The sequence below is a fragment of the Aquarana catesbeiana genome, linkage group LG12 (genome assembly GCF_042186555.1).
Source record: "Aquarana catesbeiana isolate 2022-GZ linkage group LG12, ASM4218655v1, whole genome shotgun sequence".
NCBI classification, from domain to species: domain Eukaryota; kingdom Metazoa; phylum Chordata; class Amphibia; order Anura; family Ranidae; genus Aquarana; species Aquarana catesbeiana.
The window spans coordinates 230,175,237-230,247,325 of record NC_133335.1 but is presented as its reverse complement, the minus strand read 5'-3'; positions in this window follow the sequence as shown (position 1 = coordinate 230,247,325).

The following is a 72,089-nucleotide window of genomic DNA, read 5'->3' as shown; positions in this document are numbered from 1 at the left end:
TGAAAGTTTGGAGACCCCTGCTGTAAACCCTTTAAGCTGCCAGGCAGAGTATCTCTCCCAGCCGCACAGAGCGTTTCTTATTTCCTGCCAAACACAGAGCACAAGGAGAGAGAGGAGGACACAGGGGATTGTAATTGGCTGCCACTGCAACCAAGACTAGTCCGCCCCTAGGGAGGAACTTTGATCTGTTGCTGCTCACCCGGGAAGTTGAGCTCCTACCCCTGGACCCAATGGGCAAAGCCGAGACAATCGAATTGAGTCTGGAGAGAGTGGAAGAAGTGTCCCCTTGTACTGCCAGGACCATGGGATGTGGAGACTGTGAGTTTAGGAGCCTGTGTACAGGGCTCAGGGGACTTTAATTGCCAACTGGTGCCAACTGGGAGCTGAGGGACAGGGGAGAAGAGCTGGGTTTGGCGTGTCAAAAGTGCAGGGCAGAGATTTGATGAACCACATGCGGCTGAGGTGGCTACCAAGCTGTAGGACTAAGAGGATGCCATCCAGGACTAGGATGTAAGCTATAGAGAGACCAATAGGTGAAGGCTTGAGAGGTAGGCCCAGTGGGCTACCTGTTACTTGATTCCACTCTGGAGCTCTGGCCTAGCTTATACCTCTATCCATCCTGAGTGCAGGAATGGCCCTTGCCAGGATGGATTGTGCCTGGGTGGTCCACACTAAAGTGCCAGAGTGTTGAGAGGCCTATGGGCCATCAATGTATGTTTATTGGCTATTGTTTGCTAAAGAGTTGGTATTCTAAACCCAGTCTAGTAAAGGGGACTGCTACGTTCAGTCTCTTCCAGTGAATTACTCAGTTGAGAGTGAGCGCACCACCAATAGAAGACCCCAACACCAGCATGACTGAGCTGTTCTACTGTGGCAGAAACACACTGCTCCCCTTCCTCCAGGGAAAGGACCACACTGCTCCCCTTCCTCCAGGGAAAGGACCACACTGCTCCTCTTCCTGCAGGGGAAGGAACACACTGCTCCCCTTCCTCCAGGGAAAGGACCCCAATGCTCCCCTTCCTGCAGGGGAAGAACCACACTGCTCCGGTTCCTGCAGCGGAAGAACCACACTGCTCCCCATCCTCCAAGGTTAGAACTACACTGCTCGACTTTCTCCAGGGGAAGAACCACACTGCTTCCCTTTCTCCAAGGGAAGAACCACGCTGCTCCTCTTTCCCCAAGGGAAGACCAACACTGCTCCCCATCCTCCAAGGGAGGAACAACTCTGCTCCCCTTCCTCTAAGGGAAGACCAACACTGCTCCCCTTCCTCCAGGGGAAGAACCACACTGCTCCCCTCCCTCAAGGGGAAGATACACACTGCTCCGCTTCCTCTAGAGGAAGAACCACACTGCTTCCCTTTATCCAAGGGAAGACCAACACTGTTCACCTTCCTCCAGGGGAAGAACCATATGCTCCCCTTCCTACAAGGTAAGAACCACACTACTCCCCTTCCTCCAGTAGAAAAACCACACTGCTTCCCTTACTCCAAGGAAAGACCAACAATGTTCCTCTTCCTCCAAGGGAAGAACCACACTACTCCCTTTCCTCCAGAGGACTAAATACACTGTTCCCCTTTCTCCAAGGGAAGAACCACTCTGCTCCCCTTCCTCCAGTGGACAAATCACACTGCTTCCCTTACTCCAAGGGAAGACCAACACTATTCCTCTTCCTCCAAGGGAAGACCAACACTGCTCCCCTTCCTCCAAGGGAAGAACCACACTGTACCCCTTCCACCAAGGGATGAACTACACTGTTCCCCTTCCTCCAAGAGAAGGACCACACTGCTCCCCTTCCTCTAAGGGAAGTGCCACACTGCTCCTCTTTTTCCAGGTGAAGAACCACACTGCTCCCCTTTTCTAAGAGAAGAGCCACACTGCTCCCCTTTCTCCAATGGAAGAACCACACCGCTCCCCTTCCTCCAAGAGAAGAACCACACTGCTCCCCTTTCTCCAATGGAAGAACCACACCGCTCCCCTTCCTCCAAGAGAAGAACCACACTGCTCCCCTTCCTCCAAGGGAAGAACCACACTGCTCCCCTTCCTCCCGTGGAAGAATCACCATGTTCCCCTTCCTCCAGGGGAAGAACTACACTGCTCCCCTTCCTCCAAGGAAAGAACCAGACTGCTCCCCTTTCTCCAGAGGAAGAACTACACTGTTCCCCTTCCTTCATGGGACGAAACACACTGTTTCCTTTTCCTCAATGGAAGAAGTACTCTGCTCCTCTTCCTCCAAGAGAAGACCAACACTGTTCCCCTTCCTCCAGCAGAACCACACTGCTCCCCTTCCTCCAAGGGAAGAACCACACTGCTCCTCTTCCTCCAAAGAGAAAGAACCACACTGCTCCCCTTCCTCCAGGGGAAGAACCACCCTGCTTCCCTTCCTCCAGGTGAAGCACCACACTTCTCCCCTTCCTCCAAGGGAAGAACCACACTTCCCCCTTCCTCCAGGTGAATAACCACACTTTTCCCCTTTCTCCAATGGGAGAACCACACTGCTCCCCTTCCTCCATGGGAAGAGCAAGTCTGAACAGATTCCGGCCTATTTAGCCCTTCTGTCTGACCACCTACTGAGCACCCCTCCCCAGGAATTATCCAGAGGGTAGCATATATTCAGGTGAGAGATTTGGATTTCCCTCCCTAAACTTTGGAAGTTTCTTAACAGGGACAGGGGAAAATATTCAATCTTAAAACCTGGGAAGCCGCAAACATATATAAGACATTTATGTTTTCTTTTTTCATCTAGTACATGCATTATATTTTCCAGTGGTAAACATACCACCATTTTTTTGGGCATACAGTGTATGCCTGGTGCCAACCTTAATGTAAGATATTACATGACACAGATCCAGAGGGTTACACCTCACCTTCTAGAATGCACACAGTGATTATAAGAGGAAACACAATGCAATCTTAGCTGAGTCATTTGATTCTTCACTTGCTTCTTTATGAGCTTCTTCAAAATTTCTGATAGAAGGTTTAAGTAAACACACCACATAGCTGTATTTTCTATAGTTCAAAGCCTAGAGAAACATCTTTGTATGAAGACTAGTATGGCAACACACAGGAGCCTTCATTCACTATAGGGGTCAACAGATGAAAACTGCTGGCTGTATGTGGGTTTTGGGGATTGTAAAGACAGCCATTTGTTTCCAACAGAACTGTCTTTCTCCCCATACCAATCAATATTCTGAATGACAGCAGACTGAGGCAGCTTAGGAGGTTCGAAGGTGATCAGGAGGTCAGAAAGGGCCAAGAATATGAAGGATTCACCGGATTATGGAAATCTACTTTCTCAGTTTATAAAACGGCATTTTTGAAGAGGTCAGAAGGTGAACAGAAGCGTCTCCAGGTAATCTTGCTGCAAATAAAAGCCGAAGAGCAGATGACCGTTGAGAAGAACGTTCAGCTCAAAAGCAGATACTGTAGATGTCTTCATCTACATTTCAGGGACCTGCAGGTTCCCATCTATCCAGTTGGCAGGACATCTAGATAAATAGGACTTGCATGTCCCTGAAGCGTCAGTTGTATGTAGGGAGGTGCAGTTAGCCTTCCAACCTTTTGGTGGCTTTGTACCATTATTGCATAGGACGGGGAGTCTCACGAGGGAATTGAGCCCTTAGGGATTCCAATAGGGTGCCTCAAGAGGAGAAGTGGTCTGATCGGACATGGAACTCTCAAAGTCTTTGGCGGCCATTTTGGGTGAGGGAACTTTTAAATAAGGGAACCCTTGTCATTTTGGCGTGCTTCTGACTAGTGAACGGTTAGGAACCGGCTTGTGAAAAGCCTATGGAAGGGTTTCTGTGGAGGAGAGACAGCCTAGGGCAGGTTCCTTGGGCAGGGGAGCCATCGGGGGGGGGACAGCCCACACACATTTAGGGGGCCCAGGCATCCTGAAGGACCCAGGCCCAGAGCAGATGACCATTGAGAAGAACGTTCAGCTCAAAAGCAGATACTGTAGATGTCTTCATCTACATTTCAGGGACCTGCAGGTTCCCATCTATCCAGTTGGCAGGACATCTAGATAAAGAGGACTTGCGTGTCCCTGAAGCGTCAGTTGAATGTAGGGATGTGCAGTTAGCCTTCCAACCTTTTGGTGGCTTTGTACCATTATTGCATAGGACGGGGAGTCTCACGAGGGAATTGAGCCCTTAGGGATTCCAATAGGGTGCCTCAAGAGGAGAAGTGGTCTGATCGGACATGGAACTCTCAAAGTCTTTGGCGGCCATTTTGGGTGAGGGAACTTTTAAATAAGGGAACCCTTGTCATTTTGGCGTGCTTCTGACTAGTGAACGGTTAGGAACCGGCTTGTGAAAAGCCTATGGAAGGGTTTCTGTGGAGGAGGGACAGCCTAGGGCAGGTTCCTTGGGCAGGGGAGCCATCGGGGGGGGGACAGCCCACACACATTTAGGGGGCCCAGGCATCCTGAAGGACCCAGGCCCAGAGCAGATGACCATTGAGAAGAACGTTCAGCTCAAAAGCAGATACTGTAAATGTCTTCATCTACATTTCAGGGACCTGCAGGTTCCCATCTATCCAGTTGGCAGGACATCTAGATAAAGAGGACTTGCGTGTCCCTGAAGCGTCAGTTGAATGTAGGGATGTGCAGTTAGCCTTCCAACCTTTTGGTGGCTTTGTACCATTATTGCATAGGAAGGGGGGTCTCACGAGGGAATTGAGCTCTTAGGGATTCCAATAGGGTGCCTCAAGAGGAGAAGTGGTCTGATCGGACACGGAACTCGCAAAATCTTTGGCGGCCATTTTGGCTGAGGGAACCTTTAAATAAGGGAACCCTTGTCATTTTAGCGTGCTTCTGACTAGTGAACGGTTAGGAACCAGCTTGTGAAAAGCCTAGGGAAGGGTTTCTGTGGAGCAGGGACAGCCTAGGGCAGGCTCCTTGGGCAGGGAACCATCGGGGGGGACAGCCCACACACATGTAAGGGGCCCAGGCATCCCGAAAGACCCAGGCTCAAGTTGCCATTTCCACTGAGTCCCAGCCTCCCGCTGGGCGCTGCTGTCAAAATGATTGATTGCTAGGACCGCTTGGTGTCCTAGCAACCCATCACGTGCATCCACAGGCCCCAGGAGAATAGGATAATGTAACTTTCTCCTCCCTGCTCCACCACATACTAGTGCTCCGCCTCCTAGTCTCTGCCCTCTGTCCTGGTGCTGAGAACAGAACTGGGACTCAAGTGAGGGGGACCCCTGGAGCACTGCCCTAGTGCAGGAGATTGGGCTATGGCCTCTGTATGTTGATGCTCCCACAATACAGCACTCTCTATATACAGGCGAACTGGTACATGTAGGTACTCCCACAATACAACAGTCTCTATTTACAGGCAGTCTGGGGCATATGGGGATGTCTCTTTGCTGGATTGGGATGTTTCTTTGCTGAATATATGAGGATGTATCTTTGCTGAATTGGGATGTCTCTTTGCTGAATATATGGGAACATATCTTTGCTGAATTGGGATGTCTCTTTGCTGAATATATAGGGATGTCTCCTTGCTTGATTTGGATGTCTCTTTGAATATATGGGGCTGAATATATCGGACTGTCTCCATGCTGGATTGGGATTTCTCTTTGAGTGAACGGGGCTGAATATATGGGGCTGTGTCTTTGTTGTATATATGGGGCTGTCTCTTTGCTGAATATATGGTGCTGTCTCTTTGCTGGATTGGGATGCCTCTTTGCTGAATATATGTAGCTGTTTCTTTGCTGAATATATGGTGCTGTCTCTTTGCTGGATTGGGATGTCTCTTTACTGAATATATGGAGCTTCCTCTTTGCTGAATATATAGGGATGTCTCTTTTCTGGATTGGGCTGTCTCTGTTGAATATATGGTGCTGTCTCTTTTCTTGATTAGGATGTCTCTTTGCTGAATATATGTAGCTGTTTCTTTGCTGAATATATGGTGCTGTCTCTTTGCTGGATTGGGATGTCTCTTTGCTGAATATATGGAGCTTCCTCTTTTCTGAATATATAGGGATGTCTCTTTTGTGGATTGGGCTGTCTCTTTGCTGAATATATGTAGCTGTCTCTTTGCTGAGTATATGGGGATGTATCTTTGCTGGATTGGGATGTCTCTTTGCTGAATATATGGGGATGTCTCTTTGCTGGATTGGGAAGTTTCTTTGCTGAATATATAAGGATGTATCTTTGCTGGATTGGGATGTCTATTTGCTGAATATATGGGGATGTTTCCTTGCTCGATTTGGATGTCTCTTTGAATATATAGGGCTGAATATATGAGACTGTCTCCTTGCTGGATTGGGATACCTTTGAATATATGGGGCTGAATATATGGGGCTGTCTCATTGCTGAATATATGGGGCTGTCTCCTTCCTGAATATATGGGGATGTCTCTTTTCTGGATTGGGATGTCTCTTGGCTGTATATATGGGGATGTCTCTTTGCTGGCTTGAGAAGTCTCTTTGCTGAATATATGGGGATGTATCTTTGTTGGAATGGGATTTCTCTTTGCTGAATATAGGGGATGTCTCTTTGCTAAATATATGAGGATGTCCCCTTGCTGGATTGGGATATCTCTTTGAATATCTGGGGCTGAATATATGGGGCTGTCTCTTTGCTGAATATATGGGGATGTCTCTTTGCTGTATTGGGGTGTCTTTTTGCTGATTATACAGTATTAGGGATGTCTCTTTGCTGAGTATACGGGGATGTCTCTTTGCTGAATATACAGGGATGTCTCTTTGCTGAATATATGGGGATGTCTCTTTGCTGAATATATGGGGCTGTCTCTTTGCTGAATATATGGAGCTTTCTCTTTGTTGGACTGGGTTGTCTCTTTGCTTAATATATGGGGATATCTCTTTGCTGAATATATGGGGAGGTCTCTGCTGGATGGGGCTGTCTCTTTGCTGAATATATGGGGCTGTCTTTTTGCTGTATTGGGCTGTCTCTTTGCTGAGCATATGGGGCTGTCTCTTTGCTGAACATATGGGGCTGTCTCTTTGCTGCATTGGGATGTCTCTTTTCTGAATATATGAATATATAGGGCTGTCTCTTTGCTGGATTGGGTCCAACCTAAAAGTTGTGGTTAATAAAAAAGAATGGCCATGAAATCATCTCAAGGAACCCCAAGAAACATCTGGAGGAACCCTCAGTGTTCATAAAACCCTGTTTGAGGATGGCTCATCTATCCAGTATGACTGTTGGCCATGCACGCACCCTATAAATGACACAGGTGGTAAGTGATGGTTCACAATGTGCATAAAACTATTCTAACGCAAGTCATTGAAGTACTTCTAAAGCATTTTGGATTTTTTCGATGGAGTGGGGTAAGGGTCGGAACTTTCATCAGATTTTTTTTATGTCTGTTTTTCCGCTCGGATGTTTCCTCTTCTCTAAAGTTTTTTTTTTTTACAGTTGTCACCAGAAGAGAAGGTCAGGGGAAATCTTTAGTGGGGATTCCTGATGTGGTGACAGCGACGGGAGATTTCTTATTTTCTGCTGTCACTTTGACAGCTGGAGTAGAAAAATGTCCTCCACTGGATACAGACAGCGAACAAAAAAAAAATTGACAGGGTTTCTAATCATTCTCTTCTCTATCCAAAAATAGAAAAGACATTTAAAGCTGAACTCCATATTCACCACTGGCTGACTGGCGTACGTATATAAACGTCCTGTAGCCACTGCCATGGTCTTGGTATCGGTTTTTCAACCATCGGCTGTTTCGTAAAATTGATCTGGGTGGCTTTTACAGCGCTGTGTAGGGCCTCCATTGCTGCCCAGGGTGGTTCCTGAGCTCTCACGTTCCTCCGGGGACCAGGGGACCATGGTAAGTGGCCTTTACAGCGTTGTGAAGGGCCCCCATTGTACAAGGGGGCCTTGTGATAGCAATAAAGATAAATAATAAAAAAATGTAAATAAAATCAATAAAACATTTTTTTTTGTGTGATTGCAATAAAGTTAAATGAAAAAAATAAATTAAAAAAAAGTGTAAAGAAAACCCAACATAAATAAAATTAATAAAAATATTTTTTTATGATTGATTGCATTGATTTTGGCCTCTTATCATTTTTTAGTGATAGCAATAAAGTTAAAATGGTTCTAAACATTTTTTACCTTAATGCATTAATTTTGGCCCCTTACCCCCCCACCCCCTTATACTTACCAGAGCCATCATTTGATCCAGTGCTCCTCTCTCCCCTCACTTCCGTATCTTGCCGGCTTTATTGGGGCATCGGCAACTATTGGCTCCCAGTGTTGTCAATCAAAGCCAGTGACCAGGGAACAGGGCTGAGTCCCACTGTTTGTGTCAATGGACGCAGCAATAACATTAAATGTAAAAAAAAAAAAAAAAAGTGTAAAATAAAACAACATAAATAAAATTATTTTTTTTTGTGATTGCAATAAAGTTAAATAAAAAAATAAATAAATAAAAAAGTGTAAAAAAAAAAAAAGAATGCTGTTAATAAAATTAATAAAAATCATTTTTTGTGATAGCAATAAAGTTAAAGCCTAAACATTTTTTACCTTAATTACCCCCCCCCCCCCTTGTACTTACCTGAGCCATCATTCGATCTAGCTCTGTGCACATCTGCGGCTCTTCTCTCCCCTCACTTCCGTGTCTTGCTGGCTTTACTGGGGCATCGGCAACCATTGGCTCCCAGTGCTGTCAATCAAAACCAGTGACCCGGGAACAGGGCTGAGTCGCGCTGTTTGTGTCAACGGATGCAGCAATAAAGTTAAATGTAAAAAAAAAAAATTGTAAAAAAAAAAAAACAACATAAATAAAATTAATAAAAATATTTTTTTGTGATTGCAATTAAGTTAAATACAAAAAATAAATGAATAAAAAAGTGTAAAAAAAAAAAGAATGTTGTTATTAAAATTAATGAAAATTATTTTTTTGTGATAGCAATAAAGTTAAAATGGTTCTAAAGCCTAAACATTTTTTACCTTAATGCATTCATTTTGGCCCCTCACCCCCCCTTATACTTACCTGAGCCATCATTCGATCCAGTGCTGTTTACATCTGCGGCTCTTCTCTCCCCTCACTTCCGTGTCTCGCTGGCTTTACTGGGGCATCGGCAACCATTGTCTCCCAGTGCTGTCAATCAAAGCCAGTGACCAGGGAATGGAGCCGAGTCCCGCTGTCTGTGTCAATGGACAGAGCAGCGGGGCTCGGAAACGAGCATGCATAAGAGCCCCCACGGGGCACTGGACAAAGAGGAGGAGCCAGAAGTGCCATCAAGGGACCCGAGAAGAAGAGGTTCAGGGCCGATCTGTGCTATTCTATTAAACAGAGGAGGTAGGTCTAGAGATACTTGCTTTTTTAAAAAAAATCCATTACAACCACTCAAAGAATTATTTATATTCATTGTATTCATGTTTTTTTGTGTAAACTTTTTTTTTCATTTAACTTTATTGCTATCACAAAAAATATTTTTTAATAATTATATTTCCTTTTCTTTACACCTTTTTATTTTATTTATTTTTTCATTTAAAGAAAAGGAAATAAAATTAATAAAAAATATTTTTTGTGATAGCAATAACGTTAAATGAAAAAAAAAAAGTTTACACAAAGAAACATTAATAAAATGAATATAAATAATTATTTGCGTTTGAACTTGAATATCATAGAAAATAATAGAAAAGAACAGACTAGAAAATAAAATATATGGATAGAAAAGAATAGAACAGAAAAGAAAAGAACTGAAATGAAAAGAAAAAATAGAATAGAATACAGTAGAATAGAAAGAATACAGATGTATAACTATTTCCCAAAATTTGAGTGGAATAGAAAAGAATAGATTAGAATAGAAAATAAAAGAACAGAAAAAAAAACAATAGAACAGAGTAGAGTAAAATAGAAAGAATATAACTGTCAGGGCTGGGCTCAGCCCTTCCTTCTCTGAGCTGGCCGCTCAGCTGTCGGCTCCTAACTCTCCACAGTTACTCAGCTGTTGATGATATCCTGCTCGTCAGTCCTGCCTACTTAAGCTGTCCAGTCCAGAGGATCTCTGCCTTCACCTTGGTCAACATCACAGAAACTATCTCCTGCGATCCTGTTCAAGAATTGCTTTGCTAGCATTTCTTCTGGCTCCAGATCCTGCTTGCTGTTCCACTACATTGATCCCTCACTTCTGGCTTGGCTGACTATCCGTTCCGGTTACCGAACTTTGGCTATGTTTGGACTACGTTTGTTTTTACTTTTATTATTAAACAAGTGTGATTTAACTGTACCTCTGTCTTGGCCTGATTTCATGGTTTCTGACAATAACCATCTTTCTGAAATTTCGAATAGAATAAATTTGAATTACCGTATATACTCGAGTATAAGTCGAATTTTTCAGCACATTTTTTTGTGCTGAAAGTGCCCCCCTCGACTTATACTCGAGTCAAGCACTTTTCTGCAGCAAAAAATTTCATTTTCCGAACCGACTTTGGGGCCCCGTATCTCAGGGCCACTTAGTGCTAGGAACCCCAAATTTGGTGTGCAAACCCAGTTGAAATGGTTCCATAACATATCCAAAGATGGAGTTCCTAGCTCTAAGTGGCCCCGACATACGGGGCCCCAAATTCGGTTCGGAAAATGTCATTCTGTGCTGCAGAAAAGTGCTTGACATTTTCTGAACCAATTTTTGGGGCCCTGTATCTCAGGGCCACTTAGTGCTAGAAACCCCATGGTGCTAGTTCCACTGGGTTTGCACACCAAATTTGGGGTTCTTAGCACTAAGTGGCCCCAAGATACGTGGCCCCAAATTCGGTCAACTGTGTCCATCTGCAGCAATGTCATTTTGGGACCCTTTGGGTTCAGAAACCCCAAATTTTGGCTGCAGCTAGGGGGCATCTAGGAACCCTTAACTACCGAGTTTGAAGTTCGGGGGGCCTATGGCTGCAAATGGGCACAGTGAGGCATGCAAATGGGCACAGTAAGGCTGCAAATGGGCATTATTGACCCTCTTTTCCACTTACAGTAGCTGTGCATTTCTCACCCTCGTCTTATACTCGGGTCAATAAGTTTTTCCCATTTTTTTGTGGTAAAATTAGGTGCCTCGACTTATACTCGGAACGACTTATACTCGAGTATATACGGTATAATAGAATAAATTTGAATAGAATAGAACAGAAAACAATACAGTAGAATAGAATAGAAAATAAAATAATAGAATAGAAAAAAACAATAGAATAGAGTAGAAAGAATATAACAATATAATCATCTTCCGAAATTCTAATTTAGAATAGAACAAGCTTGATTTTGAATGGAATTCGCATTCGAATCGATTTGAAGTTTCGGAAATCGGTCGAATTGAGTTAAATTCGACTGAATTTAGAAAAATTCAAATTGATTCGAATTTGAATAAAGCAAACAAATTCCGAAAACGAATTAAATGAATTTAACGAATGTATTTAAATAACTCATCTTAACACTTTTTTTTTTTTTCATTCAGCACATGTCTACTGATAGAAGGAGAGAGTGACAGAGAGAGAAGTGCTCATTAGTGTGCTGCTTCTCCTTTCACTGTTCAGTCACGGAGACAAGTTGAGATACTAAACTGCAATAGAGAAGAGTCATGTCTTGTGGGTGTGCTGCTGCTGTGTGGCAGAGCTGTGTAAATCTCAGGACTGGATGGACAGAAATCTTTAGGCAGGTAAAAGCGGCCCCCCCATTGTATGTATGGAGTTTAGCTTTCTACAAGTCCTTGTCTCTCTAAAATGCAGCTCTTATCTCCCCTCTCCGTCTCTCTGCTTCTCCTCGGTCACATTAAAAGGCTTTTTATTTTTTTTATTTTTTTGCAGGTTCTCCGGCTCTGCGAGTGCCATTGTAGCTTTGACAACAAGCGCAGCTCCACGCTGTGAGTAAGAAGGGGTCCCGAGTGGCAGTAATTGGCGATCTCTCCGCGCTCTCATGTCCTTCACTCTCAGGAGTTTTCTGGCCCTCCCCTCTCCCGAAAAAGCGCCATTGTTACTAACCAGGACACTGTGAAGTGTTTACCGCGCTCGCCCCTCTCCGCAGAACACTTGCGCGACCTACATGTGGACCTCTAATGAGGACAGCCGCGGGTGGGCAGCTAGGGCAGCGTGCTCTGCGACAGGAAAGCGGCTAGAAGCGGGCCTCTATCACATCAACCTAACACCCTGCTTCTTACAGCCGGGGTAAAGTATATGTAGAGGCAAAACGCTCTTTCCTTTTTGGCTTTTGTTGTTTCGAATGGCGCTTTAAGCAATCTCATACCTCCGTAGACCCCCGTCTGACCCAGGCAGTGTGGTCACCTGCTGACTTGAATGAATGAATGACTTGTATAGCGCTGCAAATGCGAACTGAATCGCCTCAAGGCGCTTAGTCCATCCTGTGGGTCTAGCTTCTTAGAAGAGGTAAGTCTTGAGTTTCTTCCTGAAGGCCTGATGGTTTCTTCCATACGGATGTTGGTCGGTAGAGTGTTCCATAGCCGTGGTCCTTGGACTGCAAATCCTCGTTCTCCCTTTGATTTGTAGTGGGATTTGGGAACGTGGAGTAGGCTTTGGTGGGTTGATGGAAGACTGTGATTAGGTACATAGCGTTTTATTTTCTCGCATAGGTATTGAGGCGCGTTTCCATGTAAGCATTTGTGGGTGAGGAAGAGGGTCTTGAATGTGATCCGATCCTTTATGGTTAGCCAATGTAAGCTCCTCAGGGATGGTGAAATGGGTTCTCAGGGTTTTTTTACTGTTATCAGTCTTGCTGCAGTGTTTTGGATGAGTTGTAGGAATGCAATCTGGTATTTAGGTAGTCCGGCGTAGAGGGAGTTTGCGTAGTCGAGTCGGGAGTTATAGATGGTTCCAACTACTGCTGCTTTGTCCTCTTTAGGAATGAAGGGGATGAGTCTGCGTAGCAGGCGGAGGAGATGGTGAGATCCGCTGACTACTGATCCAATTTGTGCATCCATTGACATTTCTGAGTCAAAAATGACTCCAAGGCTTTTGACTTTGGTGCTTGGGGCGATGGTCTGTCCAAAGACGGTGGGCGGAGTCCAAGGGTTCTTGGTTTTTGAGTTTTGGTTTGCATGTAGTAAGAGAAGCTCTGTTTCGGATCCGTTGAGTTTGTCTATCAATGTGAGGCATTTTTCTAGTTGTTGATAGTGGTCTTTTTGTCCGGTGATCCGAAAGTAGAGTTGTGTGTCGTCAGCGTACGAGTGGTAGCGGAGATCCGAATTTCTGATGATTTTGAGGAGTGGACAGATATAGATGTTGAAGAAGACTGGTGATAAAGGTGACCCTTGAGGGACTACATACGATATTGCCCGGGTTTCAGAGGTGAAGGCTCCTAGTTTCACTGTCTGAGGGCGATTTTCCAGGAACGATGCGAACTCCTGCTACTTCTGTGAGGCGGATGAGTAGGGTGTTGTGGTCCACTGTATCGAACGCTGCACTGAGGTCCAGCAGTACCAGGAGACTTGATTCTCCGTCATCTGCAGCTTCGAGGGCATCGTCCCATACTTTGAGGAGTGCCGTTTCTGTGCCGTGGCCTGGGCGGAAGCCTGATTGCAGGGGGTCCAAGAGATTGTGTGTGTCCAGGTGGAGTTGTAGCTGTTGTACGACTGCTTTCTCCATGACCTTGGAAATGGTGTTGAGCCTTGTTATTGGTCTGCGGTAGTTAGGGTCTTTAGGGTCAAGGTTGGGTTTCTTTAGAAGAGGTTTGATGACGCCTTGCTTGAGGGCGATCGGGACAGTCCCTTCTTTGAATGACTGATTTATGAGGTGTGTTATAGTGGGAGCGAGGATGTCGGAACATTCTTTCAGAAGTTTTGTGGGAATGATGTCTTGGCACCATCCACAGGCAGCTTCACTCTTCAACAGAACACAGAAGATGAATCCAACACACTTCAGCTAATTGCAGTACAGAGGATGTTTTCCAGTCTTTCTGAAGTGTAAGAAGACAATGACTTCCCTCAGCCCCGTCTCTGTAAATGACTTAGGCTTTATGTACACTGGCAGCTCCTAAACTTGAGGGGTTTTTTTTTGTTGTTGCCAAAGCTCCTAAACTCCATAAAAGCCTGTGTGTCCATGCATGTCAAACAAAACCAAAGAAAATTCCCAGCTGAACTACAGTGCCTCGAAAAAGTATTCATACCCCTTGACATCTTCCACATTTTGTCATGTTACAACCAAAAACGTAAATGTATTTTATTGGGATTTTATGTGATAGACCAACACAAAGTGGCACATAATTGTGAAGTGGAAGGAAAATGATAAATGGTTTTTAACATTTTTTACAAATAATAATCTGAAAAGTGTGGGGTACATTTGTATGGCGCCCCCTGGGTCAATACTTTGTAGAACCCCCTTTCACTGCAATTACAGCTGCAAGTTTTTTGGGGATGTCTCTACCAGCTTTTCACATCTAGAGAGGGACATTTCTGCCCATTCTTCTTTGTAAAACATCTTAAGCTCTGTCAGATTGGATGGAGAGTGTCTGTGAACAGCAATTTTCAAGTCTTTCCACAGATTCTCAATGTGATTTAGGTCTGGACTGTGACTGGACCATTCTAACATAAGAATATGCTTTGATCTAAACCATTCCATTGTAGCTCTGGCTGTATGTTTCGGGTCGTTGTCCTGCTGGAAGGTGAACCTCCGCCCCAGTCTCAAGTCTTTTGCAGACTCTAATGCCGCGTACACACTAGTGGACTTTCCGGCAGACTAGGTCCGACGGGATTAGTCCTGCGCACAATTCGATCGTGTGTGGGCTCCAGCTGACTTTTTTTTCCCAAAAAGTCCGACGGACTTAGAAATAAAAAAAGGTTTCAAATCTGTCCGACAGACTCGAGTCCGGTCGAAAAGTCCGCTCGTCTGTATGCTAGTCCGACGGACTAAAACCGACGCTAGGGCAGCTATTGGCTACTGGCTATGAACTTCCTTATTTTAGTCCAGTAGTACGTCATCACGTCTGAATCAGTCGGACTTTGGTGTGATCGCGTGTAGGCAAGTCCGTTCATTTGAAAGTCCGTCGGAAAGAATGTCGGACCTAGTCCATCGAAAAGTCCGCCCATGTGTACGCGGCATAACAGGTTTTCTTCTAAGATTGCCCTGTATTTGGCTCCATCCATCTTCCCATCAACTCTGACCAGCTTCCCTGTCCCTGCTGAAGAAAAACATCCCCACCACATGATGCTGCCACCACCATGTTTCACGGTGGGGATGGTGTGTTCAGGGTGATGTGCAGTGTTAGTTTTCCACCACACATAGCGTTTTGCTTTTAGGCCAAAAAAGTAAAATTTTGGTCTCATCTGTCCAGAGCACCTTCTTCCACATGTTTGCTGTGTCCCCCACATGGCTTCTCACAAACTGCAAACGGGACTTCTTATGACTTTCTTTCACCAATGTCTTTCTTCTTGTCACTCTTCCATAAAGGGCAGATTTGTGGAGAACACGACTAATAGTTGTCTTGTGGACAGATTCTCCCACCTGAGCTGTGGATCTCTGCAGCTCCTCCAGAGTTACCATGGACCTCTTGGCTCTTCTCTGATGAATGCTCTCCTTGCCGGGCCTGTCAGTTTAGGTGGACGGCCATGTCTTGGTAGGTTTGCAGTTGTGCCATACTCTTTCCATTTTCCGATGATGGATTGAACAGAGCTCCGTGAGATGTTCAAAGCTTGGGAGATTTTTTTATAACCTAACCCTGCTTTAAACTTCTCCACAACTTTATCCCTGACCCGTCTGGTGTGTTCCTTGGCCTTCATGATGCAGTTTGTTCACTAAGGTTCTCTAATAAACCTCTGAGGGCTTCACAGAACAGCCGTATTTATACTGAGATTAAATTACACACAGGTGGACTCTATTTACTAATTAAGCAACTTTTTTAGGAGCCCCGTTGGGGGGCTTTGGTGAAATATCAAGGGTCTAAACCGAGAGAAATAGACTGAGGACAGAGCTTTTCCAGTCATTTTCTCAGCAGCCTCTGCCATAGCTCCCAGCTGTCCCTGATTTCAAGGGACTGTCCCTGATTTGGAGCAATGTCCCTCTTTCCTCCTCATGTGTCCCTCATTTTGGTCTGATTTATATAGTTACAGTATATAAAATGCACTTTTTATCTTTCAAAAAGTGTTTCCCAGTGATAAACCTTTCATCAAATTTCTAAATTGCTACCTTTGTAAATTCCAAAAACCAATATAAAAGAATAGTAGTGGTAAAAAAAAAGCACTTGTGGCTTTAACTAATCATTTTTTTTTGTTTAATTTGCCTTTAAGGGGATGTGGCATGGGGTGTGTCCTATGCCTACATACTTTTGCGAATAGGTGTCCCTCGTTCTCATCTCAAAAAGTTGGGGGGTATGGCCTCTGCTGCAATGGACAGTGAATGAATGGGAAGTGCTTTGTGCTGAGCGGCCTCCTGTTCCTTCACAAACTGAAGCACAGTAAGCACAGTTTACTATGCTTCAGTTAAGAATGAACACAGGAGCGATTGGTACAGATCACTCACTGTGTTCATTCATCCATCCATCCTGAAACATCCCCAGCAGGGAGAGGTGAGGAGGGAAGCTGGCAGCGCTGTAGGGTGGGAGACAGGGGGGCACCAGGAAGCACACGCCACAGCACACCACACAAGTTGATAAGGGTGTTTCCTATGAATACACTCAATGCAAGGCTGTGATTACCCCCAGTTTCAAGGCATTGCTTTGGAGCTGTTAGTGCAGGCGCCACTGTAGCTCCCATACAGAGAAAAGAGAAACAAATGCAGATGGGACGAGACAGGCTGCAAACACAGACAGAGGCACATGAGCTCGCTGCTCGTTGGATTGTTACTATTGCTTCTCAATCTTTATGTGAGTACCTGCATTTTTATAATAAAGAGCATTACGTTTTAAACTGGATTACACTATTGGGCTTTTCTTCTGTTGATTACCCCCTATGAATACAACCCCCCTACATTATACCTGAGGGAACTCCAACCCAAGATCCAGGATAGAGAGGGATGCGCTGGAATCCATAGGCGGACGCCCCTAACAATTATTTTGTTACCTGCTTTTGCCCCATTACCTGAAGGTAAGGGGCCATTACCCACCAAAGTGTTTAGCACACGAAGAAATAGATGTGATTCACCCCAGCACTCTAACTGCAACGTGTGCATGCCAGGACGTTGCTGTCACAATTATACACAAGGACTGTTTTTGAACATTTATGAATGCATCTGGTAGCACTTTAATTGCAACGTGTGCATGTTAGCACGTTGCTGTCACATCACATTTAAATTGTTTTTTTTTTTTTTTTTTTTTTTTTTTCTGTGCAAAACAGGATTTTCTCCCATTTGAAATATTTTTCACCTGTATGTATTATCTGATGTCAATATGCACAATATGCACTTTATATAGAAATAGCCAGTCACTTCTCTTTTAAATTCTGAGTTGCACTAGCACTCTGGTCTGCACTTTTTATTTTCACCGGTCCTATTATACATGTATGTTGATTATGCACTTTATTTTAATTTTAATTCAGAGCTAGTTACTGGTGCCCTGATAGTATCACGTTATATTCACGTGAATTGTATTTTTAGGTTATTGAAGTGATATTTTATTTGAGTATACTTACGTTATTTTTTATGCACTATTGAAGATATTTATTATTGAAATGAACATTTTCTAATACGAATCATCTCCCACGCTTACGCTATTTCACTATTTTTCTATCTAGCGCATTGATTATTATTACTCATTGTTCACCTGTTTTTATAATAAGGATCAGCGCAACACCACTTACTCATATACATTTATCTAAAAGGTTAGGTGTTCACCTTATCGGTGTTTGCGGCTTTTCCACCCACAGCCTCTTCCATATAAGATAGCGCGGGAATAATTTCCCTTATTTAGTAAATGCAGATCGGCTGAAGTTTCTAATGATCGGAGTCCTCTGTTAATTGCAGATGTACATTCTGTATCGGGGTGAAGCACGCACTTAATTAAACAGTACTATACCTGTACGACACCGCCAGTCCTCAGACTGTCCCCGGGTTAATTAGTCGCTCGTTAATTTAATGAGCCATTACTTAAAACCAGCTGTTCTCACACCGCCAATTAATAAGAATATATGAAATATTCTCCCGATGAATGAAGGGAGTTTATTTTAAATAAAATACACAACGCTATGGGTCCTGCCTCCTGTTTGTGTTCATATATATATATTATATGATATCATTACACCGATCAGCCATAACTTTATGACAACCTACCTAATATTGAGTAGGTCCCACTTTTGCCACCAAAACAGCCCTGACCCATCCAGACATGGACTCCACTAGACCTCTGAAGGTATGCTGTGGTATCTGGCCAGAAGCTGTCAGTAGCAGGTCCTTTAAGTCCTGTAAGTTAGGAGGTGGGGCCTCCATGGATCGGACTTGTTTTTCCAGCACCTCCCACAGATGCTTGATCGGATTGAGTTTTGGAGAATCTAGAGGCCAAGTCAACACCTTAAACTTGTCATTGTGTTCCTCAACCCATTCTTGAATTCATTAGACCAGGCCACCTTCTTCTATTGGTCCGTGCTCCAGTTCTGATGCTCATTATCCTTGAAGTCCTGTGAGCTGTGAGGTGGGGCCGCCATAGATCAGACTTGTTTTTCCAGATGCTCCATTGAAATGAGATCTGGAGAATCTGGAGGCCAAATCAACACCTTGAACTCGTCATTCTGTTCCTTTAATCCACTCTTGAATTCATTAGACCAGGCCACCTTCTTCCATTGCTCCGTGCTCCAGTTCTGATGCTCATCATCCTTGAAGTCCTGTAAGCTGTGAGGTGGGGCCTCCATGGATCAGACTTGTTTTTTCAGTACATCCCACAGATGCTCGATTGAAATGAGATCTGGAGAATCTGAAGGCCAGATCAACACCTTGAACTTGTCATTGTGTTCCTCAACCCATTCTTGAGTTCATTAGACCTGGCCACCTTCTTCCATTGCTCTGTGCTCCAGTTCTGATTCTCATAATCCTTGAAGTCCTGTAACTTGTGAGGTGGGGCCTTCATGGATCAGACTTGTTTTTCCAGTACATCCCACAGATGCTCCATTGAAATGAGATCTGGAGAATCTGGAGGCCAAATCAACACCTTGAATTCGTCATTCTGTTCCTTAACCCACTCTTGAATTCATTAGACTAGGCCACCTTCTTCCATTGCTCCGTGTTGCAGTCCTGATGCTCCTAATCCTTGAAGTCTTGTAAGTTGTGTGGTGGGGCCTCCATAGATCGGACTTGTTTTTCCAGCACATCCCACAGATCAATTAGATGGAGATCTGGAGAATCTGGAGGCCACGTCAACACCTCAAACCAGTTGCTGTGTTCCACAAACCATTTTTGCAGTGTGGCAGGGCGCATTATCCTGCAAAAAGAGGACATTGCCTTCAGGGAATACTGTTTCCATGAAGGGGTTGACTTGGTCGCCAATAATGTTTCAGTAGGTGGTATGTGTCACATCCACATGAATGGCAGGGGAGAAGGTTTCCCAGCAGAACATTGGCCAAAGCATCACACGGCCTCTTCTGGCTTGCCTTCTTCCCATACTGCATCCTGGTGACATCTCTTCCTCAGGTAAGTGACACACACCCACCCGGCCATCCACATGATGGAAAAGAAAACATTTTTCACCAGACCAGGCCACCTTCTTCAATTGCTCCAGTTCTGATGCTCCTGTGCCCATTGTAGGGGTTTTTGGCTGTAGACACAGGTCAGCATGGGTACCCTCACCGGTCCGCGGGTACCCAGCCCCATACACAACAAACTGCGATGACCATTTATGATCTATCCCACCCACTTTCAGGTGCCATTGTAACAAATAAAACAATAATTTCCATCTTTCCATTGTTTTCATATCAATTTGGGGATTGGTGCCATTATCTAGCTGTACTTTCCACAACCAATTATCTGTTCAAATAAAACAATAAGTACATGCACCTTCCTGAGTGCGATAGGTAGACCATTGAGGACATTGAGGACCCATGAAAAAAATGGCATGGGATCTCTCTTAGCCTAAATATGAGACCCTTCTGACCTGGTATGGATTTTATGGGCCCACGGAAAAAAAAATTGTGTGGGTCACCTTAAAATAAAAACCAGACCCTTCTCATCTTGTATGAATTTTGAGTGGCCCACAAAAAAACTTGTGTAGGGGGGCATCCATGCAAATCAAATGTCATGGGTCTGATCTGGCATGGTTTTAGGGAGGGGACCACGCAAAAAAAATGGTATGGGTCCCCTTAAAAACAAATACCAGACCTTCTGATCTGCTATGGATGTAGGTTGGGCCCACAAAAAAATGTGGGGGTGTGGGGTCCCCCTTAAAATAAATATTGGACCTTTCTAATCTGGTATGGATTTTTGGGGGCAAAAAAAATGATGTGGGGTCCCCTTTAAAACCAATACAGGGCCCATCTGATCTGGCATGGATTTAGGGAGGGCACCACCCAAAAAAATGGTGTGGGATGCCCTTAAAATAAATAGGGAGGCTCACAAAAAAATTTTTTTTACATTTACATCACTGTTGCTGGGGACCCCTAAAAAAACCTTACCAGACCCGTTGGACATGGTATGGTTTTCAGGGGGGCCATGCATAAAAAAAGGCGTGGGGTCCCCCTAAAATCAATGCCAGAACCTTCAGATCCGGTATGGAGTTTAGGGGTCCCACAAAAAAAATGGTGTCTTGAATAGATTTTAAGGAGAAACCCAAAAATAAATAAAGTCGACCAACCTGTCCACACCCGCCGCACTCCTCGCCACTAGATAACCGAAGAGGTGGGAGCAGTGAATGACATCACTGACAAAATATGGGCACGGCTGCCACTTTGGTCCTCCATGCCTGTTCCCTGGCTGCGTCTGGCTCCAACACATCAGAGTCACAGACCCCGAATATAAATCTATCAGATGAAAGCAGGAAAAATTCCGAATCTCTGATCAGCAGGACAGCCAGGCAACCAGCATTCTCAGACGGAGAGGCAAGTGACGGCGCACAGACGTCAGTCCGAGGACATTGACTGCATTTTGACTACTACGAACCACGCAAAGAAGATGGTAACACATTAATATCTGAAAATCCTCCATTTGGTTGTGGGCGGTGCAGCGTCCCCGTCTGCCGCATTCCCTCTAAGGACACAACAAATATTCACTGATGTACGGCGGCGGAATCAGGCAGAGCGCGATTAGAATTCATGAGAAAACCTATTCTGAATCAATAGCGCATAAATAAAATCTCATACATCTTGCTTCGGATGTGTTGAGCAAAATTTAGAAATGGTGACGACTTCACGATTAATGATTTTAAATGTTCGACTAGAAACAGAACATTCGTCATCATCGTTCTACCGTACTGCGCAGACAGGGGGAGGAGCTATGACACACTTTCAAACTGTTGCATTGTACTTTTTACGCTTCCTTTCTTTATTCCTTTACTAATTTGTATTCATCTACACCTCTCCCTTTTTTTTTTTTTTTTCACTTTGCAGCCTTTGCGCTGGCCCTACCCACTTTACAACAATTTTTTTTAAATAGTGGCTGGAACCATAATAATCAGACCGTGTCTGCCAATGAGGGTACATTAGACTTTGTTGGACATGCCAGGAATTCTAAAGGTCATTTTTCTAGGGCCCGTTCACATTATTGTGCTGATACCCACCTCACCACCTGCCCGCTGGACCCCATTCCTTCACAGCTACCCTGACCACCCTCATACTCCATTCTACGCTCTCTCCCTTTCTACTGGCATCCTCCTTTATCCCCTGAAACATGTCCTGGTCACCCACATAATAAAACAAGACCCATCTCCTTGCCCCCGTTTGCCTCCAAACTCCTAAAATGTCTAGTCTACAATTGGCTGAGCCTCAACCTCCACTTTCTTGAACACTTACAGTCCAGGGCAGGCTTGCCCACAACACTCCAGAGGAACTGCCCTTCTAAAACTCACCATCTAACTTCCAAATTCAATAGCAACTACTCCGTACTCGTACTACTAGACCTTTCTGTTGGCTTTGATACAGTTGACCACCAGCTCCTCCTCGGAGAACTTCACTCTCTTGGTCTCTAAGACTCTACCTCCTCCTCTCCTATTCCTCTTTCTCTAGGGGTCGCCCAAAGTTCTTTTTTCTGATCCAATTTTATTCACTCTCTATACACCTCATCCCTTGGTCACTTGATAACCTTCCATGGCTTCCAATGCGACCTCTATGCTGATGACATTCAAATTTATCTCTCTACTTCCCAGCTCAGAACTCAGAGCTCTACCTCCTCCTCTCCTTTTTGTGCATGAGTCCCCCAAGGTTCCTTCCTTGGACCCCTTCTATTTTCTATCTATACCTCCTATCCTGGTCACTTGGTAACCTCCCATGGCTTTCAATGCCACATCAATGCTGATGACACCCAAATCTATCTCTCTACTCCTCAGGCCACAACCTACAACTATACCTCCTTCTCTCCTCTTTCTGTAGAGGTCTCCAAGGTTCTGTATTAAAAACTCTTCTATTCTCTAGGGGTCCTACAAGGTTCCTTCCTTGGACCACTTCTATGTTCTATCTACACCTCCTCCCTTGGTCACTTGATAACCTTCTATGGGTTGTAACGCCACCACTATGTTGGGGTCCCCCAAGGTTCTTTTTTTGGATCCCTTTTCTTCTCCCTCTATACCTCATCACTTGGTCAATTGATAACCTCCCATGGCTTCCAATGCCACCTCTATGCTGATGACACTCAAATCTATCTCTCTGCTCCTCAGCTCACAATCTACAACTGTACTTCCTCCTCTCCTCTTTCTGTATGTGCCCCCCAAGGTTCTGTACTCAAAACCCTTCTATTCTCCAGGGGGCCTACATGGTTCCTTCCTTGGACCACTTGTATATTCTATCTACACCTCCTCCCTTGTCATTTTAAAACCTTCCATGGCTTGTAATGTCACCACTATGTTGGGGTCTCCCATAGTTCTTCTTTTTGATCCCTTTTATTCTCCCTCTACACCTCCTCTCTTGGTCACTTGATAACCTCCCATGGCTTCCAACGCCACCTCTATACTGATGACATCCAAATCTATCTCTCTACTCCTCAGCTCACAACCCACAACTATACAGTACCTTAAAAAAAGTATTCATACCCCTTGAAATGTTCCACATTTTGTCATGATACAACCAAAAACATAAATGTATTTTATTGGTATTTTATGTGATATACCAACACAAAGTGGCACATAATTGTGAAGTGGAAGGAAAATGATAAAGTTTTCCAAATATTTTATGAATAAATATATGAAAAGTGTGGGGGGTACATTTGTATGGCGCCCCCCGGAGTCAATACTTTTTAGAACCGCCTTTCACTGCAATTACAGCTGCAAGTCTTTTTCGGAATGTCTCTACCAGCTTTGCACATCTAGAGAGGGACATTTTTGCCCATTCTTCTTCTTTGCAAAATATCTCAAGCTCTGTCAGATTGGATGGAGAGCGTCTGTGAACAGCAATTTTCAAGTCTTGCCACAGATTCTCAGTTGGATTTAGGTCTGGACTGTGACTGGGCCATTCTAACACATGAATATGCTTTGATCTAAACCATTCCATTGTAGCTCTGGCTGTATGTTTAGGGTTGTTGTCCTGCTGGAAGGTGAACCTCCGCCCCAGTCTCAAGTCTTTTGCAGACTCTAACAGGTTTTCTTCTAAGATTGTCCTGTATTTGGCTCCATCCATCTTCCCATCAACTCTGAACAGCTTCCCTGTCCCTGCTGAAGACAAGCATCCCCACAACATAATGCTGCCACCACCATGTTTCACAGTGGGGATGTTGTGTTCAGGGTGATGTGCAGTGTTTGTTTCCTGCCACACAGAGTTTTGCTTTACTTGATAACCTCCCTTGGCTTGTAACGCCATCTCTATGCTGATGACACTCACATCTCTCTCTCTCTACTCCTCAGCTCACAACCCACAACTCTACCTCCTTCTCTCCACTTTGTGTATGGGTCCTTCAAGGTTCCTTGCTTGGACCCCTTCTGTTTTCTATCACACATCCTTCCCTAGTCTCTTGATAACCTCCCATGGCTTGTAACACCACCACTATGTTGGGGTCCCCCAAGGTTCTTTTTTTGGATCCCTTTTCTTCTCCCTCTATACCTCATCCCTTGGTTAATTGATAACCTCCCATGGCTTCCAATGCCACCTCTAAGCTGGTGACACCCAAATCTATCTCTCTGCTCCTCAGCTCACAACCTACTTCTCTACCTCCTCCTCTTCTCTTTTTGCAGGGGTCCCCTATGGTTCTGTCTACAGACCCCTTCTATTCTCCTCCCTTGGTCATTTGATAACCTCCCATGGCTTCCAATGCCACGTCAGTGCTAATGACATCCAAATCTGAAGTGGAAAAAAATATACTGGCCGGGTCACCAGGTATTAAATCAAGACTGCTGTGTTAATGCCCCATGACAGACTGCATCATATGTGTCATGTTTGCCTAGAGTTCCCCTTTAAGGGTTGAGAAATGTTGTATCCACGGCAGCAGATGAAATGATGAGACACTCAGACAGCAGCTCAGGAATCAGACAACATCCATTCTAGAGCACAGCCAAGCCAATTGCAATTAGCTCATGTTTCCTGTCGACTCAGCCGTGCGCAAGTTTTACATTCGTAGTCGACTGCCCGAAATTCCTCGAGGTCTCGTCCCCGGCAAACAGCAGCTTTGAAATCCTAAAAAAAAATATCTAGTGATAGACAGCAGCCGTCCACATACGTGGTGATCAAACAGTCTGCAGAAGAAAGTGCAGTGCCTACGGGTCGCTTGCTGCTCCTGTTCTATCAATATTGAGTTTCTATTTTGGCGAGTTGTTATTAGCGCGATTGGCTCGGAATGTTGGGAACCGCGTTGTCGGGGTGTTCGGGTGCTCAGAGAATGGGTGTTTTATCCCTTAACCGAGTCTTTGTAGAACATCCGCGCACAGGAAATGGGGGTTGGCAACAATGTATATTTTTAGTGACAAAATCTGTCGGGTTCAAATTTTCTGGCAGCATTGAAAAGTATCCAATTTATTAATCCTGTATAAACATTGATTCCAAAATGCTTATTTTTAGGGACCGTTTAGATATACACTATATTGTCAAAAGTATTGGGACGCCTGCCTTTACACGCACATGACCTTTAATGGCATCCCAGTCTTAGTCTGTAGGGTTCAATAGTGAGTTGGCCCCGCCCTTTGCAGCTATAACAGCTTCAACTCTTCTGGGAAGGCCGTCCACAAGGTTTAGGAGTGTGTCTATGGGAATGTTTGATTATTCTTCTAGAAGCGCATATGTGAGGTCAGGCACTGATGTGGACGAGAAGGCCTGGCTCGCAGTCTCCGCTCTAATCCATCCCAAAGGTGTTCTGTTAGGTTGAGGTCAGGACTCTGTGCAGGCCAGTCAAGTTCCTCCACCCCAAACTCACTCATCCATGTCTTTATGGACCTTGCTTTGTGCACTGGTCCAAATCATTTGGTGGAGGGGGGATTATGGTGTGGGGGTTGTTTTTCAGAGGTTGGGTTTGGCCCCTGGGGCCGGTGCTACCACTAGGCAAACTAGGCAGTCGCCTAGGGCGCACTGCTGCCTAGGGCGCCTGGCCACTGGTGTTCTTACTCTCTTCTCTATGCAGCAAGCAACTAATTCTCAGCATCAGCAGGCAGCCGTTCGCACATAGTGTCAAAGGCGCAGCGGCGGCGGAGGACTGTGTCCCGACTCCCGGGTGAATGGAAGCAAGCAAACATTAATTGATAGGCGCTGGTAGGCTGCATTTGATGGGCGCTGGTGAGGCTGCATTTGATGGGCGCTGGTGAGGCTGCATTTGATGGGCGCTGGTGAGGCTGCATTTGATGGACGCTGGTGAGGCTGCATTTGATGGGCGCTGGTGAGGCTGCATTTGATGGGCGCTGGTGAGGCTGCATTTGATGGGCGCTGGTGAGGCTGCATTTGATGGACGCTGGTGAGGCTGCATTTGATGGATACTGGTGAGGCTGCATTTGATGGGCGCTGGTGAGGCTGCATTTGATGGGCGCTGGTGAGGCTGCATTTTATGGGCGCTGGTGAGGCTGCATTTGATGGGCGCTGGTGAGGCTGCATTTGATGGGCGCTGGTGAGGCTGCATTTGATGGGCACTGGTGAGGCTGCATTTGATGGGCGCTGGTGAGGCTGCATTTGATGGATACTGGTGAGGCTGCATTTGATGGGCGCTGGTGAGGCTGCATTTGATGGGCACTGGTGAGGCTGCATTTGATGGGCGCTGGTGAGGCTGCATTTGATGGATACTGGTGAGGCTGCATTTGATGGGCGCTGGTGAGGCTGCATTTGATGGACGCTGGTGAGGCTGCATTTGATGGATACTGGTGAGGCTGCATTTGATGGGCGCTGGTGAGGCTGCATTTGATGGGCGCTGGTGAGGCTGCATTTTATGGGCGCTGGTGAGGCTGCATTTGATGGGCGCTGGTGAGGCTGCATTTGATGGGCGCTGGTGAGGCTGCATTTGATGGACGCTGGTGAGGCTGCATTTGATGGACGCTGGGGAGGCTGCATTTGATGGACGCTTGTGAGGCTGCATTGATGGATGCTGGTGAGGCTGAATTTGATGAGTGAGGCTGCATTTGATGCATTTGATGGGCGCTGGTGAGGCTGCATTTGATGGGCACTTCATTAAAAAGGTGAGGTATACATGGGAATGGAAAAGGGGGTGGGGTCAGGGGGTGGAGCCAAGGGGGGTGGCAAAATGAGGTTTCGCCTAGGGTGTCAAAAATCCTTGCACCAGTCCTGTTGGCCCCTTAGTTCCAGTGAAGGGAACTCCTAAGGCAGGGGTAGGCAACCTGGGGCCCTCCAGCTGTTGCAGAACTACAAGTCCCATCATGCCTCTGGGAGTAATTGTAACTGCCAGCCTTGCAATGCCTCATGGAAAATGTAGTTCCACAACAGCTGGAAGGCCACAGGTTGCCTACCCCTGTCTTAAGACATCAGCATACCAAGACATTTTGGACAATTTCATGCTCCCAACTTTGTGGGAACAGTTTGGGGACGGCCCCTTCCTGTTCCAACATGACTGTGCACCAGAGCACAAAGCAAGGTCCATAAAGACATGGATGAGCGAGTTTGGGGTGGAGGAACTTGACCGGCCTGCACAGAGTCCTGACCTCTACCCAATATAACACCTTTGGGATGAATTAGAGCGGAGACTGCGAGCCAGGCCTTCTCGTCCAACATCAGTGCCTGACCTCACAAATGCTCTTCTGGAAGAATGGTCAAACATTCCCATAGACACACTCCTAAACCTTGTGGACGGCCTTCCCAGAAGAGTTGAAGCTCTTATAGCTGCAAAGGGTGGGCCAACTCAATATTGAACCCTACGGACTAAGACTGGGATGCCATCGAAATTCATGTGCGTGTAGGCGTCCCAATACTTTTGACAATATAGTGTATGTGTGTGTAGAAGTGGGGGACGGTGGGTTCTGAGGATCTGCCCTCGGTAACATACGAGTATACCAGTGAATAAAAAAGTTAAAAATTCCACTTGCCTGGGAGCAGTGATTTTTTTTTTAGCCACTGACATTTTCAAAGTAGCAATCATTTTGAATTGCCAGCAAATGACATTTTCCTGCTGGTTTCTCTTCCAAAAATACAACAAAAAAAAAAGCATAGCATGTGTATGTATGAATGTGAGCTAGAGACCTTCGATCGGGGGTCTCCAAACTTTCTAATGAAAGGGTCAGTTCACTTTAGAGGGGTGGACTGTGCCCAGTGGGAGTAAACAATGGCCAGGTCTTCGGCATTAAAGGGGTTGTAAAGGCAGAAGGTACATTCTATGCCTTCTGTGTGCAGCAGCCCCCCTAATTCTTACCTGAGGTCCCTCTCTGTCCGGCGATGCCCACGAGCGTCTCGGCCATCTGAGATTCTCCTTCCTGATGGCTGAGACACAGCAGTGGTGCCACTGGCTTCCGCTGCTGTCAATCAAAGTCAGCTAGCCAATCAGGGGAGAGATAAGGGCGGGGCCGGGTCGGGGCTCCGTGTCTGAATGGACACAGGGAGCTGTGACTCGGCTCGGGTGCCCCCATGGCAAGCTGCTTGCTGTGGGGGGCACTGAACAGGAGGGAGGGGCCAGGAGCACAGAAGAGGGACCCGAGAAGAGGAGGATCCGGGCTGCTCTGTGCAAATCCACTACACAGAGCAGGTAAGTATAGCATGTTTGTTATTTTTATAGGAAAAAAAATGAGGCTTTACAATCACTTTAAGGTTGAGAAATAGTTGGTGCCGTTGGGAGGAATAGTGCCCCATTTTTATTGTCAGTGGAAAGAATTATGCTCCATCATTGGTGTCAGTGGGAGAAATAGTTCCCGTTGTTGGTGTCAATGGGAGGAATAGTGCCCCATCATTGGTGTCAGTGGGAGGAATAATTCCTGTTGTTGGTGTCAGTGGGAGGAATAGTGCCCCATTGTTGGTGTCAGTGGGAGGAATAGTGCCCCATTGTTGGTGTCAGCGGGAGGAATAGTTCCCCATTGTTGGTGTCAGCGGGAGGAATAGTTCCCCATTGTTGGTGTCAGTGGGAGGAATAGTGCCCCATCATTGGTGTCAGTGGGAGGAATAGTGCCCCATTGTTGGTGTCAGTGGGAGGAATAGTGCCCCATTGTTGGTGTCAGTGGGAGGAATAGTGCCCGTTGTTGGTGTCAGTGGGAGGAATAGTGCCCGTTGTTGGTGTCAGTGGGAGGAATAGTGCCCCATTGTTGGTGTCAGTGGGAGGAATAGTGCCCCATTGTTGGTGTTAGTGGCAGGAAAAATGCCTCAGGGACTGGATAAAGGCAAGTAAAGGGCCACATCCGGCCCCAGGGCTTCAGTTCGGAGATCACTGCCTTAGATTGTAAGCTCCTTGAGGGTAGGGACTGATGTGAATATGTAAAGCGCTGCGTAAATTGATGGCGCTATATAAGTACCTGAAATAAATAAATAAGTAATACAGACCCCTCCAAAGGTTTGAGTGCGTTGTTCTTTTTCTTAAAAAAAAAAAAAAAAAATGCTGCCAATGAAAGGTAATTTGCTGGCAGAATAAACTGCATCAAGACTTCTATTATGAAGAACAACCCCCCACCCCCCCCCAAAAAAAAAGATGTCCATCACTATGCCCGTCGCCTGCCATCTCACTAAAATTAAGTATTTGGTTATCCTGTTGCACACGACCGATTTTGATGGTGCTGAGCTCCCTGAGCTGCCGTCAGCTATATACTGTATAGGGAAGTGGTGGGAAATGCGATGACATCGTTGACCAAATATGGCCAGTAATCATATTTAAGTAGTGATGTCACTGCTTTCCCCGCCCCTTTCCTTACATGGCTGGAAGTTCCCATCAATCTAAGCCAATGTGCTGGTGACAATGGCGGTTGCTAGGGGCGCATTGGGTGCCAGCACCCGCTGCTTCCTTAGGAACCATTGACAGTGGGAAGTTTCCATACATAGAAGGGATATGAATACCTCTTCTTTATACGATGCTCAGCTCCCACCGAACAGGCAAAAGATTTTTTTGCCCTAAAACTAAATAAGAGTGTATCTTTTTAAATGAAAGCTTGTGATTGAAAAAAAAAAAGTTGCGCTAAAAATCTTGGCATAAAAATCTGAAACTCCTGCCATTTTATTCTCCAGGGTCTCTGCTTTCAGAAAATGTCAAATGTTTTGAGGGTTTTAAATAATCTTAAGGCCCAAAATGTTTTTTTTATACACGTGTACAAAAAAAAAAAAAAAAGTCACTCAGGGATTGTAACAAACATTGTAGCAGATTCTTACCTTTTGTTATTCTGAAGAAATAGCTGTTTGTTTCTCTGTGTCCATGTGCAAAGTGAATGTGAATGGGAATGAATTTATAAGTATCAATCAGCTGCTGCACCTGCAGGGTACTAATGAGAAAAGTGGCAGGGTATGCATCCCTCTAGACTTAATTTTTCCTCACCAAAAAAATGACATTTGTGTTGCAGGGGATGCCCAAAATATGACTTGTATCTTAGTGCAGACCAGTAGCGGTGCGTGCATGAGCGCCGTCCCCTCTGTCACACCGCCCCTCTCTGTGTAGAATGGATAGATTCATGCCCCTTTTTGGACGCCGGGCGCCTGAATTCCAGCGGGGGGGGGGGTTTGAAGCACCTGATTAGAGCCATAGGCTCTAATAGGCTTCAAAAAAGGTGGGCACAGGCTGCATATGATGGGCACAGAGGCTGCATATGATGGGCACAGGGGCTGCATATGATGGGCACAGAGGCTGCATTTGATGGGCACAGGTGCTGTGTATGATGGGCACAGAGGCTGCATATGATGGGCACAGAGGCTGCATATGATGGGCACAGGGGCTGCATATGATGGGCACAGAGGCTGCATTTGATGGGCACAGGTGCTGTGTATGATGGGCACAGAGGCTGCATATGATGGGCACAGAGGCTGCATTTGATGGGCACAGGTGCTGTATATGATGGGCACAGATGCTGTATATGATGGGCACAGATGCTGCATATGATGGGCACAGTGAGGCTGCAATTGATGTTTTTTTCAGTATTTTTCTGAATTTTTCAGTATGTTTGCGTCCCCCCCCCCCCCAAAATTTTGAGCACCAGCCGCCACTGATGCAGACTTCTGGGAAATTCAATCAGCCAATCACACAAGCAGGAAATGACATTTCTGGGGGGTGGTCTGTATAGCATCTCTGCACAGAGCGCCTCCAGACGGATTGCATTTTACAAAAAATTACAGCTGCTGCAGACTGAAAAGGAATGATGATTTTAATAACATTTAAAGAGGTTGTAAACCTCTGAAAAAAATTCTAAAAAAATAAAAAATAAATAAACCCTGCATGCAAGACAAAGGCATAATTATGTATGCATTGCATACTAGCTCATTATGAAATACCTACCTTTAGAACGATGCCTTGCAGTCAGTGGCGTCTCCAGCTTTCATATTTAGGGGGGCACCGGGGGGGGCAGGGAATGCGCATATATATATATATATCCTGGGGCCCTTTACTACGATCCCACAACGGGCCCTTTCACATGTTCTGCAGGGAGCTCCCTTCCTACTGTATTGCCCCCCCCCCCCCCCAGGGTGGCAGAAAACAAGAGATATATGTCACCAGCATACCAAAAAAGTATAAGGGTCCAAAGCAGTGGGAGAACTATCAGGGTTGCAAAGGTTGTCTTACCACCGGGCCCTGGTGTTCTGCCACTGTGGGGTTCCCCAGCCTCCTCTTGCTGTCCTGCCCCTGCTATTGACTGCTCTGGTCTGGCATCTCTTGGAATTTACAGGCTGGTTCTCCTGTCCTAAGGATGAGAGAAATCAGTCTGTTTTTTCAGTAACTGAGAGTCCTGGTGGAGTCCTTCCTGCAACTCGCTCTTCTCTCTGCCAATGAGGATGCAGGGGAAGGAGCAGATCGGGCGGCCGTGGTTGTGTGAGCGCTCGCATTATGCAGTGTCAGCGAGCAGAGGGAGGGGGGAGGAATCACCCGCAGGAGCTGACTGGGGACGCTCTCCCTCTTAGACATTGCCTTTTTGTAAAAAAAAAAAAAATAAATACATTTTTTTTTAATTGGGGGGGGGGGCACATGGTGGGGCACAGCATAATGTGGGGGGGGGGGTCAGGGCCCCCTCTGCCCCCCCCCCCCCCCAGGGACGCCATTGCTTGCAGTGCCGCCCGCATTCCGCTCCCATGGCCGACATCTTTCCCGTAGTTGCTTCCGGGTTCACGGGCTCTGACGCTGTGATTGGCCGGAGCCGTGGCAGGCGCGGCTGGTCGCGGCACGGGTCCTGAAGAAACGGCACAAGCGCCGATGACGTCGGCGGCGTTTATAGTAAATATCTCCTAAACGGTGCAAGTTTAGAAGATATTTACAGTACCTACAGGGAAGCCTTATTATAGGATTACCTGTAGGTACAATTAAAGAGGAAGACTTTACTTCCTCTTTAATTACAATATGAAGTTGTATATGTTTGTTTGTTTTTTTTGTATTTGCTATTTTTTCTCCATGAAAGCGGAGATTTATTTTACATTTTTTCATTTCTATTCTAAATTTTTTTTAAGAATTTAGAATTTTTCTTAAAAGTCTTTTTTTTTTTTAAATTTTAGCTATAAATCTTGCTATCCTGTGACACATCCATCCAGTTGTTCTTCCATTGTGCCCCCTTCCCGATGATAAGAAGGTGACCGACTCGCCAGGGTTAGCTGCTTGACATGCTCGCGGCGTCCAGTTCCCGCAATTATACACTATTTACCTAGCAGCATATGGCAGCGCCGAGCAGGTGTCTGACTAATGAAACACTACACTTCAATTATGCATCTGGGAAGCCGACTCAGTCCTGTCCTGATTAGCAGAAGGCGGCTTTCTTATTTATTTATTTTGCTACTTTTTACTTTTAATTCAGCCAGATTACCGCTTAATGAGATGCTGGATGGCTGGGCGTGAGGACGGTCGCAATCGCCGTTTCTGGAAATAAGGACGGACTCCAGACTGCGACGAAGCACGGGAGGATATTTGGGGAATTTTTTTGCTCACACATTTCAAAAAAATCATATGCTTCTTCCACAAACCCAATCTGAGGTCACTCATTAGTCGGACAGTTTCCGCCAAACTTGGTTATGCAGCAAAATGTTGCCAATGCCGAAATGTCTTCAAAATGAGTCTCTAAGTTCACCATGCAAGGCAAAAATTAGCTTTGCAAAAACTTTTCTCCTTTAAACTCTTGTTTACCGGGCACTTAATCCCCCCCTCCTATCCAGACCAATTTTCAGCTTTTAGCGCTGTCGCACTTTGAATGACAATTGCGCGGTCATACAACACTGTACCCATATGAAATTTTTATCATTTTTTTCCCACAAATAGAGCTTTCTTTTGGTGGTATTTGATCACCTTTGCGGTTTTTATTTTTTGTTAAAAAAAATATAAAAAGACCAAATTAAAAAAAAAAAAAATTTTTTATTTTTATATTTTGTTATAAAATTTTAAAAAAGGTAATTTTTCTCCTTCATTGATATACGCTGATGAGGCGGCACTGTTGGGCACCGATAGGTGGCACTGATGGGCACTGATGGGTGGCAGTGATGGGCACTGATGGGTGGCAATAATGGGTACTGATCTGATACATTGAGAGGCAACACTGCTAGGTGGCACTGATTGGCACCACTGGTGGGCATTGATAGTTGGCACTTGTAGGCATTGATAGGTGGCACTTGTAGGCATTGATAGGTGGCACTCATGGGCATTGATAGGTGGCACTGGTGGGCACTGTGGGAACTGTCAGGTGGCAATGACAGGTGGCAGGGGGTACTAGTGGCACATATGAGACATTATTGCCTCTTCCTCTTTGGGACCGATGTCCCTTGCTGATGAGCCGGTGATCGGCTTTCTTTTCTCCTCGCGCTGTCAGCGCGAGGAGAAAAAAAAACGATCACAGAGCTTTTGTTTTGATCATGTGATCAGCTGTCAGCCAATGACAGCTGATCACATGATCAGCCCCTTAATGACCAGCCCCTTACTCGGATTGGTGATCACCCGAGCCTCAGTGACTCGGTGATCACAGCGCACTCCACGCGCGCCCTGTAGGGCGCTCGCAGGGCGCGTGCACAGGGGAGGCCGTCATTTGACGGCCTCCCGGGAATTCAGGTCCGCCCTGTAGCAGTCATTCGGCTATAGCGCGGATGTCAACTGGTTAAAGTCTAATGCCGCGTACACACGAGCGGAATTTTCGGCCCGCAAAAGACAGATTTTTTTTTTTCGTCGGAAAATGCGACCGTGTGTACGCTCCATCTGACTTTTGCTGGTCGAATTCAAGCCAGCAAAAAATTGAGAGCATGCTCTTAATTTTTCGGTCGGAAAAAGTTCCTATCCGAGAATGCGATCGTCTGTGGCACGTCTGTGGCAATTCCCGACGCGCAAAATTCCTACACGTGCTCGGAAACAAAATGATGCATGCTCGGAAGCATTGAACGTCGTTTTCTCGGCTTGTCGTAGTGTTCTACGTCACCGCGTTCTTGGCGGTCGTAATTTCAGCGAACTTTTGCGTGACCGTGCGTATGCAAGGCAAACTTGAGCGGAATCCCGTAGAAAAAGCCATCATATCTTTTTGCAACGAGGAAACCGTTCGTGTGTACGTGGCAAAAGAGTATGCGGCGATCCCAGGTGTGCGAACCTCTTACTTTGTGGCATGACTTTGTTTATAAAATGTGCTATAAAACACATAAAAATAAAAAATTGTAAAAAAAAAAAAAAAATCAAATTTCTTCATCAATTTAGGCCATTATGTATTCTGCTACATATTTTTGGTAAAAAAAAAAAAAAAAATCCCAATAAGCGTATATTGATTGGTTTGCGCAAATGTTATAGCGTCTACAAACTATGGGATATTTTATGGCATTTTTAAACATCAAATTCAGCGATCAGCGATTTTTAGCGGGACATTGCAGCGGACAAATCGGACATCTAACTGACACTTTTTGGGGACCAGTGACACTAATACAGCGATCAGTGCTAAAAATATGCACTGTCACTGTACTAGACACTGGCAGGAAAGGGGTTAGCATCAGGGGCGATTAAAGGGTTAAATGTGTGCCCAGGGAATGCTTGCTAACTGTGTGGGGGTTGCTCTGACTGGGTGAAGACAGAGATCCATGTTCCTGCTTAGCAGGAACACAAGATCTCCATCTTCTCCCCTGTCAGAACGGCGATCTGCCTTGTTTACATAACCAGATCGCTGTTCTGCATCTCCGGGGAATGATCGTGGGTGGCCAGCGGACATCAGATCCACCAGACCAGCAGATTGGCATCCCCTGTGTCCAATCAGCGCGCGATTGCGCCTCCAGCGGCGCGCGCTCCCCCAAGTGGCTATTGCACAAAAAGCACGTACAGGTACGTGATTTCGCACAATAGAGCCGACCTGCCGCAGTAAATATGCGGTAGGCGGTCGGCAAGTGGGTAAAGTGATTGTAAAGTCTCGCTTTTTTTAAAAAAAACCTTCTCGTGTCCATCTTTGCTGCTCCTGGCTCCCCCCCATAGCAGCTTGCTATGGGGGCACCCGAGCCGAGTCAGAGTTCCGCGTATCCATTCAGACACAGAGTCCTGACCCAGCCCCACCCTCTCGCCCCTGATTGGCTAACTGACTTTGATTGACAGCCACGGGAGCCAAGGATGCCACGGCCATGCCCCAGCCAATCAGGAGGAGAGTCCCGGAAGGCCAAGGGAATCGTGGACATCGCTGGATAGAGAAGAGGCATAGAATGCATTAAGATAAAAAACCTTTTGCTTTTACAACTCCTTTAAGTGAACTTAGTTCCTTTAGCACACGGGGGGTGAAAGAATGAATACTTATTCTCTAATGTATCCTTTTGTATATAATCCTTGAGAGAATTTTTAATAATACAGTACACAATAAAAGATGTTAGGTTTCCTGGTCTGTAGATTCATGGTTCTAGCAAATCTTGTGTTACTTTCTGAGCTGAAAAAAGAGAGCCTAAGATATTAGGATTTATTGATCTATTATTAACTGAACTTAGTTCCTTCAGCACATGGGGGTGAAATAATTCATCGTTATTTTCTAATATATCCTTTTGTATATAATCCTGAAGAGTACTTTCAATAAAATTTACACAATAACAATTTTCAAGTTTACTGTTCTGTAGTTTCATGGTTCTAGCAAATCTTTTGGAACTGTCTGAGCTGAAAAAAGAGAGTCTAAAATGCAGTTCCACCCACTTTTGAGAGGTGGTCTTAAACAAAAGACCACCTCTCCACCCCTCGTTTTTGGATATTAAAAAAAAGTGTTCTTCTATCGTACCTTTTTATGAAGTACTGCCTGTACTTCCGATCCATCCAGTCCACGCAGGACGTCATTTTCTTTTGTGCAGCGAGCCCCCCCCCCCCACTGTCTTCTGGGACCTGTGTGTGTCCCAGAAGACAACTGGCCATTCACAAAGCGTCGCGCAACTCGCACATGCGCAGTAGGAAATGGGCAGTGAAGCCGAAAGGGTCCGCTGCCGGTGTCCCTTAGTTAGAATGGCAGCGCTTGCACCCGATCCAATGGATGGATCGGCCTCAGGGGGCCAACATCGTGGACTCCCTGGATAGGTAAGTGTCCCTATTAAAAGTCAGCAGCTACAGTGTTTGTAGCTGCTGACTTAAAAAAAAAAATGCGGGTGGAACATCGATTAAGGGATTAAAATTTAGTGATCTATTAATAAGTGAACTTAGTTCCTTTAGTACATGGGGGTGAAAAAATTCATCCTTATTCTCTAATACATGCCTTTGTATATAATCCTTGGGGGAACCTTTAAATAATATTTACACAATGACAACAGATGTCAGGTTTACTGGTCTATGATTTCATGGTTCTAGCAAATATTTTGCACATCCACTTGTGCAGGCACGCGCATCTCTGATGCGCAGGCCATTTAAACAGAGTCTGCTCTGCTCTAGTGCTGTCTCATCTACAGCATTCCTGTGATGCGGTTTGTTATCCTGCATCTGATTCCAGTTACTGACCTGCCTTGTCTTGACTACTCCTTGAACTCTGCCTGCACCGACCCCCACTTGTCTCCTGACTTCTGCCTGCTCCCTTGAGTTTTACACCACTGATCTGTTACTGACACTGGCTTGTACACGGACTTTGCTTCCGTCTGCGCCCCTGTATCTGACCCGCCCCGCCTGACTCCGCTGCTATCCAGCCTGCTGCCAGTCCTCTGCTGCAAGCACCTGTCTGCTACCAGCCTGCGCCTCACCAGTCTGCTGCCAGCCTGTTCTGCCTACTGCTGACCTGCCACGACCCAGCTCCACCTCCCTGGTTGGTCGTCAACCCCCCCGCATGCGTGGTCGGTGGGTCATCCAGCCCCGCACTTACCCCATCTAGGTCGCGGGCAGCGCTCCCATGGGCGACGCCTTCCATCGCATCTCCTCCTCCTCTGCATCACGATGGCTTCTGCCATGTGTCTCCTCCCTCCTCCTCCTAGGCGTCCAATAGCATCGCCTGTCCTTTCAGCCAATCAGGTGGCGGGTCTCAGGACCTGCTTTCTGATTGGCCAGGAGGAGAATCAGTGTGACAGTAGCGAATGTTCATTTGCTATTGTCACACAACTGGATGGGCTCAGGGCGCAGTGCTCTGAGCCCCGAGCCCACCCCTTTTTGAAGCCAATTAGAGCCTCAGGCTCTAATCACATGTTTCAAAAAAAAAAACCCATTGGAATCCATGCGTCTGGTGCCCTGCATGTAGATTAGGGGCTGAACGCATTGATGGGGAGGGCTGCTGCTACCTGGTCTGGATATCCTATCGACTTAGCAAGACTAACAGGCACTCGTGCCACTCTGCGTTCCTGCACCACCTGCCTACTCTATCAGGGGGCCTGAGCTGAAAAAAAGAGAGCCTAAGGAATTAAGGATTAAACCCCATTTTCTAATACTGAATATGCTTTTATATGTAATCCTTGGGAGAACCTTCAAAAAATATATACACAATAACAGATGTCAGATTTACTGGTCTGTAGTTTCATGGTTCTAGCAAATATTTTGGAACTGTCAGAGTTGAAAAGGATGGCCATACATTATAGAATTTTCTCATACAATTTTCCTTTAGATTCACTAAAACCATATCATATGAGGTCAAACCCAAACATTTTCAATTAGTGTGCAATCAAGCTGGCCCTTGCACTACATAGATGAAGGTATATCTAAAGGAAATTGAACGAGAAAATTGTATAACGTATGGCCAGCTTAAGGAGATAAGATTTAGTGATCTATTAATAACTGAACTTAGTTCCTTCAGTACATGGGGGTGAAAAAATCCATCTGTATTTTCTAATATATACAGTATCTCACAAAAGTGAGTACACCCCTCACATTTTTGTAAATCTTTTCTTCTATCTTTTCATGTGACAACACTGAAGAAATGACACTTGTCTACAATGTAAAGTAGTGAGTGTACAGCTTGTATAACAGTGTAAATTTGCTGTCCCCTCAAAATAACGCAACACACAGCCATTAATGTCTAAACCGCTGGCAACAAAAGTGGTTATTGGTCTGTGATTTTATGGTTCTAGCAAATATTTTGGAACGAAGTTGAAAAAGACAGCCTAAGGAATTAAGATTTAGTAATCTATTAATAAGCAAACTTAGTTCCTTCAGCTAATGGGGGTGAAAGAATTCATTCCTATTTTCTAATATATGCTTTTGTATATACAGTGCATCCGGAAAGTATTCACAGCGCTTCACTTTTTCCACATTTTGTTATGTTACATCCTTATTCCAAAATGGATTGAATTACATTGTTTTCCTCAAAATTCTACAAACAATACCCCATAATGACAACGTGAAAAAAAGTTTGTTTGAAATCTTTGCAAATTACTTAAAAATAAAAACTAAAAAAAAAAAAATCCCATGTAAATAAGTATCACAGCCTTTGCTCAAAACTTTGGTGAAGCTTCTTTGGCACCAATTACAGTCTCAAGTCTTTTTGAGTATGATTCTACAAGCTTGGCACACCTATTTTTGGGCAGTTTCTCCCATTCTTCTTTGCAGGACCTCTCAAGCTCCATCAGGTTGGATGGGGAGCGTCAGTGCACAGCCATTTTTAGATCTCTCCAGAGATGTTCAATCGGGTTCAGGTCTGGGTTCTGGTTGGGCCACTCAAGGACATTCACAGGAGTTGTCCCGTAGCCATTCCTTTGTTATCTTGGCTGTGTGCTTAGGGTTGTTGTCCTGTGGGAAGATGAACCCCCCAGTCTGAGGTCCAGAGCGCTCTGGAGCAGGTTTTCGTTGATATGTACATTGCTGCATTCATCTTTCCCTCAATCCTGACTAGTCTCCTAGTTCCTGCCGCTGAAAAACATCCCCACAGCATGATGCTGCCACCGCCATGCTTCACTGTAGGGATGGTATTGGCCAGGTGATGAGCAGTGCCTGGTTTCCTCCAGACATGACACTTGCCATTCAGGCCAAAGAGTTCAATCTTTGTTTCATCAGACCAGAGAATTTTGTTTCTCATGGTCAGAGAGTCCTTCAGGTGCCTTTTGGCAAACTTCAGGCGGGCTGTCATGTGCCTTTTACTGAGGAGTGTCTTCCATCTGGCCACTCTACCATACAGGCCTGATTGGTGGAGAGCTGCAGAGATGGTTGTTCTTCTGGAGGGTTCTCCTCTCTCCACAGATCAACGCTGGAGCTCTGTCAGAGTGATCTCCCTTGGTTACCTCCCTGACTAAGGCCCTTCTTCCCCGATCGCTCAGTTTGGCCGGGCGGCCCGCTCTAGGAAGTGTCCTGGTGGTTCCAAACTTCTTCTATTTATGGATGATGGAGGCCACTGTGCTCATTGGGACCTTCAATGCTGCAGAAATCTGCCTATATTGTTTCTCCCTCCCCTCCTTATCAACATGCTAATTACATTTTAAAATAAAACCTTTCTGTTTTATTAGATTATCCTATTTTAGACCTAGGGATGTCATCACTGGCACTCTGTGTTTCTCAATGCAATACAGGTCGATAATGGCTAGTGGGAGGAGCAGGGAGCTGTACCTAGCTTCCTGAAAACATCACAGCACCCTGCCTCAGTACTTCTCTTAGGAGTCCTTGGCCCTGATGCAAGTAGTGGGCTGACTCTTGGGGGGGGGAGTAAGTTCCTAGGCAGGCTGTGCATTCTTCGCAGACCTCCCACATGTGATGCTGAGCCTCCATGATTGAAAGAACTGAAAGACAACGAATGAAAGAGACAGACCAAGGAAGTCAGTCTGTGGTGGAAAGAGTTAGATTCTAAGGGACGTCCTCCAGCCGGGAAATGAGTGAAGTGAACTCAAAGTCAGCACGTTTGTAGGTATGGGGGCACAGGAGTACCTGGTGTAGTTTCCCAGTTTGGCCACTAGATTTTGCAATAGTTAGCCATGAGAGGAGGCTTAGGGCCCCTTCAGAGTGCAGAGGTAGTGTACTATCGTAAGCAGGGCCATCTTTAATATTGATTGGACCATGGGCAAACATTTCCTTGCCCCCCCCCCTACAATTTCATTCTCCACCCCAACATCCCAAAAAACAAACAAAGCCGGCTAAGAGTTGGGGCCCAGTAACCATTGGCGCGCTTTAAAGCAGTCAATAAGACCTGCAGGCAGTATTAGAGCTATAGGATTGATGGTAGGTAGTTCCTAATGACTCAGTCTATAGCGGTGGTAATAAGTAGCGTCTACAAGGCTCTCTCACGAGGGCCAGCAACACAGCAGCAATGATCCCTCCCATCAGTTGTCCGCTCACTCTGGGTTGCCCATGGTGACTCTGGTAGGCAACACAGCAGGACATGATCCTGGCAGCAACTTCATCCCTTTGCGCTCAGGTCACACTTTGTACTCTCAGTCAGTCCCACACACGGCAGTGAGCTTTCGCTGGCACAGGCTCTCTTTCAGAGAGTCCCCAGCACAGTCCTCTCACACACTCTGTCCGGGTAGCCAACTTGAGGAGCAAAGTGTGCCTGGAGAAATCTAGTTCTCTCCTCCTTACTGCTGCAAAGGTTGATGGGAAGTGTAGTTCATCCTCCATTATTTTCAATGGGCAGCCTTCTCTTGCTCACTGGTCACACGGTGTCTTCTCCTCCTACTTAGTATCACGTGCCCCAGTAATTCTCAATGCTCCAAGCTACTCTCTATACTCACAATAATCCAAGTTACTCCAAATTACTTGAAGCACTCCGGGCTACTGCAGATCACTCACGGCACTCCATTTTACTCCAGACCACTCACTTCGCTCCACTTTACTCCAGACTACTGACATCATTCCAAGTTACTCCAGACCACTCACAGCACTCCACGTTACTCCAGACCACTCACAGCACTCCACGTTACTCCAGACCACTCACATCCTTCCAAATTACTCCAGACCACTCACAGCACTCCACGTTACTCCAGACCACTCACAGCACTCCACGTTACTCCAGACCACTCACATCCTTCCAAATTACTCCAGACCACTCACATCACTCCAAGTCACTCCAGACCACTCACAGAACTCCACGGTACTCCAGACCACTCACAGCACTCCAAGTTACTCCAGACCACTCACATCACTCCAAGTTACTCCAGACCACTCACAGAACTCCACGGTACTCCAGACCACTCACAACACTCCATGTTACTCCAGACCACTCACATCACTCCACGTTACTCCCGATCACTCACAGCACTCCACTTTACTCCCCATCACTCACAGCACTCCAAGTTACTCCAGATCACTCACAGCACTCCACATTATTCTAGATCACTCACAGCACTCCATGTTACACAAGACCACTCACAGTGCTCCAGTTACTCAAAATGCCCCAAGTTACTCACAATACTCCAAAATCATTCACAGTACTCCAAGTTACCAGCAGTGCCCCAAGTTACTCCCTATTCTCACAATACTCCAATGTGCCCACAGTTCTCCAAGCTGCTCCAGATTACCCACAGTACTCCAAGTTACTCGCAACACTCCAAGTTACTCCCAGTAGTCCAAGTTACTCCCAATACTCCAAGGTACTCCTAGTTAATAACAATGTCCCAAGTTATTCCCTATTCTCTCAATACTCCAAGTTACTCCAAATTACCCACAGTACTCCAAACTACTCCAGATTACTCACAGTACTCCAAGCTACTCCAGATTACTCACAGTACTTCAAGTTACTTGCAATTCTCAAGTTACACTCAATACTCCAAGGTACTCCAAATTACTCTCAGTACTCCAAATTACTCCCAATACTCCAAAGTACTCCTAGTACACCAAGTTACTCCAAATTACTCATGGTACTCCAAGTTACTCACAATGCCCCATGTTATTTCCTATTCTCTCAATGCTCCAAGTTACTCCAAATTACCTACAGTACTCTGGGCTACTCCAGATTACTTACAGTACTCCAAGTTACTTGCAATTCTCAAGTTACACCCATTATTCCAAGGTACTCCAAATTACTCCCAATACTCCAAGTTACTCCCAGTACTTCAAATTACTCACGGTACTCCAAGTTACTCCAAACTACTCCCTGTACTCCGAGTTACTCCCAGTACTCCAAGGTACTCCTAGTACTCCAAGTTACTCCAAATTACTCCCGGTACTGCAAGTTACTCCAAACTACTCCCAGTACTCCAAGGTACTCCTAGTACTCCAAGTTACTTCAAATTACTCCCAGTAATTATTTCCAAATTACTTTCAGTTAATTATATCTTTTGATACTTCTGCAAAAATCAAGAGTGGCTTCCAATGTATTGATTCCTTCCCATGTGCGCCTGAAGAAGGATTTCCGAAACACGTCGAGCCTACATGTGAATTGTAAAGCTATACATGTTGTGAAGCTCTTAAGTGGAGAGTATTTTAACATGTTTTTTAAATGTTTTAAATTAAATTAAATATTTTTTGTGATAGTCAGTCTTCTTATATATGTCCACATAAAGTACTATGGCAACCAATGAAGTCACAGTATGTACGATGTCTGGGGGCATGGACATGGAGCGCACACAGGCTGGGGCGTTCAGCTGCTTTTGAACTAAATTGAGGGCTTTTTAAGGTTTTCTCTTCAATCCGAAGTTCCAGTTGGGGGCTTCAAACGCCGAATTTCCTCGCGTCTCATAAATCCTAACGCTGTCCGCAGCTCCTCTCTCTACGCCTCCCGTCTCGCTGCCGTCACTCACACGTATTCTAATAAGGCTTTCCAAGAGATTCTTTGCATTTTTCGGCCTCCCTCGGCAAAGACAGCAGAGTGGGCTTGACAGCGCTGGGGGCTCATACCTGACAGAGGAGGAGGTGGTGGAGGGGGGGGGCTGAAGTCTGTAGGAACACCGCTGCTACAATCGCAAGCAAACGAACCAATTAAGGTGAAAATAAAAGGAGATGATCAGGACGGTTGACGCGTCTCATCAGAGGAAAGTCACAGCGGCGGGAGCTATCGAAGCTCATTAAATTGTGCATAGTGACACCGCATGAAAGGCATCGCTTCTTCACCAAAAAAAAAAAAAAAAAGCCGCTAACAAGCACTTAACCCCTTCCAGCCCGCTTTGAAAGCCAGTCTCTTCGTAGGCGTGAAAAAAAGTTTACCTTTTTTTTTTTTCGACGGTCATTTGGCTTCCAGGGGGGGGGGGGTAGGGGAAACAGTAACCGGTACAATTACGGCGGCCTCTCACCGCGGTTTAGCACTTACAGTTTAAAAGGGTAAAAAAAAATGTTGCACTGAGCTTTTGAGTCGCACAATGGCCAATAATAATAATGTGGATGTGTACTAATCGACCCTCGAGGCTCCAAAACTTTACACATAATCATGAAATGTCGCTTTTTTTTTTTTTTGCAGGCCAATCATAAGCCTTTCACCCACAGCAGGGAAATTATAAGGAGAGCTGCCGAGTGGATACATTTTTAGTAAACTTTTACTTCCATGCCTGGTTACTGTCGAAGAGATTAAAGATTATTTCTGCCCATAACAAAGAATTAACAATGGCCGCAGCTGCTATGGGGCCTGGGGGTGGGAGGGGGCCCCATTAAAGCGGCTATTGAGGCAGTTTAAACAGAGAAAATCGCCTGTATTTTTTTTTGACAAATAATACATATCAATGGCTGTATCATTAAAGCAAACCTTCATCCATCTAACCCCTTCAGTACCGGGCACTTTCACCCCCTTTCCTACCCAGGCCAATTTTTAGCTTTCAGCGCTGTCACACTTTGAATGACAATTACTCAGTCATGCAACACTGTACCCAAATTAAATTTTTATCTTTTTTCACGCAAATAGAGCTTTCTTTTGGTATTTAACCACTTCCCGCCCGGACTATAGCAAAATGACGGCCGGGCGGTGGTTCAGTTATCCCTATGATGTCCAGCAGGATAACAAGACGCAGCGTGCGCCCGTCGGGGGCGCGCAGCACAGCGATCGTTGTTGCGGCGTGACACGCCGCAACTCCGATCTAGGTAAAGATTCTCTGATGGAGACTCTTTACCACGTGGTCAGCCGTGTCCAATTACGGTTAATCGCGATGTAAACAGCTGACAGACGCAAGTAGAGGAGAGCCAATCGGCTGCTCTCCTGACGGGGGGGGGGGGTCTGCGCTGATTGATTATCAAAGCAGCCCCCCTGAGGATGCCCACATAGGACCACCAGGGATTGCCACCACTGATGACCACCAGGTATGCCACCCATGGCCAACAGGGATGCCACACAGTGCCCACAAAAGAATGCCAATCAGTGCCCACAAATGATGCCAGTCAGTGCCCATCGCCAATGCCTGCCAGTGCCTCCTTTACAGTGATGCCCATCAGTGCCATCTATCAGTGTCCATCAGTGCCACCCATCAGTGTCCATTAGGGTTGCCACCTGTCCAGGATTCACCCGGACAGTTCGGGTTTTGAATCGTGTGCCCGGGTTTCAGTCCACCTGAAACCTGGACACATTATTCAGACCAGGCTGTGTCTCCTCAAGTAACCGAGCTAGTCATACACAAATCTGTTGCCGCTGTGGGCGGCTGTTTGGGGGCAGGTTTGGCATCACTGAAGGGTGGGGTAATGATGTCAGCAAGAGCAATTTGGCCACACCCACTGGCACGCTCTGTGCGCTACATTACTACCCTCCTTGGGGCACCCAAATGTGTCCCAGGTCTTTTATAATCCTAAAGTGTTTACTGAAAAAAAAATGCCCTGTGCTGCAAAAGTGTTCGGGTTTGGCTTGAAGAAGAGGTGGCAACCCTAGTGTCCATCAGTGCCCATCAGTGCCGCCTATCAGTGCCACCTATCAGCGCCCATCAGTCTAGCCTATCAGTGCCCATCAGTGCCACCCATAAGTGTCCATAAGTGTCGCCAATCAGCGTCGCCTATTAGTGCCCATCAGTGCCACCTATGAGTGCCAATCAGTGCCGCAATACCCATCAGTGCCGCCTATCCGTGCCCATCAGTGCTGCATATTAGTGCCCATCATCAGTGTCCATCAGTGCCACCTCATCAGTGCCTCCTCATTGGTGCCCATCAGTGCCGCCTTATCAGTGCCCATCAGTGAAGGAGAAAACGTATTTTTTTACAAAATTGTATAACAGAAACAAAGAAAATTTTAATTTTTTTCAAAATTTTTGGTCTTTTTTTTAATTTGTTTAACAAGAAATAAAAACCCAGAGGTGATCAAATACCATCAAAAGAAAGCTCTATTTGTGGTAACAAAGTGATAAAAATTTTGTTTGGGTACAGTGTAGCATGACCGCGCAATTGTCATTTAAAAAGCGACAGCGCTGAAAGCTGAAAATTGGCCTGGGCAGGAAGGGGGGAAAGTGCCCGGTATTGAACGAGTTAATCACCACTGGGGTTTTTATTTTTTGCTAAATAAACGCAAAAAGGACCACAAAAAAAAAACGCGTTTCTCTTTGTTCCTGTTATAACATTTTGCAACTAAATAGCCTTTCTTCATAAATTTTGGCCAAAATGTATTCTGCTACATTTCTTTGGTAAAAATAACCCAAATCAGTGTATATTATTAATACTAGGTTCACACCTATGTGCATGGCTGCGGGTGCGATTTCCACAGCGATTTCCACACCCGCAACCGCCCACAGTAAAACTCCGCTGCTCTGAGAAAGCAAATGGGGCTGGCATTCATTCTGACTGGCACCCTACCCCCCCCCCCCCAACGCATGTAAAAATGCAGTGTGTTTGCGGGGTACAGGAACTGCAGGGAAATCGCATTGGTCAAAATGGCCATGCGATTTCCCTTGCCGGCCACGTTTTGAGAAAGTTTCAAGTACCTTCTTTCTGCTGGAACTGTAAACACGGCAGCCCGTTCATTTAAATGAGCTGCTGTGCCCACGCAAACACGGGCCTGCAAAAACACTAAGGTGTGAACCTAGCGTTAGTCTGTAGGAAAGTTATAGAGTCTACAAATAGGGCGAACAGTTCGAGCCAAGCAAAAGTTCAGCCCGAACATCGCCTGTTCGCCCATTTGCCGAACACCCAAATTTGCAGGGGGGCGCCTGGCAGGATGTTCATGCGCTGAGCGCCCCACAAAGCACTGCTTGCTGCATAGTGCATTCTAAGCCCTGATTGGGCAAAGCTTTGCCCAATCAGGGCACGGTGAATAACTAGTTGATAAGGAGCGGGCCGGAAAAACGGCCGCTGTGTCCTTAACAACGGATGAGTCGTCAGCAGTCAGCGGGCTTCTCCTCTGACAGCTGAATGAAAAAAAAACATTGCTGGCAATAAAAAATTAGAAATAAATGGCGTGGAGGTCCCCCCCCCCCAAATCCATACTAGGCCTTTATCAAAGTATGCAGCCTGGCAGGACAGGAAAGGAAGGGACGAGCGAGCAGCCCCCCCTCCTGAACCATACCAGGCCACATGCCCTCAACATAGGGGGGTGCTTTGGGGCAGGGGGGGGCTCAGGGGGCCAAGGGCCTCTTCCCGACAACCCTGGACAGTGGTTGTGGGGGTCTACAGGTAGGGGGCTTATCAGAATCTGGAAGCCCCCTTTAACAAAGGGGGGCCCCCAGATTCTGCCCCCCCCCATGTGAAGGAGTATGGGGTACATTGTACCCTTACTCATTCACCAGAAAGAATGTCAAAAATAAATAATGACAATAGGCAGGTTTGACAATTCTTTTATTAAAAAAATAAAAAAACAATGTCTCCCGATGTAGATCCATCATCAATCATGACGCCGCCTCCCCCGCTGAAAAAAGAAACACGGTACAGATGCGCCACTTTACAGGCAGACTAAGGGCCCCCCCAAGCACCATATTTAAGGGCCAGTTCACACCATAGAAGCACAGTCCGGATACGTTCCAGATACTTTTCTGCATATGCGTTTTTGATGCATTCCAGTGCGGTTTTAATGCGTTTTTGTCGCATTTTTGATGCAGTCCAGTGCATTTTTTCCCCCTCTCTTTTTCTTAACCTTAAATAAGAACATGTGTGTTCCATTGCGTTTTTGCTGAGTTGAGGTGCATACTGGCGCACTTTTGATGCTTCTTACAGAGTTCCAGTCCAGTCCAGTGCAGGACAAATGCAACATGTTCTACTTTTTTTTCTGGAACGCACTGGACCTGCAAGCACTGGTGTGAACAATGCCATTGAAAACCATATAACCTACTTTTGTACTTTTGTTTTTGATGCAGGAAAAAAAAAAAACGCATTGGACTACATGTGGTGTGCACTGGCCCTAAAGGAACTTTTCATTTTTATGGTTTCACTTTAAGCATCAGTAAATCACGGCTCCTGTGACCTTTTTTTGAAAAAAAAATTTGCTTTGGTGCATGTCCCCCAGGGCAGGCCCCCCATACCCTTTTTAATGGCCAATAACTTCCATATAGGCCTTCAAAATGGGGACTCTTGGTCTTTAAAATTCGGGTCCTATGGAGTTAAATGGGGTTCAGGATTCAGGGTCCGAAGATTTGCGAGAGTTCTGGCAAGAACCGAACCAGGGGGTGTTCCACCCAACTCTATCCACAAACTTTGGGATATATATCTGAAAAATCGATCAATCCCGATTCTTAGACCCCTTTCACACTGGGGCAGTTTGCAGGCGCTATTGCGCTAAAAATAGCGCCTGCCAAACGACCCGAAACAGCCGCTGCTGTGTCTCCAGTGTGAAAGCCCCCAGGGCTTTCACACTGGAGCGGTGCGCTAGCAGGACGGGAAAAAAAGTCCTGCTAGCAGCATCTTCAGAGCGGTGAAGGAGCGGTGTATACACCGCTCCTGTCCATTGAAATCAATGGGACAGCACGGCAATACCGCCGGCAAAGCGCCTCTGCAGAGGCGCTTTGCGGTGGTTTTTAACCCTTTCTCGGCTGCTAGCGGGGGGGGTTAAAACCGCCCTGCTAGCGGCCGAATACCGCCGCTAAAATGACGGTAACAGTCTTTACCGCCGACGCACCTCCCGCCCCAGTGTAAAAAGGGGCCTTAGGACCCTAAAATGCTAGGACAGTACAAAATACCCCCCAAATGTCCCCCTTTTTTGGAAAGTAGACAGTCCAAGGTATTTAGTAAGAGGCATGGCGAGTTTTTTGAAGTAGTAATTTTTTATCACAATTTTTTGAAAAATGGAAAAATAAATAAATGTAAAAAATCTAATATATTGCAGCTCACCAATCATTAGATGTGACTGCTGCATTTGTTTTCTCTCTTTAGACTTTTTCTCCCCTCTGTTTTCACCTAGAGGGTTCTTTACTGTAAGAGCGGCAAGGGTGTGGAATTCCCTTCCACAGGCGGTGGTCTCAGCGGGGAGCATCGATAGCTTCAAGAAACTATTAGATAATCACCTGAATGACCGCAACGTACAGGGATATACAATGTAATACTGACACATAATCACACATAGGTTGGACTTGATCGACGTGCGTCTTTTTTCAACCTCACCTACTATGTAACTATGTAACCTGGTGATCTGGCCAGTAACACCTCCTGTAATAAAGCGCCCCCCACTCTGGATAAAGGAGCAACAGCCCAGGTAGCAAGGATAACTTGCCACAAAATTTGTGGCAGTGTTGAATTGCAAGTCAGGTCTGCTGCACATTTCCACAGGCAAGTTGCGCACCTGAAGCACATAGTTCATAGTTCACTTTTCCAATTTGTAGCAAATTTGTGTGGCAAGTCTGTAGTAGCAAGAGCTCTGCAAGTCTATAGCATAAAAATACAGCCACAGTGCCCCCCGGTGGTGGGATGACTATTGCACGGCATAACTGAACCAGAACTTGCAGAAGACTTTCAGAATGTTTGCAAAGAAAGTTGATCTGGAGTCACGCGATGCGGACTCGCTGCAATTGTGCATTAAACTTGTGAAGCCCGGCAAGTCTAGCAATAGCTTAGCAAGTCATTTTCAAACTTGCTGCACAGTTGCTCACTATCTGGGATGCTGAGACCAGGGGAGGTGGCTGCGGGTGTGGAAATCGCTGTGGTTCTGGCACCCGCAGCCATATGCATAGGGGGTGCTGCTTCAGCACAGAGAGGCGCAGGATCTGTAGGAGGAGAGTTTTGTCCTCTCTGCTGTCATCTTCTGAGACAGGGGGCATAGATGAGCCTCTCCTGGGCTGCATGGAGAAGCGCAGGATCCGGTGAAGGAGTTCTGTCCTCCTCTCTGCTACCAGCTGCTGCAGATAAGGTAGAGGGAGGAGGGGGTGCTGCAGCTGCAGGGGAGGTGCGAGGGCCACACCTTGCTATCTGGTATTCAGCAGACTCCAGCCCTCCTCTGGTCCTCCTCCAGACCCTGCCATTTCTGCTTCCCAGCTCTGCCCCCCAGCTTCTTCCCAGCAGCAGCACAAAGTAAAGGGGGGGGGGTGTGCACTGCAATGGTAGGAAGGTTTGGGGTACTCTTGACTTCTGATGGTGGGGGACCGGGGTGCTCTGGACATCTAGTCTTACAGACACAACCGGCCCTTTCAAGGCAACCATAATGCTGATGCGGCCCTGGGATGAAATTGAGTTTGACACCCCTGGTCTAGGTTAACGTTCCCCACATTGTTGTACACACATTATTTTGTGACATGTGTCACTAGTGCTTAAAAACGAAGCACTTTGACAGCCGCACTCACAGCATTGTACAGTATTGTGTATTTTTCTGGCATGTTATTTTATACATGATGACACTAATGTCATTTATTGTTATTTCAATGTTATTTTTTAGAACTATGTGTTAAGAATTTAAATACTTATCACTATATGCACTTTGATACATGACTAATGACAGCGCAATGCTTTCTTTTTAAATAATATGTGTCACTAGGGCTTTGTATCAGTTCTTTTTTCCACATTGTTATGTAGCACCCTGGAGTTTAGGCAGAGTCGCTCCTCACATATTTACTTGCCAGGAATAATTATCCTAGTTGATTGATAGAGATCTATTGATTTCTCCCTAAGTTTGGCCTTGTTGCACTTTTCTCTTCTACCACTAGGTGGCCGGGTACTTGGTGGTACCAGATACGAGAAGGGCAACGCAAGGTCAGATTATATGTATATGGAGTATCTCAGCCAATGGGCAGGGGTTTTCTTGGATCCCTTGGTCCTAGTAGATGATAGGCTCAGCAATGGCAGGCAATGCCAAGCTGCTGCTAACAAAGCAAACAGAATATTGGCATTAAAAGGGGGATCAACTCCAGAGATAAAACGATAATTCTCCCGCTCTACAAGACTCTGGTCCGGCCGCACCTGGAGTATGCTGTCCAGTTCTGGGCATCGGTCCTCAGGAAGGATGTACTGGAAATGGAGCGAGTACAAAGAAGGGCAACAAAGCTAATAAAGGGTCTGGAGGATCTTAGTTATGAGGAAAGGTTGTGAGCACTGAACTTATTCTCTCTGGAGAAGAGACGCTTGAGAGGGGATATGATTTCAATTTACAAATACTGTACTGGTGACCCCACAATAGGGATAAAACTTTTTCGCAGAAGAGAGTTTACCAAGACTTGTGGCCACTCATTACAATTAGAAGAAAAGAGGTTTAACCTTAAACTACGCAGAGGGTTCTTTACTGTAAGAGCGGCAAGGATGTGGAATTCCCTTCCACAGGCGGTGGTCTCAGCGGGGAGCATTGATAGCTTCAAGAAACTATTAGATAATCACCTGAACGACTGCAACATACAGGGATATACAATGCAATACTGACACATAATCACACACATAGGTTGGACTTGATGGACTTGTGTCTTTTTTCAACCTCACCTACTATGTAACTATGTAACTATGTAACTTGGCCTGCTGGGAGAGCCTACATATTGTGGTGGAGTCAGATGATCTGTGTTCTGTGCTACCTGGACGACTGTCTGTGTTGTATTGCCCGGGCTGCTATCCCGGTGTCCTGGCCCTAACCCTCTCTCCCCCCAAAAAAAGATTGCCGCATAACCCACTACATACAGAAGGACGTCAGCTATCTCTGGCCCTGGAGGTCCTCATTAGACCAAAGGAGGCCTGGGACCTTGCTATAGTTATCTGGTTCAAAAACATATAATAAAAATATATAAATAAAGTATAATATGTAGCGGTACCCCCGTAAGGGCTGCTGATGATTGTGGCCCGTCTCCCACCGTGCACAGCCAGGCACACAAATCTTCAGACATTCAGTAGTCAAGAAATACTCCTTGTACTTGTTTTTGTTGTTTTTATGGAGGGGATTATAACTTGGATGGGGATAGGGTACATATGGGGTGCCCACTTTAATTGAAGAAAGGAAAATCCAGGGACTAACTATATACACTTCCGGTATATACAACCTCTTTTCTTTACTTCCAGCTCATACAATTGATTGCAGACTATCACTCCAGGGATCAGCTAGTACAGTAGTTGAGGCCTGACACTGACTCAGCCAGGCCCAAAGCAAATGCCCTTTGCAGGCAGGGACCATGGGCCCCTATGGTATGGTGGTCCTCATTCTAGCTGTCCCATGTGGTCACTGATCCCAGCACCACCTCTTCAGGCCCTGCCAGCCCTCCTGGCTGCAGCACCCTCTTTCCACTGCCCATCCCACCACAGTTCTCCTGACTGGCTCTGCACCCATCCCAGACTGCTCCATCCCAGTCCTCTCAGGCATGCCTCCCAGTCCTCCTCACTGTGTGTCACTCACCAGCCCTCCTGGCTCTTCCTGTTGTTCCTCCCTTTCCAGGCAAGAGACTTGCCTGGCAGTGTTCTCCCGCTATCCTCTTTGCTTCCAGTGCCTCCTGGCCAGGACGCCTGCATGGTTTTAGGAAGGCCCCGTCCACATATAAGCCCAGGCCCAAGGTCACCCCCCTCCAGACTGGGGAGCTCCCTAAAGGCCACGACAGCCTAACACTCCATCTCCAGCTTCCACCCGAACAACTCCTCCCTAGTTGGGCTGACCCAAAGTAATTGAGGGGGCCTGTCCCCTGACAATTCAAATTGGGGATTGGTCAGGGCCCTCAGAATACACCAGGCAAACTCAATGGACTGACTACTCAGTCTTTTTTTCTGCCGTCACTTTTCTATGTTTCAATATTCAACAATTTGTGGGAACTAACCAATAGATGAAGGCAGCCTGCCGAAAAGGTTTTGCTTTATGGTTTTGATAGAAACTGTTGGTGCCAATGTAGCTGTACCCCCGTAGGGGCTGCTGAAAGTTGTGGCCCACCTGTCCCCCTTGCCCAGCCTGGCATTCACTTTCCAGTCACTCTTGAGACAAAGAACAGTCCACGTGCTTGTTTTGTATTTTTATTGAGGGATTTGAACTTGGATAGGGATAGGAATATATGGGATGCCCAGTAGAACAAGCAATTGGTTGATTGTATATCAATTAATTGGGACAACTGGACAACCGGAAGTGACGTTTCCGCCGAGACCGGAAGTGATCAGCAGCACAGGAAGTGATGTAATCTTTGTTGAAACTTTACTACTCCGATCGTCTTTGACTAAGTAAAGTATGTAGGATCTACAATCAAGTGGTGAAGGAGAGGAGATTCCATTCTCTGAGGCACAACCAATCTACATATCTACTGGACAGGAGACACCATCTTGATATACACAGACGTATTTATCATCTTTATCTGGTGAGTGGGGATCCAGGAGGGGAGCACAGGAAGTCACCAAGATTACATCAACGTGTCACCAGCCCTGCACCTCACACTTGATGAACTTTATTGTTTGCACCTTATTTTGCAATTTTTTTTTGAATTTTTGAACTTTATCGAATGCAGTTTTTTGCACTATATTGGCACTTTGTTACACATGTTGTCATATGACACATATTTGATGCGAGTATATGCACATTTATGATTGAGAGAGGGAGCGCTGAGTATATATTTTCTGTTGTCAGGAAGTTTTTAGTGCTAGCTCTCCTATGGTGGACTACTGCTCTTAGCAAGCCCTCTGCAGGCCCTGCCAGCCCTCCTGGCTGCAGCTGCCTGACTCCACTCCCCATGACATTGCAACCCTCACTGGCTCCACACCCATCTTTGAATGTTTTCTCTCAGTCCTCTCTGGCATGCCTCTCCAGTCCTCCCGATAGCACATGTCACTCACCACCAGCCCTCCTGGCTGCAAACCGGTGGTTCCCTCCTGAAGACTTGCCCAGCAGTACTAGCTCCTGCTGTTCTCCCTGACTCCTCTCTGTGCCTCCTGTTCAGATCCTCCATGAGTTCTTGAAGGGAACCGTCCTGCACCCAAGTCCCAGGCCCAAGGTCACCCCCACACCCCACGACTGGGGAGCTCCCCTAGGCCCCTAGCACTCCATCCTCAGTTCTTCCACCCGACAACTCCCCTCCAGCTGGGCTGACTCCAGGTATTTCAAGGAGGCCTTCCCCCTGCCAATCCTAGTTAGGGATTGGTCAGGGCTCCCTGAGATACCCCAGACAGCTCCACCTCTCTTCCCCACCTTTCTTCTAGAATCCTCTAGAAGGAAAAGGGAGGTGACAGTGGAGTGATGCTGTCTGTGAGTCACAGCTACTACTCTGAGCCACTCCCAGCCCACACAGATCAAAACAAACAGGCCTGCCTAAATTTACCTGAACTTTACAAAAATCCTAACCTCTAGCACCTACCTAGGTAGAGGGTGCTACACAAAGTTGACTTGACCCATTCGGTGCTCTTGTGATTGAAGGTCGTTGGAACTTCCTGACATTCAATCTGGCCATACATTCAGTCAGTCAACTTGAACCCCTTTCAATCCACAAACAATCGTCCACCCATCAGCTCAATTAGCCACCAGAATTTGGTCAATTGTGAAGTTGGAACTGGGCAAGAAATTGACAGCTGTGATGCAGTTTATTGAAAGATCGAGGAGAAACCGGTAAAAAAGCTGCGGCGATTTCATCAAAAGGTATTCAATTCTTCTGCCAGGCTCGGGGAAACTTCAGTCTTTTCAGGTGATCGAAAAAAAACAAACACCATCTGATGTCTTTGATTGCTTTGTGATTTTCGACACAAAAACCTGAATGGAAAAATTTGATTGGGCAAATAAATTGCCACTTGCGCGGCCAGTTTCATGCTAAAACGTCAGACTTAGTTTAGAGTTTGTATAGGCAAATGAGGCTATTTATAAGCCAGAATGCACAATCACAGTTCAAGTGTCACTAAACCCACATCATAAAAAACGATGAATAAACAGTGTATTCCATGCTGTTCATACTCACTCATCTCTATGGGATTCCTTTTCTGTATTCTGCAAATATCCTGGTTGATCCTGGTGCTCTCTATCTCCCCCATCTGGCCATGTCCCCAATGCAGCTAGGGATTTTGCAGAGCAGTCTTGGCAGCTCTGATTTCCTCAATTAGAAAAATATTCAATACAGTATATCTAAACAAGGGTCTGAGCAGGTGGCAATCAAAAAATATTCTGTTAGCCAAGCAAGGCTCTAGGCAATCGGCAATGTGTCAATGAGAAAATAATTTATTATTATTACAAGCAAGGGTCTGAGCAGGTGGCAAGCCAAAATTATTCTGTTAGCCAAGCAAGGGTCTGGGCAGGTGGCAATTATAAAATGATCTGTTAGCCAAGCAAGGGTCTGGGTAGGCGAAAATCAGAAAATAATCTGTTATCCAAATAGGGGTCTGGGCAGCTGTCAATCAGAAAATAATCTGCTATATCAGCAAGGGTCTGGGCAGGGGGCAATCAGAAAAAAATGTGTTATACAAGCAAGGACCTGGGCAGAGGTCAATCAAAAAATCTCTATCCAAGAAAAGGACTGGACAGGTGGTAATCAGAAAATCGCTATCCAAGCAAGGGTCTGGGCAGGTAGCAATCAGAAAATAATCCGCTATTCAAGCAAGGGTCTAGGCAGGTGAGAATCAGAAAATAATTAATTATCCAAGTAAGGGTCTGAGCAGGTGGCAATCAGAAAATTATCTGTAAGCCAAGCAAGGGTCGGGGCAGGCGGCAATCAGAAAATAATCTGTTAGTCATGCAAGGGTCTGGGCAGATGGCGCCTATCCAAGAAAGGGTCTGGGAAGGTGGCAAACAGAAAATAATCAATAAGGGTCAGGCAGGCATCAATTATAAAATAATATTATCCAAGCAAGGACCTGGGCAGGTGGTAATCACGAAATAATCTGTTATCCAAGCAAGGGTTTGGGCACGTGTCAATGAGAAAATAATTTATTATCCGATCAAGGGTCTGAGCAGGTGGCAAGCAAAAAAAATTCTGTTAGCCAAGCAAGGGTCTGGGTAGGCGGCAATCAGAAAATGATCTGTTAGCCAAGCAAGGGTCTGGGCAGGTGCAATCAGAAAATGATCTGTTAGCCAAGCAAGGGTCTGGGTAGGCGGCAATCAGAAAATAATCTGTTATCCAAATAGGGGGCTGGGCAGCTGGCAATCAGAAAATAATCCGCTATCTAAACAAGAGTCTGGGCAGGTGGCAATCAGAAAAAAATCTGTTATTCAAGCAAGGACCTGGGCAGGTATTATTAGAAAATCTCTATCCAAGCAAGGGTCTGGGCAGACAGCAATCAGAAAATAATCTATTATACAAGCAGGAATCTGGGCAGGCGGCAATCGGAAAATGATCTGTTAGCATAGCAAGGGTCTGGGCAGGTGGCAATCAGAAAATATTCTGTTAGCCAAGCAAGGGTCTGGGCAGGTGGCAATCAGAAAATATTCTGTTAGCCAAGCAAGGGTCTAGGCAGGTGGCAATCAGAAAATAATCTATTATCCAAATAGGGATCTGGGCAGGTGGCAATCAGAAAATAATCCGCTATCTCAGCAAGGGTCTGGGCAGGGGGCAATCAGAAAAAAATCTGTTATACAAGCAAGGACCTGGGCAGAGGTCAATCAACTATCCAAGCAAGGGACTGGACAGGTGGTAATCAGAAAATTGCTATCCAAGCAAGGGTCTGGGCAGGTAGCAATCAGAAAATAATCCTCTATCCAAGCAAGGGTCTAGGTAGGTGAGAATCAGAAAAGAATTCATTATCCAAGCAAGGGTCTGAGCAGGTGGCAATCAGAAAATTATCTGTTAGCCAAGCAAAGGTCGGGGCAGGCGGCAATAGGAAAATAATCTGTTAGTCAAGCAAGTGTCTGGGCAGATGGCAATCAGAAAATAATGCACTATCCAAGAAACGGTCTGGGAAGGTGGCAATCAGAAAATAATCCATTATCCAAATAAGGGTCAGGCAGGCACCAATTTTAAAAAAATATTATCCAAGCAAGGACCTGGGCAGGTGGTAATCAGGAAATAATCTGTTATCCAAGCAAGGGTTTGGGCAGGTGTCAATGAGAAAATAATTTATTATCCAAGCAAGGGTCTGAGCAGGTGGCAAGCAAAAAATATTCTGTTAGCCAAGCAAGGGTCTGGGCAGGTGGCAATCAGAAAATGATCTGTTAGCCAACCAAGGGTCTGGGTAGGCAGCAATCAGAAAAAAAATCAGTTATCCTGATAAGGTTCTGGATAGTTGTCAATCAGAAAATAATCCATTATCCAAATAAGGGTCAAGCAGGCGTCAAATGGAAAAAAAATCTATCCAAGCACTGGTTTAGGCAGGTTGCAATAGAAAAATAATTTATTATCCAAGCACAGGTCTGGGAAGGTGGAAATCAAAAAAATAGTCCATTATCCAAGCAAGGGTCTAGGCAGGTGGCAATCGGAAAATAATCTGCTATCCAAGCAAGGGTCTGGGCAAGTGGCTATCTGAAAATAATCCATTATGCAATGAATCCAATAGGAAAATACTATTATCCAAGCAAAGGGTCCGGGCAAGCGACAATCGAAAAATAATCTTAACCAAGCAAGGGTCTGGGCAGGCCGAAATCAGAAAATAATTTGTTATTCAAGAAAGTGCCTGGGTCAGCAGCAATCAGGAAATAATCCATTATTCAAGCAAAGGGTCTGGGCAGGAGGCAATCAGAAAATAATATGCTATGCAAGCAAAGGTCTGAGTAGCTGGCAATCGAAAAATAATCTGTTAGCCAAGCAAGAGTCTGGATAGGTGGCAATCAGAAAATAATATGTTATGCAAGCAAGGGTCTGGGCAGGTGGTAATCAGAAAATAACAAGTTAACCAAGCAAAGATCTTGGCAAGCCACAATTAGAAAATAACTTGTTATCCAAGCAAGGGTCTGGGCGGGCAGCAATGAGGAGATAATCCATTATCCATGCAACGATCTGGGCAGGCAGCAATCAGAAGATAATCTGTTATCCAAGCAACGGTCGGGGCTCTGGGTTTTTGATGTACAAACAGAGCGTCCCAGTGCCTCTGGCCAATTAGGGCTGACTGGTAGCAGCAGGCAGCCAATGAGAATGCTGCTGGCCTGTGAGAGCGGAGGGGCTGTTTCCCTCAGAGAGCGGTGGGCTGCATAAGAGCATGTTTCAAGTTCAGGGAAAGAGGATGTGGTCCAGAAGCACTACATTTCTGCAGTTCAGTCTGCAATCACACTTGTGTATCATGATATGGAGCGTTGCGTTTTTGCCGCATCCATTAGATCACCCGTCACACAACAATCGCACCAAATGACACTCATGACCCTTTTTTAGCTTCAATTATTGCATCTATTTAAAAAACTAAAAAATAAACCTTATATGTTCTGTTCCCTTTTTTTTTTTTTTTTTTTTTGCAGCAGCAGAGCTTCGTGGACTTTTCTCTTTTAAATTTTTAAAAAATGTTCAGCTGAACTGCGTTGCTCTGTGTTTGGATCAGCACAAGGTTATATGTCACAAAACATATTTCACACATAATACACGCTTAAACAAAATTCTGTATTATTATCACAAAAGCATTCCAGCGTTTCAGTGTTTTCAGAACTTGCAGGGAACAAGACCTCTTCATTCATCGCTTGATATCTCTTGAGGATGAAAAAAAAAAAAAAAAAGAGACAGAGAGAATAAAAAAATAGAAAAGCTTTTGTGCCGTTCAGATGCTGCGAGCAGAGGAGAAATGCAGGAATAAAAAAATTCATAGAACATATATTTTTTTTTCCCTTGTGAATATACATTTCTGGTCGGGTGAGTCAGGAATATTCAGCGAGATAAAGAGTGGCGAGGTGCGCTGTCGTTGACCAGGCTATACTGTGCTACAGGAAGATTCGTAAAAGTCTGTTTCTGATTGGTTGTTGTGGGTTTTTGTACATCCCTGCTGTAGGGTTACCCTTCGAGGTCACATGGCCAAAATCCTATTTTTTTTTAGGTGGGTGAGCAGCACTGGAGGGAGAGCGTGCGGCAGCATTAACACCGCCTACATTTGTGGAAAATCTGTTTGCAGGTATACGTGGCTCCAAAAGAAAACTAAAAATTGAAAGCAAGTGACCAATCAGTGCCTAAATTTATCAAACTCTAAATATGTATGCAGTTGAAAAGTCAACCAAAAGTGCCAAGCCACCTGGATTCCTTGTCAACAGCACCGCTGCTCTCTTTACCAGTCCCTCTGACTGTGTTGCTCAGCTCTCCTGGTTAATTTGGCTCACTTAGCTTTTAGTCGCAGCGTCCACTCCTGGCCTCTGGATAGGGGGTTCTCCTGATACCCCAACAGGAGCTTACCTGACTTCTGGGATGAGACCTCCTGTCTCTTGACTCCTGGCTGGGCCTCATTTGACCCCTGGGTGAGACCTCCTGTCTCTTAACTCCAGGCTGGCTCCTCCTCTGATAGGGTGACCAAATTTCCAAACTGCCATTCAGGGACACCCCACCTGCCCCCTTCCCAAAAAAAGATGGGGGGGTTGGGGGAATGTAGTCTCGGGGTTGAAGGGGAATTCGGCGGCAGGGGTGATTTGTCGGGTGAATGGCTGGTGTTGTACTACATTGTAATATATAATGAAATGGTTCAACTCACCATAATGCAGAATCAGTGGGGACCCTGAGCTTGTCACTTGCCACCTGATGCAGTGGGCCACTTGTCACCGTTACCTGCCACTAGATGCAGCTTGTTACTTGCCACTGTCACCTGCCACCAGATGCAACGTGTCACTTGCCACCAGATGCAGTGGGCCACTTGCCACCATTGCCTGCCATTAAATGCACCTTGTTACTTGCCACTGTCACCTGCCACCAGATGCAACGTGTCACTTGCCACCAGATGCAGTGGGCCACTTGCCACCATTGCCTGCCATTAAATGCACCTTGTTACTTGCCACTGTCGCCTGCCCCCAGATGCAGTGTGCCACTTGCCACCGTTGCCTGCCGCCAGATGCAGCGTGTCACTTGCCACCAGATGCAGTGTGCCAATTGTAACCCATTGCCTGCCACCAGATGCAGCGTTTCACTTGCCACTGTTGCCTGACGCCAGATGCAGTGTGCCACATTCCACCCATAGCCTGCCACCAGATGCAGTGTGCCACTTGTCACCTATAGTCTGCCACCAGTCTAATACACCGGAGCCCCGGGAAAGTGAACGCCCCTCCCGCCGCTGGCTGCTGATGTTACTTCTCCCATGCGGGGGCCGGAGGGGTCACATCTTCAGCTCTGAGAGGTTCATGCTGGGACGTGTAGTCCTTCACTTTTGGGGGATGTGACCCCCCCAAAAGTGAAGGGATACAAGTCCCAGCATGAACCCCTGATATCTAAGGATGTGATCCCCCCCCCCCCCCAAATTGAAGGCCTGCAGGTCCCAGCATGGAGCCCTGAGAATTAAGGGTGTGACCCCCATAGATTTCACATGCTAATGCTGGGACCTGTAGTTCTTCACTGATTGGGGGGGGCATCACTTCTTCAGTTCTGAGGGGTTCATGCTGGGATCTGTAGTCCTTCAATTTTGGGGGGGTCACATCCCAGCATGAACCCTGTCCTGATATCTAAGGATGTGTCCTTCTTCCATCCCTCCAAGGGTGTCATCTCATCTGTCATTGTCCTCTCCTCTTCTGCAGACCCCTTATCTACCATCCTCTTATCAGTGCTAGCTCCAGGCTGACACACACTTGGAGCTCCTGTGAAGTGCTGACAGTTCAGCACAGAATGCTGGCTGCTGGGGGAGAGCTGACTGAGGATTTTAACCCAGATCCATCCATGGTGAGTGCTTTGGATTCACTTGCCTTTCTACAAAACCAGACATCCCAACCTGCAGAAACTAATTTCAGGGAGGTGGTGCTTCGCGCCTGCAAACGCTCCCCCCCCCCACCCCAGCGGCAAAATATTATTTAAATCACTTTTTCAATATTTTTTCGCAGTGCTTCTGGGAAAGGGGGTGGGGGTGGGTGGTATGTGGACGGTGTCAGTAGTTTTTTTTTTTTTTTTTTTTAATAATTGATTTTTTTACAATTTAATTTGTTTTTAATTTTTTTTTTCAAAATGCTTTTTGGGGGGAGGGGGTTGGGGCAGTGGACAGTGTTGGTAGGGCAGGGGAGAGTGGTGTCAGTAGTTTTTTGTTTTTTGTTTTTTTTTACACTTTTTCATTTTTTTAGAATTTTTTTAATATTTTTTGGGGATTTGGTGAGAGGTCAGGGGTCTAAATAGACCCCTGACACCTCCCATTTGAGACAGACAAAGGGACTGAGGACACACATTCCCCAGTTCCTTTCTGTCAGGGCTGGCTCAGCCCTTCCTTCTCTGAGCTGGCCGCTCAGCTGTTGGCTAATTGCCAGCTCTCATCTCTCTCCACAGTTAACCAGCTGTTGTGGATCTGCTCGTCAGTCTTGCCTAATTAAAGATCTCCAGCTCACTTCACTCCTGCCTTCGCCTTGGTCACATCACAAGAAACCATCTCCTGCATTCCTGTTTAAAGACTGGCTTTGCTGACATCCCTTCTGGCTCCTTATCCTGCTTGCTGTTCCTCTACTTGGATCCCTGACTTCTGGCCTGGCTGATTACCCGATCTGGTTACTGAACTCTGGCTTGGCTGATTACCCGATCTGGTTACTGAACTCTGGCTTGGCTGATTACCCGATCTGCTTACTGAACTCTGGCTTGGCTGATTACCCAATCTGCTTACTGAACTCTGGCTTGGCTGACTACCCGATCCAGTTACTGGACTCTGGCTATGCTTTGACTACGCTTACTCTATTTACCTTTTTATTAATAAACAAGTGTGATTTTACTGTACTTCTGTCTCGGTCTGGTTCATGGTTTCTGACAGTAGGCGAAAGCCATGAATTCAGAGGATACAGTCAATCCACTTGTTGGTAATATTCTTTCCAGATTGGATGAGCAAGATCACTGCATGGATCAGTTTGCCATAGCGTTACAAACACTCCTGAGTCACACGGCTCACCTGGAATCCCCCACTGTGGCTGCTCCGGTACAACCTGAGTTGCAGGCCATCCCTGCTGCTGCGCCAGTCTCTGTGCATGCACCTGCCTTGAGTATTACCTCTATAAGAGGTATTTCTGGTTCCGCTTCGCTTCCCCAGCAATTTGGGGGCGATCCAGTTCAATGCAGAGAGTTTCTCAACCAAGTTGAGATATACATTGAGATGCTGCCCCAGGCGTTTCCCACGGAGAGAAGCAAAGTAGGGTTCGTGATATCTTTGCTTTCTGAGAGAGCCTTGGCCTGGCTAACCCTCTATGGGAGACGCAAAAACCTGTTGTCTTGAGTTACCCTGAGTTTGTGGCCTCCTTTAAAAGGGTATTTGACGTTTCCGCATGCTCCGCTTCTGCTGCCAAGTGCCTCATGTCCATCAAACCGAGTACGAGAACTGTTACCGACTATGCCATTCAGTTCCGTACTCTGGAAGCAGAGGTTGCTTGGAACAATGAGGCCCTCGTGGCTGCTTTTTCTCATGGTCTCTCGGATTCCATCAAGGATGAGATAGCAGCCCGAGATATACCCACTGAGCTGGAGAGCTTGATCTCGTTTGCCATCCTCATTGACTCCAGACTCAGAGAAAGACTTTCTTTAAAGGAGCGCTTGCGGAAGCCTCCTGTACGTTTGCCTCCGAGCTTATCAGTCCCACCCATGCCTCTCTCACCTTCCATGCCTCCTGGTACCGAGTCGGTCAGTGAAGATGAACCCATGCTTTTGGGCTTCACGTGTCTCTCTGCGGATGAGAAAGCCTTTAGGAGGAGGGAGAGATTGTACCTTTATTGTGGCCAGGCAGGTCACTTTTTGAGGTCTTGTCCTACCCGTCCTGGGAACACCCGAACCTTGAGGTCCTGTCATGGACAGACCTTAGGTGGTGTTGCGCCGTCCCCGGTTATCCTGAAGGATAATCCCCTCGTTTCGGTCATCCTTTCTTGGGCTAAGTCGTCTATGGAGATACAGGCTCTAATCGACTCTGGGGCTGCAGGCCTGTTAATTGATGCTGCCTTTGTATCAAAGCACTCGATTCCACTGCAGCTGCGTGACACTCCACTTGCCATTGAGGCTCTTGACAGGAGACCTCTACAGCCTGCCCATGTGACTCATGAAATGGTTCCGTTGTCCATGGTCGTAGGGGCTCTTCACCATGAGATAATCCAATTCCAAGTGATTTCCTCTCCTAAGTTTCCGCTGGTTATTGGTTATCCTTGGTTACAGAGGCACAACCCCTCTTTTAATTGGCTTCGTGCTGAGGTTCTCTCCTGGTCACCACAATGCAGTGAAACATGCTTCTGGAAGGTAGCCAAGGTCCTGTGTACCTCTTCACTCTCCTCCCTGTCAGAGGAGTACCGTGATTTTAGCGATGTCTTTGACAAAGGTCAAGCCAGTAGTTTGCCTCCACACTGGCCTATGATTGCGCAATTGACCTTCAACATGGTGCCACTCCCCCTCGTGGCCAGGTTTACCCCTTGTCGGTCTTGGAGGATAAAGCCATGGAGGAGTATGTTGCAGACGCACTTTCTTGGGGTTTCATCCGCAAATCCTCGTCTCCTGCTGGTGCTGGTTTCTTCTTTGTGAAGAAGAGGAGCGATGAACTGAGACCTTGTATTGATTATAGGTGTCTCAATCGTTTCACGATTAAGAATGCCTACCCGATCCCATCGATTACAGAGTTATTTGACCGCCTCAAGGTAGCAACGGTTTTCACTAAGCTTGATCTGAGAGGGGCTTACAATCTCGTGAGGATTAAGGAGGGCGACAAGTGGAAAACTACATTTAATACCAGAACAGGCCATTATGAGTATCTCGTAATGCCTTTTGGCCTTTGTAACGCCCCGGCAGTTTTCCAGGAATTTATTAACGATGTCCTCCGAGATTTGTTGCAGTTACAGTATGTGTGGTGGTTTATCTCGATGATATCCTCATATTTTCCAAGTCCCTGGAGAGCCACCACACAGATGTATGTCGTGTGCTTCAGAAATTAAGAGAGAACAATCTCTATTGTAAACTGGAGAAGTGTGAGTTCCATCGGGAACAGGTTAAATTCCTGGGCTTTGTCATTTCCACTGCTGGTTTTTCGATGGACCCAGAGAAACTTTCGGCAGTCCTACAGTGGGCTTGACCCGTGGGCAGGGGCGGACTGACCATTGAGCCACTCGGGCACTGCCCGAGGGCCCTGGGCCAGTAGGGGGCCCCATCAAGGTTGCCAGCCTCAGTAAAACCAGGGACAGTATGTATAAATCTGTTTTTTTTTTACATCTGTCTGTGTATACTGTGTGTACATGTATGTGTATACTGTGTGATTGTATACTGTATGTGTGTATACTGTGTGGCACCATAATCTCTGATTGCCTGGGGGCCCCATAATCTCCTATTGCCCGGGGGCCCCATGAGTTATCAGTCCGCCCCTGCCCGTGGGGTTACGTCCTCTGCAGCGTTTCCTGGGTTTTGCCAACTATTATCGGAAGTTTATTCGTAACTTCTCGTCTCTGGTCAAGCCCCTGACCAATATGACCAGAAAGAACGGTAACTCACAGAGTTGGTCTCCGGAGTCCATTAAGGCCTTTGAAAGTCTCAAGGCTGCCTTTGTTTCTGCTCCTGTGTTGGCACATCCTGATCCCACGTTACCTTTTATCCTTGAGGTTGATGCTTCTGAGACTGGTGTTGGCGCCCTTCTGTCTCAACATCCTACCTCTGAGAGTGCTATGCGTCCTTGTTGCTACTTTTCCAAGAAATTGTCACCTGCCAAGTGCAATTATGAGATTGGTGACAGAGAGCTGTTGGCAATCATTTTAGCCCTGAAAGAATAGGGACATCTCCTCGAAGGTACCACTGTGCCGGTTCTCATTCTTACTGACCATAAGAATCTCACATTCTTGTCTGAGGCTAAACGCCTCTCTCCCAGAAGGGCGCAATGGGCTCTTTTCTTGTCAAGTTTCAATTACATTTTCTCATTCTTACCCGGTACTAAGAATGTAAGGGCTGACGCCTTGTCACAACAGTTTTTCTCCACTTCCAAGTTGGAGTCGGTTCCGGTTCCTATGATTCCTCTTGATCGTATTCTGGCTACGGTTCGCACCAGTCTTACTTCTACTTTGGGTGACAAAATTCTTGCTGCTCAGGTCGATGCTCCTCCTGAGAAACCTTGTGACTGCTGCTTTGTCCCAGAGTGTCTCCATAAGGCAGCTGGCCACCCTGGTAAGAATCAACTCATTTGGGCCATTTCCCAACAATTCTGGTGGCCTAGTCTACGTGCTGATGTAACTGCCTTCGTAGCTGCCTGTTCCGTGTGTGCTCAGAGTAAGACTCCACGACACCTTCCAGTGGGCCTCCTACAACCCATACCCAATGGAGAGAGGCCCTGGACCCACCATCTATGGATTTCATTGTGGAGTTGCCCAACTCCCAAGGCAACACAGTTATCCTTATGGTGGTTGACCGGTTCTCAAAGATGTGTCATTGTATTCCACTTAAGAAGTTGCCCACTTCTAAGGAACTGGCCTCCATTTTTGTTCGGGGGATCTTTCGCTTACATGGGCTACCCAAGGTGATTGTCTCGGACAGGAGTAGTCAGTTTGTGTCCCGGTTCTGGTGAGCCTTTTGTGCACAGCTGGGAATTCAGCTTGCTTTCTCCTCTGCGTATCACCCGCAGTCTATTGGTGCCGCAGAACGAGCCAATCCGTCCTTGGAGCAATTCCTACGTTGCTATATTTCTGACCATCACAACAACTGGTCAGACCTATTACCATGGGCAGAGTTTGCTCACAACAGTGCCTTGAATTCTGCTTCCCGATTGTCTCTGTTTATGGCGAATTATGGTTTCCAACCTTCCATTTTGCCTGACACGTTTGTTCCGCAGAGTATTCCTGCGCTAGAGGAGCATCTCCGTGGTCTTCGTTGCACTTGGGTACAAGTCCAGGAGGCTTTGCGTCATGCTAATGATAGGTACAGACTCCATGCTGACCGCAGATGCCTGTCTGCGCCTTCCTTCCAGGTTGGGGACAGGATCTGGCTGTCATCTCGCAACCTCCGACTTCGTGTTCCCTCACTGAAGTTCGCACCTCGGTTTATTGGGCCTTTCCGTATCATTCGCAGGATTAACTCAGTGGCTTATGCGTTGGACCTTCCTCCTAGTATGCGCATCTCTAATGTGTTTCATGTCTCCTTATTGAAACCGTTGGTCTGCCACCGCTTTACCACCTTGGTGCCACGTCCTCACCCTATACAGGTTGAGAACCATGAGGAGTATGAGGTACAATCCATTGTCGACTCCCGTAGGTTTCGTGGGCGCATACAGTACCTGGTGCATTGGAAGAGGTATAAAGAAAAAGTGTAAAAATTGCGCCAACTCCTAAATGGGGATAAAGCAGCCAGCACAGCAATATGACCGTTGCAAGTGTAAATTAAAAGTAGATAAGTGTGGCGCTAGTGGGTGGTGGGGCTCCTGTTACTATACAGGTAAAAGTAGTGGTTGGGAGGGAGTGAGAACACTTTCAGTGTAAATATGTGAAAAAATATTTTGTTTGTCAAACATACAGAAAATATATATAATAAATAATATATACAATATATATAATAAAGGTGAAAAACAATATGTATTAAGAATATAAAATACTCAGTGATAACCTATAGGTTAATTAGGAGACAGTCATGCATATGGAATAAAGGAAATAATTATCAATGCAAGATATCTAGATAAGCTGAGTATGTTATTCCACAAAACTAAAATTCAATGGAAGTGGGAGACAAGAAGAAGGGCATCGACATCCCTAGGGGAGAGTAAACATAAATAAGAACTCAAAAGTCTCTTGGATGACAAGATGGGGTAGTCCCATTCAGTCCCACAGGCAACAGGGTGTAAGCCGTCTTCTCAAAAGGTAATTAAAGGTTATTGGGAAAGGTCCTGATCAATACGCTGGATCTTGGCTCATATGGATAATTTCCACCAGGAGAAAGAAAAAGCAAAAGAATGCCCTTACCAGATCAGGTGGACTCACAAGCCGTGGCGGTGAGTCAAACGAGCCTATACCGTTAGACGGTGTGAGGTAGAGGTTTGTGGGAAGACTTGTAGAACATCTTGTCAGCAGTCCTCAACTGAAGAACCGATTTGGAGTCTGGGGTCCCCAGGGTGTAGTTCCGATCGCCGGATGACCGTTTCCTCAGAAGTCCATCATGTGTGCAAATAAGCACTTCCATTGAATTTTAGTTTTGTGGAATAACATACTCAGCTTATCTAGATATCTTGCATTGATAATTATTTCCTTTATTCCATATGCATGACTGTCTCCTAATTAACCTATAGGTTATCACTGAGTATTTTACATTCTTAACACATATTGTTTTTCACCTTTATTATATATATTGTATATATTATTTATTATATATATTTTCTGTATGTTTGACAAACAAAATATTTTTTCACATATTTACACTGAAAGTGTTCTCACTCCCTCCCAACCACTACTTTTACCTGTCTAGTAACAGGAGCCCCACCACCCACTAGCGCCACACTTATCTACATTGGAAGAGGTACAGTATGGAGGAACGCTCCTTGGTCTCTTCCTCGGATGTACATGCTCCTGCCCTCCTCCGTGATTTCCATAGATGTTTTCCCCTCAAGCCCGGTGGTCCTCCGAGGGGGAGGGGTCGTTGAGGAGGGGGGTACTATCAGGGCTGGTTCTGCCCTTCCTTCTCTGAGCTGGCCGCTCAGCTGGTGGCTAATTGCCAGCTCTCATCTCTCTCCACAGATAACCAGCTGTTGTGGATCTGCTCGTCAGTCCCGCCTACTTAAAGATCTCCAGCTCACTTCATTCCTGCCTTCGCCTTGGTCACATCACAAGAAACCATCTCCTGCATTCCTGTTTAAAGACTGTCTTTGATGACATCCCTTCTGGCTTCTTATCCTGCTTGCTGTTCCTCTACTTGGATCCCTGACTTCTGGCCTAGCTGATTACCCGATCTGGTTACTGAACTCTGGCTTGGCTGATTACCCGATCTGGTTACTGAACTCTGGCTTGGCTGACTACCCGATCCGATTACTGGACTCTGGCTATGCTTTGACTATGCTTACTCTATTTACCTTTTTATTTGTATTAAAAAACAAGTGTGATTTTACTGTACTTCTGTCTCGGTCTGGTTCATGGTTTCTGACACTTTCTCGGCACTGAAGATGAATGAACAGGAGACAGAGGCTCCTGTCCATTCATAAACTGAGCAGAGTAAACACAGTTTACTCTGCTCATTTATCACAGGACACAGGAGCGATCTTGCTCGCTGTGTCCATTAACTAGTTCCCCCCGCATCTGGCGGGAGAGGAGAGGAGGGGAGCCGGCTGCAGGGGATAAGGGGGGCCGGGGGAGAACAAGGGGGGTGCGGAGAAGGACATGGAAGGGGCCAGAGAACGGGGGTGGAGAAGAACATGTAGGGGGCCGGAGGAGAACGGGGGTGGAGAAGGACATGGAGGGGGCCGGAGGAGAACGGGGGTGGAGAAGGACATGGAGGGGAGTGGAGAAGGACATGGAGGGGGCCAGGGAGGAGCACACAGAGCAGCTGGGGATGATCGGTGCGGCTGGAGGGACAGCTGTGATCGCCGATCTCCCTGTATAGCTTTTTAGCTAACAGCCGCAGGAGGGAGAGAAGGAGAAGCAGCTGTCAGCTAAAATTGTATACAAAGGAGATCGGTGATCACAGCTGATCCCCGCCGCACTGATCATTCCCGGGAGATCGGGAAGCGCTTGCATGTGTGTGGGAGCCGCCGCAGAAATGTGGGAGTCTCCCGCACCTTCCGAGAGACTTGAGATGGCTGCAAAACTCATCTCTCCTTCGTGCACTTCTGTATGCTGCTGGCTGAACAATGCAGGGAGGAGGTGGGTGGAGCTAATCAGTAGGCGTGGAGGAGGAAGTTAAATCTTCCCGCTGTGAATGCTGGGGCTCTGTCTCTCTCCTCCTCCTCACTGACGTCACTGGTTGCTAGATGCGAGGCAGGCAGTGGCTAGCAACCATTTGGGCACTGAGCCAGTGACTCATGTAAAAGGGGTCTCACCAGCCAAGGGTCCACCACAGGCTGTCAGTGAGTGACAGCAGCAATGTAAGGGATATTTTAGAGGGCATCAGAACGGTCCAGGGCCAGGGGGCAATTCCAGGACACTGTATTGTCCTGGAATGAGAGTACCCAGGACCCGGGACAGACCTGCTAATTGTGGGATTGTCCCGGGCAATCCGGGACACATGGGCACCCTATGACCCCTGGGGGAGACCCCCGGTCTCTTGACTCCTTGCTAGGGCTTCTCTGACCCCTGGGTAAGACCTCCTGTCTGGGGCTCCTCTGACCCCTGGGTGAGACCTCCTGTTTCTTGACTCCTGGCTGGAGCTCCTCTGACCCCTGGGTGAGACCTCCTGTCTCTTGACTCCTGGATGGGGTTCCTCTGAACCCTAGGTGAGACCTCCTATCTCCTGGTTACTAGCTGGGTTCCTCTGACCCCTGGGTGGGACCTCCTGTCCCCTGGATACTGGCTGGGGCTCCTCTGACCCCCTGTGGGAGACCTCTTGTCTCCAAACTGGGAGCACTAAGCTATCCTCAGGCTTGAGTATATAATGACCCACACACCTGTGTACTGAAGACACAAGTAAAATCCGGACTAGGAATGAGCCAAACACCCCCCCGGTTTCGGTTCGCACCAGAACATGCGAACAGGCAAAAAATGTGTGCGAACATGCAAACACCTATCTATGGAACACGAACATGAAAAATCAAAAGTGCTAATTTTAAAGGCTTATATGCAAGTTATTGCCATAAAAAGTGTATGGGGACCTGGATACTGCCCCAGGGGACATGTATCAATGCAAAAAAAAGTTTTAAAAACTACAGTTTTTTCAGAAGTAGTGATTTTTATAATGCTTAAAGTAAAACAATAAAAATCAAATATTCTTTTAAATATCGTGCCTTGGGGGTCCCCTTGGTCCACTTGTAAAGTGGCGCATCTGTGTGATGTGTTTTACAGTCCCGCAGCAAAATGACATTTCTAAAGGAAAAAATGTAATTTAAACTTGCTCGCGGCTGTAATGTATTGCCTCCTCCTCGTAATATAGATAAAAATGAAGGAAAAAATCGGCATGGGTCCCCTCTCCCCAGTCCATATACCAGGCCCTTCAGGTCTGGTATGTATAATAAGGGGTACTCCTTGCCAAAATGAAAAAAAAAAGAAAAAGCGTGGGGTCCCCCCCAAAATCCATACCAGACCCTTATCCAAGCATGCAGCCTGGAGGACAGGATTTGGGGGGGGTGAGCGAGCGCCCCCCCCTCAACCATACCAGGCCACATGCCCTCAACATGGGGAGGGTGCTTTGGGGTCCCCCCTAAAGCACCTTATCCCCATGTTGATGGGGACAAGGGCCTCATCCCCACAACCCTTGCCCGGTTGTTGTGAGGGCCCCCAGATCCCGCCCCCCATGTGAATGGTTATAGCGTACAGTATACCCTTACCAATTCACCCAAAAAAAGTGTTAAAAAGTAAAAACCACAAAAGAAAGTTTTTGACAATTCCTTTATTACAAAAAAAGTGTCCCGCGATGTCCATCCTTCTTCAATCACGGCACCGACGGACCCAAAAAATAGAAAGAAAAAAAAAACCTCTGCCTCGATGGGAGGCGTCCCACTGACTGCTGTCTATTCGCGGTGACAGCTGTTATAAAGGCAAGAGCGGTTACGACCCGCTAACGTAACTGGATGGCTCCGCCCCCTCTGACGGCACATGACGTCAGAAGGGGCGGGGTCATTCGGTTACATCACTGGGTGGCCCTGCCCTTGCCTATATAACAGCTGTCACCACGAAAAGACAGCAGTCAGCGGGACGCCTCCCATTGAGGCGGAGCTTTTTTTTTTTCTATTTTTCGGGTCCGTCGGCGATTGATTGAAGAAGGATGGATATCGCAGAACATTTTTTTGTACTTCTTTTGTTCTTTTTTAGTAAAGGAATTGTTAAAAACTGTCTTTTGTTTTTTTTGTGACCCGATACCTATTTACATGGGGGGGCCGGGATCTGGGGGCTCCCTTGTTAAAGGGGGCTTCCAGATTCTGATAAGCCCCCCGCCAGCAAACCCCCACAACCACCGGGCAAGGGTTGTGGGGATGAGGCCCTTGTTCCCATCAACATGGGGACAAGGTGCTTTGAGGGGGACCCCAAAGCACCCTCCCCATGTTGAGGGCAAGCAGCCTGGTATGGTTCAGGAGGGGGGGTGCTCGTTCGTCCCCCCTCTATCCTGGCCTGCCAGGCTGCTTGCTCGGATAAGGGTCTGGTATGGATTTTGGGGGGGACCCCACGCTAATTTTTTAAAATGAATGCCAGACCCAAAGGGCCTGGTATGAATCTTGGGGGGACCCCACGCTGTTTTTTTTTGTTTAATTTTGGCTGGAGTTCCCTTTAAAATCTATACCAGACCCAAAGGCCCTGGTATGGACTGGGAGGGGGGAACCATGCTGTTTTTTCTTAATTCTGTCTTAGGGTTCCCCTTAACCACTTCCATACACTGTATTATATACTGTACACTGACTGTATATATGTATAAGTATATATGTATATATGACTGCATGCCACTAACTAACCTGCCTCTAGCTAACGTTTTCTGAATGATAACACTATATACGACCACCATGTAAGCAGCCTTATATAGTTTGGGGCTTGGACTTAGCCCCCTGAGCCATGATTGGCTAAAGGCACCCTGCTTTTGCCCAATCATGGCTCTCACAGCAGAGCACGCTGTGATTGGCCAAAGCATGAAGGTCAGGTGCATTATGGGGCGTTCCGCGGCACTCAAATTTGCCATGAACGCCCCGCAATGTTCGGTATTCGCAGAACGGGCGAACGCCAGATGTTCGAGTCGAACGAATCCGGACACAGGATTGAAGGTTCCAAGACACATTGGAATCTTCAAGCTCCAGGTCGCAATCCAGGTTTACAGAATCCAGAGAAAGCCCAAAACACAGCTTTCTCTGGCCAGAAACGATGCACCTTACCCTTTAAGGGGCTTTGAAACATCTCCATAGGATACCTCCAGATATACCACCGGACCTCTCTCTTTAAGGATTCTTCAGCCAGGTTTAGCGGACATTGTTACACCCTTGCCAGATAATAAGCTTCTCAGCTCAAAGAAAATAAGGCCATCATTGTGCTTTCCATCTCGTTAAAAATTACTTTATTAAAACAATAAAAATCCACTCACATTAATTAGTGCTCAATAAAACTGGTGCACAACAGTAAGACCACTTTAAAAATTATATGTACAGTATATTGCCCCCTAAGAACACTAGCTCGGCATCATCTCACCAAGGGCGCCTCCTGTCCACTTCGAGGCTTTGCACAATGATGTCACAAGCTCCGCCCCCAATATACATCTAGTTTTTAAAGTGTTTTTACTGTTTATGGACTGGTTTTATAGTGCACTAATTAATGTGAGTGGATTTTTAAGTCATTTTGACCGAGGTGGAAAGCACAACGATGGTCTTATTTTCTTTGAGCTGAGGAGCCGCAGGGTGCTATACAGGTCCAGGGCTGTGGTCCATCCCTATGGAACTCCAGACCCTAAAGTACCCTTCTGGTATTTGCCCAGAGCTTTCTTAGATTCCATTAGGAATCATTGGATTTGAATTCCAGAGAAGCTTACGATTTGTGAATAAATCTTTTTATCAAATGCAACATTTGCCAGTTAATTCAGAAAGCAACAATTATCATTATGTGAACAATGTAGACAATCAATGTCGGTCTAAACCAGGGGTAGGCATCCTAAAGCATGGCTGCCCTGGTGGGCGTGCAAAGCTATTCCCAGTGGCATCCAGAAGATGGATAGTTAGGTCTACAAAATGATTTGCTCATTAGAACTTAACTCTTTGTTTCACTGTATTAGATGTATATTGGGATGGAGCCTGTGACATCATTGCGCAGATATAGGAGGATTAATATATTAAGTAATCTCAAGGTGTAGTATAAAATGTTTTATATAAAGACAATTTAAAAAATTGTTAAAAAACAATTATGGCAAGTACGTTACAATACAGTTTTATGTATACAGCACTTTAGAATGGAGTTCCC